The sequence below is a fragment of the Lytechinus variegatus genome, chromosome 8 (assembly GCF_018143015.1).
Source record: "Lytechinus variegatus isolate NC3 chromosome 8, Lvar_3.0, whole genome shotgun sequence".
NCBI lineage: Eukaryota > Metazoa > Echinodermata > Echinoidea > Temnopleuroida > Toxopneustidae > Lytechinus > Lytechinus variegatus.
The window spans coordinates 12,768,402-12,829,349 of record NC_054747.1 but is presented as its reverse complement, the minus strand read 5'-3'; the positions used below and the strand labels follow the sequence as shown (position 1 = coordinate 12,829,349).

At 38.1% G+C, this 60,948-nt stretch overlaps 2 protein-coding genes and 1 pseudogene across 2 annotated transcripts in view; 1 reads left to right on the top strand and 2 right to left on the bottom strand.

Moving 5' to 3' along the window:
• Positions 1–2,539: 2,539 nt before the first annotated feature.
• LOC121420664 lies at positions 2,540–19,561 on the bottom strand (annotated as a pseudogene).
• Positions 19,562–21,063: 1,502 nt separating this feature from the next.
• On the bottom strand, positions 21,064–24,084 carry LOC121419994 (E3 SUMO-protein ligase ZBED1-like). Its single transcript, XM_041614504.1, has one exon. It carries the CDS (start codon positions 24,057–24,059, stop codon positions 22,779–22,781), a length of 1,281 nt encoding a protein of 426 aa, XP_041470438.1. The 5' UTR covers positions 24,060–24,084; the 3' UTR covers positions 21,064–22,778.
• Positions 24,085–47,115: 23,031 nt separating this feature from the next.
• LOC121420663 (sodium-coupled monocarboxylate transporter 2-like) overlaps positions 47,116–60,948 on the top strand; it is a 28,013-nt gene continuing 14,180 nt past the window's right edge. The window contains exons 1-5 of the mRNA XM_041615326.1: positions 47,116–47,598; positions 54,477–54,542; positions 54,725–54,776; positions 59,135–59,202; positions 60,895–60,948. The exon at positions 60,895–60,948 is cut by the window's right edge and continues 104 nt beyond it. Of these exons, the coding sequence (XP_041471260.1) occupies positions 47,251–47,598; positions 54,477–54,542; positions 54,725–54,776; positions 59,135–59,202; positions 60,895–60,948 (588 nt within the window). The 5' untranslated portion in view covers positions 47,116–47,250. The remainder of the gene's footprint in view (positions 47,599–54,476; positions 54,543–54,724; positions 54,777–59,134; positions 59,203–60,894) is intronic.

Here is a 60,948-nt window from a genome sequence, read left to right as displayed (position 1 = left end):
GGTTCCTGCACCTGCCTTCACTGGTACAATTCTTGAGAACTAATCTTTTGCACACTTATATTCAAACATCATTCTCCAGGAATGTGATAGTTTTGTTTTTCTTCCTCAAACAGTCTTCTTGCCCTCTTTCATGCTAGACACAGATTTTCATATTTGCCCCGATAAGAAATCTCTTTGATGATTATCATCACTCAGTTGCCAGTATTCCTTAACAGAGCTGCCAAGTAGTACGATTTTTCCGTATTTCATACGGAAATCAATTTAAAATACGGCAGTACGCTTTTTCATGATAAAATACGGGAAAAAACAAATTAGAGAAGAAAAGGTATTCCGTGTGTTGCTGCCCTCTACGTTCAATGAGTTATGCTTTCATCAAGGCTTTCCGATTAGAATTTTCGATATCCTGGCGAATCAATGCGGATGACAAGTTCCGAGCGCACGCATGTAGCGGCTCAAATCGCGATATTTTGCGACTGGTAAATACGTCTGTAAGGATGATGACGTCATCCAAGATGGCAACTTACGTTGACCGACGGAAGGATCGAAGATGACGATGTTTCGATCATAATTTGAAACGAATTAGCCGTAACTGCGGTCTAAGGTACGATATTTCTGAATTTCATACATTTTTCCGTAAATATGGATGCAATTTCTTTTTCATAATTTGATATTTTATGATTTTATGTGCAAAAAACGATCGAAAAAAAACAGGTTTCCGTCGAATGTTAGATCTAACGTTACTGCTAATACGTTGTCTGTACGTACGGGCCTCCAAATTCTTCAGTCTATGTATGGGTGAGTCAGCCAACGCAGTTCAGCGGAACAACTAAAATCTAGACTGAAGCTTTCGGTCTCATGTGCGACGGTGTGGGGCGCAAAATAATGTAAGAAGTGATCGAACTTTGCCATTATGCATGCATATTTATCTCATGGTAAAAATACGGATTTTTTGGTCAAAATACTGATTTTGGGGGATAAGAATACTGAAAATGCAAAATACAACTTGGCAGCTCTGCCTTAAGTAGAGTCATTCTTTCCTCAGAATTCTTCAGAGCCTACATGTATCAGTAGGGGAGTTGAGAAGTTTTGAAAAACGTGAAAATAAGCACGCACGTGCTTATATGCACGTTTTCTTTCCTGCCAGTCCTTCCAAAAACGTTATTATAAGCACGTTTGGGCCAGTTTTTAGGCTTTAGCAGCCAGGCTTTTCGAAAGCCAAAAATTTGATTGACACCATCAGAAGGAGCAGGAAAAATTACATCGTATACCACTTTATAAAAAAAATTCACCGTCTAATTTTCCTACAACAGCTGATTGAAGCAACTACAACGATCGATTCCAAATTTTACCGTCGCTACGTCACTTGTCCCTTGGGCTTCCAGCAAACGTTCTTATATGCAGGTTTCCACATCCAGGGAAGTTCTGCCTCGAGTGTCTGATTTGTTTTATTAGGATAAGGTTAGAGAGGGTGTCTATAAAATTCCCAAAGGAGACTTGCGCTTGCTCTTGGCATGCCCCTAAATCAATATGTCACTTGAATATTTTCTACTTTTGGTTTGGTCGAGGTGGCATGTGTGGAAATAAAATGTTCATTATTCTGTTTAGTATGTCTAGGCTGTTCGGCATAATGTTTTTTTTGTGTGTGTGGGATCTTAAAGTTCTTTCACCTTTCACTGTTTTATGAGAAAATCTCTATTCAGATTGTTTAAATTTTGTTCTAAGAAAATTATCAGACTGTTTAAAATTATACATTCTGTAGAATTTATTTGCATGTATTTGATGTGAACAATATTATGTATACAGTTGTTTTCTTATCCTTAATTGTTGAATTTCGTATACTGTGGATAATATACATGTATGCTTGAAAGCAATGTCAAAATGTATATTTTCTTTATCTCCTATTAAAGGTAAAAAGCATATATACATTTGTATACATATATATATATATACATGCCTATGAATCTAAGTCTGTCACTGTCACACTGTTTTGGACTCCTTGCCTTGCTAGACACAGATTTTCATATTTGCCCCGATAAGAAATCTCTTTGATGATTATTATCACTCAGTTGCCAGTATTCCTTACGTAGAGTCAATCTTTCCTCAGAATTCTTCGGAGCTGATGAATCTAACTCTGTCACTGTCACAGTGTTTTGGACTCCTTGCCTTGCTAGACACAGATTTTCATATTTGCCCCGATAAGAAATCTCTTTGATGATTGTAATCACTCAGTTGCCAGTATTCCTTATGTAGAGTCATTCTTTCCTCAGAATTCTTCAGAGCCTATGAATCTAAATCTGTCACTGTCACAGTGTTATGGACTCCTTGCTGTCCTGCCCTCTCTATTTGTGTCAATTCTTATTGTCCAGAAATATGAATATTTTCCACTTGTTTAAATACTACAGGTACTATACCTGTTTGTGTTCTTTGCAAGATACAGTGGCGGACCGTGACCCTGAGGAGACAAAGCATTGGGGGGGGGCACGGCATTGTTCACAAACAATGCAGTGCCCCCCCAATGCTTTGTCTCCTCCGGGTCACGGTCCACTACTGGCAAGATATGTCAATGTCTGTTTTTAATGAAATAACCTCAACCCATAGATAAACATATGCAATCGTGGGGACGCACGCATCTCTTGCGGGTGCACGTTATGGCAAGCTATCTATGTCTACCTTGTATTTCTGTAGTTCACCACATATTTTTCTGTTTAAAATGAAATGCACTCTTCTTGGCCATTCCATACTTTTATACCGTGGTGTGGGTAGTAAGTAGAGTCTGATGTACCTTTAAAGGTTGATGCCATGGCATTCAGAGTAGAGTAGAACTTCTTGTGACCATATCCAAGGCCATTTAGTCCCTGTTCGGTCTGGTTTGGTAGGGAACGTAAAGCTTCTATTGCATGATGTGAAGAGGTCAATGATCTAATTCATTTGTTTTCTTCTGATTGACATTCTTTTTTATATAAAGTCATGAAAAGCAACCATTGTACAAACATTAAAGAATATGAATTTAGACATTATTCAACTCATTTTATTCACATCTACAGTGTTTAAACCACACCAAAAATATTTGACAGATCAATTTTGATGAATCCACGCGAATCACATGATACAACATATAAGAATGATTTACAGTTGAGCTCAAAAGTTATTTAACCCCACCACAAAATGCTCTCCTTCATGCTGAGCGTTGAATGTAGATGATAACACTACAATGTTCGGCCAGCTCCGGGAACACAACCCCCTGGACATTTTTCACGATAAATCTGTAACATAAGGATCTTCTACTGGTATCCTTATCCATTTAGTCTCTGTCGAGTCTGGTTTTGTCACTGTGTTGCGAGTATCGAGTAGAGTCTGATGTATGGTTGATGCTTTTGTTTTCAATGTAGAATAGAACTTCTTGTGACCATATCCAAGGCCATTTAGTCCCTGTTCAGTCTGGTTTGGTAGGGAACATAAACCTTCTACTTCGTGATGTGAAGAGGTCGATGATTCAATTCATTTGTTTTCTTCTGATTGACATTCTTTTTTATATAAAGTCATGAAAAGCAACCATTCTACAAACATTAAAGAATATGAATTTAGACATTATTCAACTCATTTTATTCACATCTACAGTGTTTAAAACCATACCAAAAATATTTGACAGATCAATTTTGATGAATCCACGCGAATCACATGATACAACATATAAGAATGATTTACAGTTGAGCTAAAAAGGTAGTGAAACCCACCACAAGATGCTCTCCTTCATGCTGAGTGTTGAATGTAGATGATAACACTACAATGTTCGGCCAGCTCCGGGAACACAACCCCCTGGACATTTTTCACGATAAATCTGTAACATAAGGATCTTCTACTGGTATCCTTATCCATTTAGTCTCTGTTCGGTCTGGTTTGGTAGGGAACGTAAAGCTTCTTCTTCGTGATGTGAAGAGGTCGATGATTCAATTCATTTGTTTTCTTCTGATTGACATTCTTTTTTATATAAAGTCATGAAAAGCAACCATTGTACAAACATTAAAGAATATGAATTTAGACATTATTCAACTCATTTTATTCACATCTACAGTGTTTAAAACCATACCAAAAATATTTGACAGATCAATGTTGATGAATCCATGCGAATCACATGATACAACATAAAAGAATGATTCACAGTTGAGCTCAAAAGTTATTTAACCCCACCACAAAATGCTCTCCTTCATGCTGAGTGTTGAAAGTAGACAACAACAACAATGTTCGGCAATCTCAGTGTAAACAAACCCCCTCAGCGTTTTTCACGATAAATCTGTAACATAAGGATCTTCTACTGGTATCCTTATCCATTTAGTCTCTGTCGAGACTGGTTTTCTCACTGTGTTGCAAGTATCGAGTAGAGTCTGATGTATGGTTGATGCTTTTGTTTTCAATGTAGAGTAGAACTTCTTGTGACCATTTCCAAGGCCATTTAGTCTCTGTTCATTCTGGTTTGGTAGGGAATATAAACCTTCTATTTCGTGATGTGAAGAGGTCGATGATTCAATTCATTTGTTTTCTTCTGATTGACATTCTTTTTTATATAAAGTCATGAAAAGCAACCATTGTACAAACATTAAAGAATATGAATTTACACATTATTCACATCTACAGTGTTTAAAACCATACCAAAAATATTTGACAGATCAATTTTGATGAATCCACGCGAATCACATGATACAACATATAAGAATGATTTACAGTTGAGCTCAAAAGTTATTGAACCCCACCACAAAATGCTCTCCTTCATGCTGAGTGTTGAAAGTAGACAACAACAACAACAATGTTCGGCAATCTCAGTGTAAACAAACCCCCTCAGCATTTTTTATGATAAATCTGTAACATAAGGATCTTCTACTGGTATCCTTATCCATTTAGTCTCTGTCGAGTCTGGTTTTGTCACTGTGTTGCAAGTATCGAGTAGAGTCTGATGTATGGTTGATGCTTTTGTTTTCAATGTAGAATAGAACTTCTTGTGACCATTTCCAAGGCCATTTAGTCTCTGTTCGGTCTGGTTTGGTAGGGAACGTAAAGCTTCTTCTTCGTGATGTGAAGAGGTCGATGATTCAATTCATTTGTTTTCTTCTGATTGACATTCTTTTTTATATAAAGTCATGAAAAGCAACCATTGTACAAACATTAAAGAATATGAATTTACACATTATTCAACTCATTTTATTCACATCTACAGTGTTTAAACCATACCAAAAATATTTGACAGATCAATGTTGATGAATCCATGCGAATCACATGATACAACATATAAGAATGATTCACAGTTGAGCTCAAAAGTTATTTAACCCCACCACAAAATGCTCTCCTTCATGCTGAGTGTTGAAAGTAGACAACAACAACAATGTTCGGCAATCTCAGTGTAAACAAACCCCCTCAGCGTTTTTCACGATAAATCTGTAACATAAGGATCTTCTACTGGTATCCTTATCCATTTAGTCTCTGTCAAACATTTTTTTTTCTCACTGTGTTGCGAGTATCGAGTAGAGTCTGATGTTTGGTTGATGCTTTTGTTTTCAATGTAGAATAGAACTTCTTGTGACCATTTCCAAGGCCATTTAGTCTCTGTTCGGTCTGGTTTGGTAGGGAAAGTAAAGCTTCTTTTACATGATGTGAAGAGGTCGATGATTCAATTCATTTGTTTTCTTCTGATTGACATTCCTTTTTATATAAAGTCATGAAAAGCAACCATTGTACAAACATTAAACAATATGAATTTAGACATTATTCAACTCATTTTATTCACATCTACAGTGTTTAAAACCATACCAAAAATATTTGACAGATCAATTTTGATGAATCCACGCGAATCACATGATACAACATATAAGAATGATTTACAGTTGAGCTAAAAAGGTAGTGAAACCCACCACAAGATGCTCTCCTTCATGCTGAGTGTTGAAAGTAGACAACAACAACAATGTTTGGCAATCTCAGTGTAAACAAACCCCCTCAGCATTTTTTATGATAAATCTGTAACATAAGGATCTTCTACTGGTATCCTTATCCATTTAGTCTCTGTCGAGTCTGGTTTTGTCACTGTGTTGCGAGTATCGAGTAGAGTCCGATGTATGGTTGATGCTTTTGTTTTCAATGTAGAATAGAACTTCTTGTGACCATTTCCAAGGCCATTTAGTCTCTGTTCAGTCTGGTTTGGTAGAGAACATAAAGCTTCTATTACATGATGTGAAGAGGTCGATGATTCAATTCATTTGTTTTCTTCTGATTGACATTCTTTTTTATATAAAGTCATGAAAAGCAACCATTGTACAAACATTAAAGAATATGAATTTAGACATTATTCAACTCATTTTATTCACATCTACAGTGTTTAAAACCATACCAAAAATATTTGACAGATCAATTTTGATGAATCCACGCGAATCACATGATACAACATATAAGAATGATTTACAGTTGAGCTAAAAAGGTAGTGAAACCCACTACAATGTTCGGCCAGCTCCGGGAACACAACCCCCTGGACATTTTTCACGATAAATCTGTAACATAAGGATCTTCTACTGGTATCCTTATCCATTTAGTCTCTGTCGAGTCTGGTTTTGTCACTGTGTTGCAAGTATCGAGTAGAGTCTGATGTATGGTTGATGCTTTTGTTTTCAATGTAGAATAGAACTTCTTGTGACCATATCCAAGGCCATTTAGTCTCTGTTCAGTCTGGTTTGGTAGGGAACGTAAAGCTTCTTCTTCGTGATGTGAAGAGGTCGATGATTCAATTCATTTGTTTTCTTCTGATTGACATTCCTTTTTATATAAAGTCATGAAAAGCAACCATTGTACAAACATTAAAGAATATGAATTTACACATGTATGTATGATGTATGGTTGATGCTTTTGTTTTCAATGTAGAATAGAACTTCTTGTGACCATTTCCAAGGCCATTTAGTCTCTGTTCGGTCTGGTTTGGTAGGGAACGTAAAGCTTCTTCTTCGTGATGTGAAGAGGTCGATGATTCAATTCATTTGTTTTCTTCTGATTGACATTCCTTTTTATATAAAGTCATGAAAAGCAACCATTGTACAAACATTAAACAATATGAATTTACACATGTATGTATGATGTATGGTTGATGCTTTTGTTTTCAATGTAGAATAGAACTTCTTGTGACCATTTCCAAGGCCATTTAGTCTCTGTTCGGTCTGGTTTGGTAGGGAACGTAAAGCTTCTTCTTCGTGATGTGAAGAGGTCAATGATTCAATTCATTTGTTTTCTTCTGATTGACATTCTTTTTTATATAAAGTCATGAAAAGCAACCATTCTACAAACATTAAAGAATATGAATTTACACATTATTCAACTCATTTTATTCACATCTACAGTGTTTAAACCATACCAAAAATATTTGACAGATCAATGTTGATGAATCCATGCGAATCACATGATACAACATTATAAGAATGATTCACAGTTGAGCTCAAAAGTTATTTAACCCCACCACAAAAATCTCTCCTTCATGCTGAGTGTTGAAAGTAGACAACAACTACAATGTTCGGCAATCTCAGTGTAAACAAACCCCCTCAGCGTTTTTCACGATAAATCTGTAACAAAAGGATCTTCTACTGGTATCCTTATCCATTTAGTCTCTGTCGAGTTTGGTTTTGTCACTGTGTTGCGAGTATCGAGTAGAGTCTGATGTATGGTTGATGCTTTTGTTTTCAATGTAGAATAGAACTTCTTGTGACCATTTCCAAGGCCATTTAGTCCCTGTTCGGTCTGGTTTGGTAGGGAACGTAAAGCTTCTTCTTCGTGATGTGAAGAGGTCGATGATTCAATTCATTTGTTTTCTTCTGATTGACATTCTTTTTTATATAAAGTCATGAAAAGCAACCATTCTACAAACATTAAACAATATGAATTTAGACATTATTCAACTCATTTTATTCACATCTACAGTGTTTAAAACCATACCAAAAATATTTGACAGATCAATTTTGATGAATCCACGCGAATCACATGATACAACATATAAGAATGATTTACAGTTGAGCTAAAAAGGTAGTGAAACCCACCACAAGATGCTCTCCTTCATGCTGAGTGTTGAATGTAGATGATAACACTACAATGTTCGGCCAGCTCCGGGAACACAACCCCCTGGACATTTTTCATGATAAATCTGTAACATAAGGATCTTCTACTGGTATCCTTATCCATTTAGTCTCTGTCAATTCTGTTTTTTCTCACTGTGTTGCGAGTATCGAGTAGAGTCCGATGTATGGTTGATGCTTTTGTTTTCAATGTAGAATAGAACTTCTTGTGACCATTTCCAAGGCCATTTAGTCCCTGTTCAGTCTGGTTTGGTAGGGAACGTAAAGCTTCTATTTCGTGATGTGAAGAGGTCGATGATTCAATTCATTTGTTTTCTTCTGATTGACATTCTTTTTTATATAAACTCATGAAAAGCAACCATTGCACAAACATTAAAGAATATGAATTTACACATTATTCAACTCATTTTATTCACATCTACAGTGTTTAAAACCATACCAAAAATATTTGACAGATCAATTTTGATGAATCCACGCAAATCACATGATACAACATATAAGAATGATTTACAGTTGAGCTAAAAAGGTAGTGAAACCCACCACAAGATGCTCTCCTTCATGCTGAGTGTTGAAAGTAGACAACAACTACAATGTTCGGCAATCTCAGTGTAAACAAACCCCCTCAGCATTTTTTACGATAAATCTGTAACATAAGGATCTTCTACTGGTATCCTTATCCATTTAGTCTCTGTCGAGTCTGGTTTTGTCACTGTGTTGCAAGTATCGAGTAGAGTCTGATGTATGGTTGATGCTTTTGTTTTCAATGTAGAATAGAACTTCTTGTGACCATTTCCAAGGCCATTTAGTCCCTGTTCAGTCTGGTTTGGTAGGGAACGTAAAGCTTCTACTTCGTGATGTGAAGAGGTCGATGATTCAATTCATTTGTTTTCTTCTGATTGACATTCCTTTTTATATAAAGTCATGAAAAGCAACCATTGTACAAACATTAAACAATATGAATTTACACATGTATGTATGATGTATGGTTGATGCTTTTGTTTTCAATGTAGAATAGAACTTCTTGTGACCATTTCCAAGGCCATTTAGTCTCTGTTCAGTCTGGTTTGGTAGGGAACGTAAAGCTTCTTCTTCGTGATGTGAAGAGGTCGATGATTCAATTCATTTGTTTTCTTCTGATTGACATTCTTTTTTATATAAAGTCATGAAAAGCAACCATTCTACAAACATTAAAGAATATGAATTTAGACATTATTCAACTCATTTTATTCACATCTACAGTGTTTAAAACCATACCAAAAATATTTGACAGATCAATTTTGATGAATCCATGCGAATCACATGATACAACATATAAGAATGATTTACAGTTGAGCTAAAAAGGTAATGAAACCCACTACAATGTTCGGCCAGCTCCGGGAACACAACCCCCTGGACATTTTTCACGATAAATCTGTAACATAAGGATCTTCTACTGGTATCCTTATCCATTTAGTCTCTGTCGAGTCTGGTTTTGTCACTGTGTTGCAAGTATCGAGTAGAGTCCGATGTATGGTTGATGCTTTTGTTTTCAATGTAGAATAGAACTTCTTGTGACCATTTCCAAGGCCATTTAGTCTCTGTTCAGTCTGGTTTGGTAGGGAACGTAAAGCTTCTTCTTCGTGATGTGAAGAGGTCAATGATTCAATTCATTTGTTTTCTTCTGATTGACATTCTTTTTTATATAAAGTCATGAAAAGCAACCATTGTACAAACATTAAAGAATATGAATTTACACATTATTCAACTCATTTTATTCACATCTACAGTGTTTAAACCACACCAAAAATATTTGACAGATCAATTTTGATGAATCCATGCGAATCACATGATACAACATATAAGAATGATTTACAGTTGAGCTCAAAAGTTATTTAACCCCACCACAAAATGCTCTCCTTCATGCTGAGCGTTGAATGTAGACAATAACACCACAATGTTCGGCCAACTCCGGGAACACAACCCCCTGGACATTTTTCACGATAAATCTGTAACATAAGGATCTTCTACTGGTATCCTTATCCATTTAGTCTCTGTCGAGTCTGGTTTTGTCACTGTGTTGCGAGTATCGAGTAGAGTCTGATGTATGGTTGATGCTTTTGTTTTCAATGTAGAATAGAACTTCTTGTGACCATATCCAAGGCCATTTAGTCCCTGTTCGGTCTGGTTTGGTAGGGAACGTAAAGCTTCTTCTTCGTGATGTGAAGAGGTCGATGATTCAATTCATTTGTTTTCTTCTGATTGACATTCCTTTTTATATAAAGTCATGAAAAGCAACCATTGTACAAACATTAAAGAATATGAATTTACACATGTATGTATGATGTATGGTTGATGCTTTTGTTTTCAATGTAGAATAGAACTTCTTGTGACCATTTCCAAGGCCATTTAGTCCCTGTTCAGTCTGGTTTGGTAGGGAACGTAAAGCTTCTTCTTCGTGATGTGAAGAGGTCAATGATTCAATTCATTTGTTTTCTTCTGATTGACATTCTTTTTTATATAAAGTCATGAAAAGCAACCATTCTACAAACATTAAACAATATGAATTTAGACATTATTCAACTCATTTTATTCACATCTACAGTGTTTAAACCACACCAAAAATATTTGACAGATCAATTTTGATGAGTCCATGCGAATCACATGATACAACATATAAGAATGATTTACAGTTGAGCTCAAAAGTTATTGAACCCCACCACAAAATGCTCTCCTTCATGCTGAGTGTTGAATGTAGATGATAACACTACAATGTTCGGCCAGCTCCGGGAACACAACCCCCTCAGCATTTTTCACGATAAATCTGTAACATAAGGATCTTCTACTGGTATCCTTATCCATTTAGTCTCTGTCGAGTCTGGTTTTGTCACTGTGTTGCGAGTATCGAGTAGAGTCTGATGTATGGTTGATGCTTTTGTTTTCAATGTAGAATAGAACTTCTTGTGACCATTTCCAAGGCCATTTAGTCTCTGTTCGGTCTGGTTTGGTAGGGAACGTAAAGCTTCTTCTTCGTGATGTGAAGAGGTCAATGATTCAATTCATTTGTTTTCTTCTGATTGACATTCTTTTTATATAAAGTCATGAAAAGCAACCATTGTACAAACATTAAACAATATGAATTTACACATGTATGTATGATGTATGGTTGATGCTTTTGTTTTCAATGTAGAATAGAACTTCTTGTGACCATTTCCAAGGCCATTTAGTCTCTGTTCGGTCTGGTTTGGTAGGGAACGTAAAGCTTCTTCTTCGTGATGTGAAGAGGTCGATGATTCAATTCATTTGTTTTCTTCTGATTGACATTCCTTTTTATATAAAGTCATGAAAAGCAACCATTGTACAAACATTAAACAATATGAATTTACACATGTATGTATGATGTATGGTTGATGCTTTTGTTTTCAATGTAGAATAGAACTTCTTGTGACCATTTCCAAGGCCATTTAGTCTCTGTTCAGTCTGGTTTGGTAGGGAATGTAAAGCTTCTATTACATGATGTGAAGAGGTCAATGATCTAATTCATTTGTTTTCTTCTGATTGACATTCTTTTTTATATAAAGTCATGAAAAGCAACCATTGTACAAACATTAAACAATATGAATTTACACATTATTCAACTCATTTTATTCACATCTACAGTGTTTAAAACCATACCAAAAATATTTGACAGATCAATTTTGATGAATCCACGCGAATCACATGATACAACATATAAGAATGATTTACAGTTGAGCTAAAAAGGTAATGAAACCCACTACAATGTTCGGCCAGCTCCGGGAACACAACCCCCTGGACATTTTTCACGATAAATCTGTAACATAAGGATCTTCTACTGGTATCCTTATCCATTTAGTCTCTGTCGAGTCTGGTTTTCTCACTGTGTTGCGAGTATCGAGTAGAGTCTGATGTATGGTTGATGCTTTTGTTTTCAATGTAGAGTAGAACTTCTTGTGACCATATCCAAGGCCATTTAGTCTCTGTTCGGTCTGGTTTGGTAGGGAACGTAAAGCTTCTTCTTCGTGATGTGAAGAGGTCGATGATTCAATTCATTTGTTTTCTTCTGATTGACATTCTTTTTATATAAAGTCATGAAAAGCAACCATTGTACAAACATTAAACAATATGAATTTACACATGTATGTATGATGTATGGTTGATGCTTTTGTTTTCAATGTAGAATAGAACTTCTTGTGACCATTTCCAAGGCCATTTAGTCTCTGTTCGGTCTGGTTTGGTAGGGAACGTAAAGCTTCTTCTTCGTGATGTGAAGAGGTCGATGATTCAATTCATTTGTTTTCTTCTGATTGACATTCTTTTTTATATAAAGTCATGAAAAGCAACCATTCTACAAACATTAAAGAATATGAATTTAGACATTATTCAACTCATTTTATTCACATCTACAGTGTTTAAAACCATACCAAAAATATTTGACAGATCAATTTTGATGAATCCACGCGAATCACATGATACAACATGTAAGAATGATTTACAGTTGAGCTAAAAAGGTAGTGAAACCCACCACAAGATGCTCTCCTTCATGCTGAGTGTTGAATGTAGATGATAACACTACAATGTTCGGCCAGCTCCGGGAACACAACCCCCTGGACATTTTTCATGATAAATCTGTAACATAAGGATCTTCTACTGGTATCCTTATCCATTTAGTCTCTGTCGAGTCTGGTTTGGTAGGGAACGTAAAGCTTCTATTACATGATGTGAAGAGGTCGATGATTCAATTCATTTGTTTTCTTCTGATTGACATTCTTTTTATATAAAGTCATGAAAAGCAACCATTGTACAAACATTAAACAATATGAATTTACACATGTATGTATGATGTATGGTTGATGCTTTTGTTTTCAATGTAGAATAGAACTTCTTGTGACCATTTCCAAGGCCATTTAGTCTCTGTTCGGTCTGGTTTGGTAGGGAACGTAAAGCTTCTTCTTCGTGATGTGAAGAGGTCAATGATTCAATTCATTTGTTTTCTTCTGATTGACATTCTTTTTATATAAAGTCATGAAAAGCAACCATTGTACAAACATTAAACAATATGAATTTACACATGTATGTATGATGTATGGTTGATGCTTTTGTTTTCAATGTAGAATAGAACTTCTTGTGACCATTTCCAAGGCCATTTAGTCTCTGTTCGGTCTGGTTTGGTAGGGAACGTAAAGCTTCTTCTTCGTGATGTGAAGAGGTCAATGATTCAATTCATTTGTTTTCTTCTGATTGACATTCTTTTTATATAAAGTCATGAAAAGCAACCATTGTACAAACATTAAACAATATGAATTTACACATGTATGTATGATGTATGGTTGATGCTTTTGTTTTCAATGTAGAATAGAACTTCTTGTGACCATTTCCAAGGCCATTTAGTCTCTGTTCGGTCTGGTTTGGTAGGGAACGTAAAGCTTCTTCTTCGTGATGTGAAGAGGTCGATGATTCAATTCATTTGTTTTCTTCTGATTGACATTCCTTTTTATATAAAGTCATGAAAAGCAACCATTGTACAAACATTAAACAATATGAATTTACACATGTATGTATGATGTATGGTTGATGCTTTTGTTTTCAATGTAGAATAGAACTTCTTGTGACCATTTCCAAGGCCATTTAGTCTCTGTTCAGTCTGGTTTGGTAGAGAACATAAAGCTTCTATTACATGATGTGAAGAGGTCGATGATTCAATTCATTTGTTTTCTTCTGATTGACATTCTTTTTTATATAAAGTCATGAAAAGCAACCATTGTACAAACATTAAAGAATATGAATTTAGACATTATTCAACTCATTTTATTCACATCTACAGTGTTTAAAACCATACCAAAAATATTTGACAGATCAATGTTGATGAATCCATGCGAATCACATGATACAACATATAAGAATGATTCACAGTTGAGCTCAAAAGTTATTTAACCCCACCACAAAATGCTCTCCTTCATGCTGAGTGTTGAAAGTAGACAACAACAACAATGTTCGGCAATCTCAGTGTAAACAAACCCCCTCAGCATTTTTTATGATAAATCTGTAACATAAGGATCTTCTACTGGTATCCTTATCCATTTAGTCTCTGTCGAGTCTGGTTTTGTCACTGTGTTGCAAGTATCGAGTAGAGTCTGATGTATGGTTGATGCTTTTGTTTTCAATGTAGAATAGAACTTCTTGTGACCATTTCCAAGGCCATTTAGTCTCTGTTCAGTCTGGTTTGGTAGGGAACGTAAAGCTTCTTCTTCGTGATGTGAAGAGGTCGATGATTCAATTCATTTGTTTTCTTCTGATTGACATTCTTTTTTATATAAAGTCATGAAAAGCAACCATTGTACAAACATTAAAGAATATGAATTTAGACATTATTCAACTCATTTTATTCACATCTACAGTGTTTAAACCATACCAAAAATATTTGACAGATCAATGTTGATGAATCCATGCGAATCACATGATACAACATATAAGAATGATTTACAGTTGAGCTCAAAACTTATTGAACCCCACCACAAAATGCTCTCCTTCATGCTGAGTGTTGAATGTAGACAACAACACTACAATGTTCGGTAATCCCAGTGTAAACAAACCCCCCTCGGCTTTTTCCACGATAAATTTTCATGACTTTTTTCCTTTAACTGTCACTCAACTTTTAAGACCAAATTTGCGGCGGGGTGGTACGTGGTCCAAAGTGAATGCCAGACCCAAATTTGTTCAAAAATTTGATTTGATTTGAAATCCAATACAAATTCTGAATGCAGCCAAATTTTATAAATACTTCATCAAGCAAAAACTAAAAAAAAGAAATGGCCTCCATAGGCATACCTCACTTTCGGAGGAGCCCATATTAAAGCAAATAGGGAAGGAACAGCACCTTCTTTGAGCATTTTCCTTGGTTTCGTTTTCATCAGCCGTGCACGAATGTCCTCCATGAAGTCGCTTGCCGTGAAGTGATCACTACAGATCACATTATTTCTGTCATACTGGCATGAATTTCTCCACACGAATGGCAGCTAACCATTTTTGCACAATTCTGCATAGCTGTTTGGATCGGGTGAAACCTTTTTTCAGGACATTTTCTGCTATGATTGGAACACCAGAAAGCTTGGCACAACACTATTTTACGTAGAGAACTGACAGCACGGGCAATCGAGTTGTCCACAAATACATCACAAGCGAGCTTGAGAAAGAAATATGGCATGCGATCTCTCCATGGGAGGAGTCACCGCAGTGGTTGCAGCTGTGAAGTACTGACAGCTTTTTCCTTTGTTGCACCAGCTAGCATTAAGTGCAAAACATAAGCCGAGCCGTGGCCCGTGCCTGTTATACGTTAGCGGATTGGCCAGACCCCCGGATTTGGCTGGAGTTCCTCTTCCCTCGAAATGAGAGTTGTCGCTGCCGACCTCCGCGGGGAAAGCCCTGCTAGCATAGGGCCTCCCCCGTATGCTCGAAAGGGCTGCACCATTGCTACTAGCAACCACAATTCTGTATCCACGACTACCCACGATAATTCCGGCTGAGTCGTGTGTGGCGTAGCCGAAACTGAGCATCATAGTCGCGCCAGTAAAAGTTGGAGGCTGCTGCCGTCCTTACCACACTCGTATAGCTCCCGACGTCTTTCGTTGTGACGCTCTGCATATATCGAAAGATAAATGAGCATCGTGCTTGTCCATTGTTGATAAAGCGGATGGCTATCGGCCGAAGATGGGGGCGCAGTTGAAATTCCCTGCTATCCTGATCTAATGTGAGGGTCATATCGTTACATGTAGGGGATCCCGCTTTTAGCAGATGCCCCAGCTCTATGAACCCTTTCCAGATACTTACCTGCATAGCTAAAGTAAAAAGCAGACGCCTTCTCTGTCCTTTCGTTGACGATCCTGAAGCGATGTTCTTTTCTGCCCTGACGGAGGCGTCCTGACTTCGGCGGTTGACTGTTTTTACTCTGCGACTGCCACGTCCCCTCCCCTGTCCTGGAGACCGCTGTTTAGACTTTTTGCTTTCGGCATGGTAACCAGTAACTCAAAGATGGATAACCGATGGATTAAGATTCAATCCGAAATATACATAGATTATCAATATGAAGGAGCAAGTTTCAACCAATGAATTCTTTACACAAAAATATTTTTGAAGAGAAAAAACTGTTTTAACAGACAAACTCCAACGAAGACAACTGTTTTCTTGAACAGATTAAAACTCCAACGAAGACAAAAATTTCTTAAACAACTATTAACTCCAATGAAGACCATGGAAAGAATATGGCTTAGAATATTTTACCTCCTTTATCAAGTTCAGTAAAACTTATTAATAACCATCTCACAGAAAATTTAGTATATACAGGAAACAATCTGGAAACATGTCTAATCTATCGGTGATGATACTAGTGGCAAACAAGCAGTCTGTACTAAAGTTTGAATACACGATATACTTCAAGCATTCAGGAAATAACAATATTTTCTCAAATTGTAATTAACGGTATTTAAAAAATGTTTTCTTGCACCAAAGTTTGCTCTATCACTCATTTCATAACCATTAATAAACAGAATATACGATGTACTTCAAGCGTTCAGGAAATGAGCAATATTTTCTCAAATTGTAATTACCGGTATTGAAAAAAGATTTCTTGCGTCAAAGTTTGCTCTATCACCCATTTCATAACCAGGTGTATCATAAAGCTGTTTGTAAGTTGCGATTGACTTTACAAACGACTTGTTATCTTTTTATATTAGGTGCTGAATCAATATCAGTTTTATGAAACACCTTCCTACGTATTGCTTTCATTTCATCCATTATTATTTGCAAGAAATATTGAATGCTTTCTGGTTCGTTCCTAATGACTTTGATAGAAAAGGGCTTATTTAAATTGTGATAGCTCACAGTTGGCGCATCTTCCTTAGAAGGCTTTACTCCAAGCCTGATCGTTGGAACCGCCTAGTCTTTGAGCTTGCACCTGACTTTCATTCCAAATGACGAATATAAACCAGCCTCCTCAAATTTTCTTTGGAAAAGTGGTCGCTGTAGATGGTGCTCCAGTTACTAGGGCCATGCCAGTCTGCCCGTGTGAGTTTTACTTTTGAAATCTACAATTTTCGTAGATTCCCATCCTTTTGAAAACGATGTAAGCTCACGTCATCCTTGGGGGTGTTGCTGCAACCAGCAACTATACACAGATACTGCATTATTATTATTTTGGATTCCAAATCAATTGTAAAAGAGTCAAGCGCACGAGAGAACTTCTTTCTTTTTCAAGTCTCCTCTTTGGGAGATTTTCAAAATAAATACAAATATCATAGTAACATACAAAATCAATACAAAATACTAAAATAAAATGACCTTACCTTGTCTCCGCCTTGAATTATCTAAACTAAATCTCTGTGTATCCCTATGTAAGAAAATAAATAAATACATAAATATACATAACTATTTATATAACTATATTAAAGACATAACATATATACATAACTATTTATATATAACTATTTTATAGACATAACATATATGCATAACTATTTTACACAATACAGGATGCATACAAGATTATTTGATAAGTGAACGGTATAGCAAATTATAGGCATCCATTATTTCATTTTAAAAAATTCAATCATTTATCATAAATCATTTATCACAAAAACTAGAATGGCAGGCGGAGACAGGTGCCAGGGAGTAGCATTGCCTGTTTATTTAAGGCAATACAACTCTCTGGCATTAATCGTCGTCTCCTCGAGTACTTGGCCGAGGGAAACCCCTCAGATAGACGCCACCACTTGCTCGACATCGCCTACAAATGATTCGGTTTGTCAACCCTGGCGAGGGCGGACGGGCAAGTAGGGGGCTTCTGTCTCGAGGAGGAGACGGTTTTGTGGGATGGAGTGAATGCCAAGCTTCTTTAGACTGGAGCCCGCTCCACAGTAGTAAGACGCGTTGCCCGTTATCCCAAAGTACGCATGCGCAAACGTCGACGTCCACTCATCGACGATGTCCGGCGAACCCATGAAACAGTGTAGATGGATTCTTTGGGTGGCCAAGCATCGTCGACGGATGGCGTCGCATGCTATCTTGTGAATTGAGCGCGGGATTGGCTCATTTGCCGCTCGAAGAGCTGCTCCTGTGCCCCAAACTCGGAGTCGTCAGTACTCCAATCAAGGCCAACCTCCGAAATGCCCCTGACTTGCGGGTCAGCCAGAGCCAATCGCAAAGCCTCATAATGGTAGCATGACAGGCCAAAGGCCTGTTTTGGGTGAATCCCCACCGCCACTGCGTAGCCCTTAGGAAGCTCCCTGAATACCCTGTCGAAGCCGGGGGTGGAATATCTCACTGGGTCGCAAAAATTCCATACTCCCCCGACCACCTCGACCGTGTGACAGGGCTCTCCCTGCAGTTGCGTTTTTGGGGTTATTCCCCGCCCTCTCCCAGTGGAGGGACACTCCACAGGATGGGATGGTCTAAGCCAAGTGGGCATCTGCCCACGGCCACGATCAACTGTAAGGCCTCCACTGGTCGAGGGTCCAACATCTGTTTCTGGAAGCGGCCCTTGTGCGAGTTTTTTTGCCTGTTTGGCGCGCTTCCCGCGTTCTTTCTGCGTTTATTTAGTTTATAGTTTTTTGGGGCGCGCTCGGCCTCGGAGAGCTTCCTCTTCTGAGTATCTGCTCCTGGCAATGCGAGGGGCAGATACTCGGAAAGTGTCCCCGAAGCCTGCGGCGTCATTTGCAATCTTGGCGGGTCGGCCTCAGAGGCAGGCTCACCGAGGGCCTCCTGTGGAGCCAATCCGGCTTTTTCTTCTACATTAATTTCTGTTGGTTCGGCTTCAGAGGGGGCCCTTACTTAGTTAGCCAACCTCTGAGGCCGAACCAACTTCAACCTCTATATCGTCCTTCACTCCCGGCGGCAGTTAGGCTTCCCTGTCCATTGTATAATATTCTCTGTATGGGAAGAGGAGAATAATTCACATATGGGGGGGGGGAAGAGGAGAGGAAAAAACAAGATTATTAGATCATTTATCGCAATGTGCGATACATAATAATTGGTTCATTATTTAGAAGTATTCTAGCACCCACTACGTACTACAGGGGGGGGGGGGGCAGAACCACTTTTGGTTTCTCCATTCCTTCCGTTTCTGTGATACCCACGCATATTCCATGGTACCATTCATTGCATTTATCACAACATATCATCAGAGAGCCGTCATCAGGCTTCCGGCAAAAACAATAAAGTTTACCTTTGCCAGGAGTCTCAACAATTGCCTTACATTGATCCGTACACTTATTCAGGCGGTCATGGTTGTAGGTGGCTATTGTTCTCCTGAAGGCCACTCTGTACAGATATGGCGATCTCTTCTCCACGATGATCGCCGGACCTTTCCAAGGAGGGTTCAACTGATGTGATTTCCCTTTGGCACAGGCCGTGTCTCTAATGTACACATGATCATTTACTTTGAATTCCTTCGTATGTTGTTTGATATCGTAGTCTCGTTTCATCTTCCGTTGAGCGGATTTTATTGCAGCCCTAGCTGAAATGTGAGCATTACGCATCGCACAAGTCGGCCACATATTCCTCCTTGTTAGGGGGTAAATCCAGTTGTACGATTTACGGAGGAGCGAATAGCACCTGCGATCTGCTGGAGATGCCGATCCAGTCTCTTTGAGCATTGCACTGCATCCATCAAGGTCCTATTTGCTCTCTCCACTTGAGAATTTTCTTGGGGGCGGAAAGCAGTTGTTTTTGACTTGTGGATATCAAGGACATGACACATGTCCTTGAAAATTGTACTCTCAAAATTTCTGCCCTGTCCCGTGAAGATTTGAAATGGATACCCAAATCGGCAGAAAAAACTGTTCACAGCGGCGTGAGCAGTCATTTCTGCTGTTTGAGAGGGCAGGGGTACGCATTCCACCCACTTGGTAAATAGGTCTACCATAACCAGGATGTGCTCATTACCGTGTGCTGTCTTTGGTAACGACCCATAAAATCGAGATGGACACGTTCCATGGGGGCGCTCGCATGAAAACTCTTCATGGGATGCCTCCCAGGACGGGTTGCTTTCTTGTTTTGGTTACAGGTGGCACATCTGGCGATGTAGATGCGAATATATTCCGACATGCCGTACCAATAGTATTTGGACTTTAACTTAGCGCGAGTAGTCCTGGCACGAGTAGTGATTTTACTACTCGAGGCGAGTAAAAAAAAATACTCGAGTTTTCTCGAGTACTCGAGTAGTAATTTGACCTTAAAATATTGCCATCTACGATCATTAATTACGGCCAAATTGTAATTCGGACGAAGGCAAAATGTGCAAGAGTTTTGAGTGACAACGTCCATCACGGAACGCAACAGGTGGGACCATACGATTACGAAGCCTGGGTCTATCACACAGTAACTTTTCACGTCTCAAAAGCCGATATTACCTAGATTATTCATACAATGCTCGTATATCTGTCTTAAGTAGTTATTTTGAAGCGGAAAATTGGTCTTTATTTTCTGGTAATAATACCGTCTTCGAAGTTCGAACCAAGGTCGTAAATTTGTTTGGTATTCCATAGCCGCCGACGAACAGAACACAATCTCACTCACATACTCGTCGTTGACAATGATACAGCCTTTTATCAAGACGTGCGGCAGCGCATGCATGATAGCTTGGTACTTCAATGCATTACTATTTTTGGTAGCGTGATCGCGATAAGACTTGAGAAAAGGCCATACTCGTGTCAATGCACATTGTCTCATTTCTCTCCCATAAAACTCCTTCCAGCGCAGCTTAATGAGCTTATGTAACTGGGGTGCCCGGTGCGTAATAAATCTTGCTCAGTGAATTGGGAATTTAGTGAAGTAGTTCGTGAAATGAAAATGCCATGCTACATCTACATGTATATTCTTACTCCCGCGCTCACTCTCAGTCTCTCACCTGTCACTCAGTGATATCTTTGCCGATTTCCAAATTTATTTGTATCTTTTATCACTTGTCTTTAGGCCAGGAGGGGGGTCTAAAATCTAATGAGAATTTGAGGGCTCCGTTGATGTCTAGATAACGGACAAAACATTGTCATCTTGTAAGTTTTCAGTCATAACTTCCGAAGTTTATTTTGCGAACATTTTTTTTTTAAACTCTAAAAACAAAACAAAACTCTGAATAGCCACTTACCGGTAGTTACAGGCTATAACTAGGAAAGGAAAAAAACAACAACGGCAAAATAGTAATCACAAAGTTGAATCTAATCTACTAATAAGTAATAACGCTTAATTTAGAGAGTTAAAGACCGTTAAGACATGAAGTATTGTAAAAATGAGGAAATGATAAATAATTCAAGAGCTTTAAGATGTACAAATGGGCCTTAGCAAAATACGCGAAAATTAACTCTATATTATTTTTCATCTCTGTAAGTCTCCTGTTTATATGTTTCAAAGTTGTAACGGTTAGTTTGGGACGTTGGTCTTTGCCATTTGGAATACAAGACACACATAAAAAACAACAACCGTAATCACAAAGTTGAATCTAATCTACTAATAACGGCTAATTTAGAATGTTAAATACAGTAAGACATGAAGTATTGATACATGAAATGTTGAATAATGCAAGAACTTCAAGATGTACCAAGAAGCCTAATTAAAAATATGCAAAAATTAACTTCATTATTTTCCATCTCTCGAAGTCTCATATTTTATCAGTTTTAAAGTTGTCATGGTACTTAGTTTGGGACGTCGGCCTTTGCCATTTCCAAGAATCCTACAATTACGAACTTACTATTACTTGCGGAGGCGTGCTTTTGCGTCGCCGTTTCGTTTCATTTTACTTTCCTGTTTCCTCTCAAAGCATGTCCGTCATTTCCTGATTGTACAGGGCTTTTCAGTTTTCAGTGAAACAATGTACAATTAAATTCATCACTCATCAGAGAGGCATTCTTTTTTACTTTATCGCTGACAACATTAAAATATATCAATATTAACATGTTGTATGGGTTAAATAAAATGTGCCGAACTGCCGATGCAGTTCTAAACTTCCAATCGTACATGTATTTATGTATAAGAAAGAATCATTAATATCACGATCCTCCTTTGATTATCGTATTCGATATTATTTTTTTTCTTCTATATTATTGCTTATGGGACATAACTGCCTATTCGTTTCCAAGACAGCAATATAAACTGGAAAGATCATTGAAAATGAAATTGCCAAATTGATTTATTAATGATGTCTTATCTTATGCACATAATCTCTTGTCTCGCCATACGAAAGAAAGGAAGAAACTGTTTAGATCACCACTTTCACCAGATTTTGACCATTAATATAGATAGGCACCTGACGTGCTCTTTTAAGAATACTTATAAGTTATTACTTGCAATTAGTAGGTTAACGATCTTCCCGAAATAAAATTAGATCAGACTAAAATTCTAAAAAAAAAAAAAAAAGTATAAGAAGGCAAAGCCTAGAGACTAAGCCTGCGTACCTTGTGAAACGTAGAATGTTGTCATTTCACAGTTCACAATAATGGGCCTTTTATAAGCTTTAACCGCCGTAACATAGCAAACCTAATGTTATTCTTGCATTGCAGGCTGAAAGAAAACTGTACGGCAACAAATAAACGTGATAAATAATTAAATACCGGGTTATGTAACGCATGTAACTGTACAATCCAACTGCATGATGAGAAACTCACTTAAATACTTTAAGAGTCTTTTGTTTTGGCACTGTCATTCAGTTCACGCTAGATTGTCATGGAGAAAAGTTAGGTACCTCACATTTTGTGGAAGAAGACATGCTCGCTTGGCAGTTACTATATTCCCTGCTGTGCTGAACAGGCGTTCGGCAGGTACGCTTGTTGCCGGAATAGCTATGTACTTGCGTGCCAACTTAGCTAGGAAGGGAAATCTTTGCTCATTAAGCATCCACCATGACACTACATTTGTTTCTAAGGACTTCGACGGCTCCAACAGATAACGAGACATCTCATCTCTTATCTCGTTTTCTCGAGGTTGCAAGGCATCATCTTGTTGAGGCTGGGGTTGCGTGTATATACCTTCGAATAGGCTCCTCGCTCGCGCTTTCTTTTCCGGTTGTACTTCTACTGGATCTGCGGGGGGTGCGTTGTCTCGATCGCCGTCAACGTCGAGAGACATCAGCTGATCTTTTAATTTCTGATGAAGCTGCTGTCGCTTTGCATCGTTGTAGAAGGGCATCGCCTTGAATCTGGGGTCCAAGAGCGTGCACATGTCGAGGGTATCCATGGTGTATCGCCGCTCGAAGCAATCATTTAGCTTTTTTCTCATGGCTTCTTTGGTAGCAAGAAGCTCTCGTGTGTCATCTGCCTTGTTGTCGAGAATCGTCTCCAGTTTGACGATGCAGGGCAGTACTCCAGTGCTTGTGGCGTAAGTGGCACCACTGAAGAATTCAGTCATATCCTTGACTGGTTCCAACAGTTCCACAAGCTGCTCAATAGTACGAAACTCGTCCACTGTCGGCATAAGTTCCTGTTTCTTTAGCTCTAGGAGCATAGCACAGATGGCTTGCTGCTGTTCCAAGATTCTTGTCAGCATGTCGTGTGTGCTGTTCCAACGAGTTTTCACATCCTGAACGAGTTTGTGATTCGGCAAGTCCAACTGTTGCTGTTTTTCAGTCAAGAGATACTTTGCCTTAGAGCTTTTGTTCACGAATTCTACAATCTTGGCGCACCTAGCGATGGTGTTGTGAACCTGACGGCAGTCAAGCCCTGCCCTCACCATCAGGTTAAGCGTGTGGCCAAAGCAAGGAATGTGACTCCAGTCGAGTTCCCTGACTGCCTTTAACATATTTGCTGCACTATCGGTAACAATAGCAGCAAGGCGTTCAGGGGTGATCCTCCACTCAGCCATCACATCTTGGAGGGCGGTCATGATGCTGTCGGAGTCGTGGGGAGGGGGACATTCTATGTTCTCAAGGGTAAACGTTTTCAGCTCCCATTTAGTCGTGATCCCATGAAATGTCACCCCCAAGTACTGACTCATGTTCCTGGCAGTCCACAGGTCTGCTGTGAGAGCCGTGATAGAACTGGCAATCGTCGATTACTGGGGCGACCACATTAGCCCTGAGATCCTCGTACATCTGTGGAATTATTGTGGTACGCAGGCGCTCCCTAGATGGCAGAGTGAAGCGTGGATCGAACTTATGGATCATTTTCGTGAAACCTTTTCCCTCGACAGTATAGATTGGTTTCATGTCTTTTGCGATATGGTAGGCCACTGCGTTCGTTAACTCTTTTGCCCTTGCACTTGATGCTGGATAGTTTTTGACCTTCGTGAATAAGCTCTGTGAGAAAAAACAAAGAAACATAAACAACTGTCAAAATCATGAATTACAGAAACTTTATATCAATAATTATTGTAAAGTGTAAACAACGTAAAAAGGCCCGTCTGTTAAACACAGGGGCGTAGATAGCGGGGGGGGGGGATGTTTTTGAAGTGGACATATACGTGTGTGATTGATTACTATCGATGGGGATCACACCCTCCCCCCCCTCCCCTGATATGTGGACGTGTCTACTACAATGGCTAAACGACTAGTCTAATTTGATTTCAGAATCCTTATTTCAGCAATATTTTCCTTGGGAATTTGGGATAATTTTAAAAATTATAGAAACGAATGGTCACCGATATGAACGATGGGGACACTTCTACGATGAAAGTGATCATATCTGATCAGTAGACCCTTAGTGACTTCTGTTATATCTCATAAATTGAGGGCAAGGGCAATTTTATAGTAGTGCCTTCAACGCATAAAATACATAATGATTTAAAAAAAAAAATGTGGCATCCATTATACAACAGTACATGATTATACCGAATACACATTATGATAATAATATGATAATAATGATTATAAAATGAAACTTACGTCAATGGTGCTCTGAGATGAACACGCAATTTCCTGATCGGTTTTCTGGCGTTTTCCTTGGTGTTGCACTCGCGGTTCGTCATCGACGGCGATGTCATCACTTCTCTGTTTCCGTTCAAGCTCCCTAAACTCTCGTGGGTGCTTGGCTAGCACGTGGTTTCTGAGACTGGTAGTATTTTTACTGTACTTCAAGATGCTTCCACATTTAACACACACTACCTTACTGGTATCAGGTTCTGGCGCTCCGCCATCCTTATTTTCCTTGGGCTGAAAGCCGAAAAATTGCCAAATATCACTTTTGGCGTCCTTTTTAGGGATCAATCCCTTTTCCTTCACAAGTTGGTCCGACATCGTTCAACTCCAAATGACTTGTGAAAACACACTGCTTGGGAGTCATTTATGCTTCTTCAAAATACTTTCTTTATCGGTAGTGGTTTGACGAGCCTGGATTTGAACCATGACTTTATCTAGCCCAAATAATACTCCCATTGATTAACCATCATTATCTTTCTGCCTTGTCACGATTAACATAAACAACGAACTTTTTTCCTCTACCTTCTTATCTCTCTTCCCCTTCGCCCGTCTCTCTCTTTCTCACACTCTCTCCATTATCCACCCTCTCCCCCCCTCTCTCTCTCTATGTTTCTATAGCTCTCGCTTCATCTCTGTCCCAGAAAAGTCAAACTCATCAAAAATGGTTTCAAAGCAGTGAGAAAGAATTGCTCTACCATACCATGTCAGTGATGTCACATTTACTCATATTCAAGCTCTCTAATTTTTATGACAATAAACTAGTAAAAAAACCTAAAAATTGTTGCGTTTTTATTGACTCAGTCGGTATGAGAAATAAATAACCGCTTTGACTAATGAACTGAACTCATGCATGAAACACGAAAGTGCAAAACTGAGATAAATCAAATTTTAAGAACACGATAAGACTAGATGAAAGGGTCCCTCAGCTGGGTACAACTATTTATCTAGCCATATGTTTCACTATAGTTTATAATTGTATTATGATAAAGGAAAGGCATTTTTGACTAGATGTACTAAAAAGAAATAATAAAAAAATATTAGTTGCACCCAGCCGACCCATGATTTTAACTAACTGGTTTTAAGAGCGTATGTATTGAATTTTAATTATATTCCTACTACTACAAGACGATAAAATCGTTTACTTTATTCATGAAACAGCGAGCAGTAAGAACTAAGAATAGAATTTAGGCTGTATATCATCTTCAAGTTCGCACTATGAGAGAATTCAAATTCAATTACTTCAAATACATTTTAAAAGCGCGCTCTAGTCTCTACTTAATGAGCTCCCTTCAGACGATTGGCAGCTGCGCAAGCGCAGTAAGGGGACTTTGATTTGAGCGCAGACTAGGCTTCCCGTCGATATGAACGACTGCAAAAACAATTTGTGGCTTATTTTGTTCATGGACGAGCTACGCGACGGGCGAACCGAAAAATAGGAGTGTAAGTTGCGATTTTGAATCTACTAATCTTACCCCCGAAAATGATTTCAACAAACGGATAAAAATAAAATACACGCATGGCTAGCTAGTAATGCGCCGCACTCGTAAGTCGCAACTGTGGAGTACTGGAGTTATGAAACAAATTAACAATGCAATTAAAGTATATTCTCGGTCAATATCATTCTGAACTTCACGAACGTACGAAGCACTGCGAACACAGCGGAGTGAGCGGACTACGCAAGCCACTCCGCTACTGGCATAAGCGCTAGCGCCTAGGTTTCCCCGGTCACATGAATTTTGAACTTGTGCCGCGCAAGCAGGACTTGTGCGCTCTGACTTCAATTCCGCCGTTAAAACATCGTGAATAAACTGTTCCACGTGAAAAAATTAAGAATTCTGTGTAAAATTATGAACAGCAAAATTCACAATTCAACACGAGTGGTCGAGTAGAGTCTTCTACTCGGAAGAGAGCGAGTAATCCAGCGAGTGAACGAGTGGAAAAACAGTACTCGTACATCACGCGAGTACTCGAAAAATAAAAATTCCCTACTCGTGACGCGAGTAGTAAGGCAACACTCGAGTCTACTCGAGTAGTCGAATACTCGTGCCAGGCTTAGCGAGTACGTTTGACCCCAGCATGCCCTACTAAAGGAGGATCATGATTTAGCCGGATGATGTCATGCCTCAGTGATCCCAGAACCACCACAACATCACCTACATCCTTCTTCATCCAGACAACTCCTTCCTTGAGGTAAAAGAGTTCTCTGTTCGTCCACAAAAACTTTCCCTCTGGCGGGAGGAGAAACAGAGTCCCTTCATCCAGTTCTTTTTTGTCTGTTAACCACTCACGGAGGAGCTCGAGGACTTGGTCTTTTTTTGTTCCTTCTTGACTAAGTTGTCTGAAGGCAGTTCCTCTGCCCCCTCAGCTGGGTCAACTGAAATACTTCGGATCTCAAATGAGTTGGCTGTGTTAAACGATATTTCCATGTGTGTTACAGGGAAAGAATCTTCACCCGCCACTCTTGAGACCCGTTGGCTTTTGCTTAATGGCACGACATCGTCTACGCAGTCGACGAAGTGTGCCCATTCTTTGTGTCTTTTGGTACAATATGAACACCCGCCACACTGCAAATCCTGTAGTCGCACACCCAGCTCAAACCCTTCGCACATTGGCTCCGTATCCCGAATGCGCGAAAGGGAATCAGCATTACAGTGGCGTTTACCGGGCCGGTGTTCCACTTGCATATTATACTGTCCTAACTCTTCAAGCCAACGAGACAGCCGTCCTGTCGGCGTTTTGAAGTTGAGCAGCCATGTTAGACTACCATGATCCGTTCTGACAGTAAATGGCCTCCCTAAAAGGTAATGCCTATACTGTCTGCAGAATAACACTAGCGCTAGGAGCTCGCGGCGAGTGACGCAGTAATTCCTTTGTTGAGGAGAAAGTGACAAACTACCATAGGCTATAACCTTCTCCTCACCATTCTGAACTTGTAATAACTCTGCCCCAATCGCTGTGCTAGAAGCATCCGTATCTAGGATGAACGGATCATATGCATTTGGAAGTGTGAGCACAGGGGCCGAGGTCAAGAGAGCCTTGATTTATTCAAATGCCTCCTGGTGGGCCTCTGTCCAGCAAAAAGCATTTCTACCTGTGAGCTCATATAATGGCCCAGCCACCCGTGCATAATCTTTCATGAACACTCTGTGGTAATTGGCCAAACCCAAGAATTGTTCTACCTCCCTCGTGGAAGTAGGAGTCGGCCAGTTCGCTACCCTTTGAATGTTTTCTTCTGGTAGATGCAAGCCTGTAGCATCCACTTCTCTACCCAAGAACTCCACCCTTTCTTGGAACAGGGCACACTTTTTGGGCTTCAGTTTAAGCTTGTAGTCCTTGAAACGTCCCAGGACTGCCCCTAAATTCTTGATATGGTCTGGGAATGATTTACCTAAAACCAGAACATCATCCAAGAATGCAAGAGCCACGTCCCATGTGAGACCTCTCAGGACTAAGTTCATCACACGTTGGAAGGTGGCCGGTGCATTGCACAGGCCAAATCCCATGCGGACGAACTCATACAGCCCATGTTTTGTAACGAAGGCTGTTTTGTCCCTATCTGATTCAGTTACCTTGATTTGCCAATAGGCTGCGTTGGCATCAAGTTTGGAATACCACTTGTTGCCTGGTAAAGTATCAAGGCACTCTTCTATGCATGGTAGTGGGTAGACGTCCTTTTTGGTGACATTATTTAGCTTGCGGTAATCAATGCACCATCGGACTCCTCCATCCTTTTTCCTCACTAACACAGGCGGCGATGCCCATTCAGACATAGACGGCTGGATAACTCCAGCGGCCAGCATCTTGTCGAGATGTGCCTGCTCCTCCTGAATGAAGTTGAGGGGGGTCCGCCTCGTCTTTTGTTTTATGGGCCTTGCATCGCCAGTGTCTATGCTATGAGTTACCTCATCGAAACCACCGAGGTCAAACTCGTCTTTTGCAAAAACTGATTGATATTTGAGTAGAAGCCTTCTCAACTCCTCCTTTTCCTCTGGAGCCAGCCCCTTAATAGAGCGGCCCCAGAGATCCAGGAGGTGTGGAGGTAGGTCCGTTTCAGGAGTATCCGCAGTGCCAACGCTCCTCACTGGGATGCCTCCCGAAGGTTCCGTTTCTGGTTCTACTACCAAGACTTCATAAACATTCCCAATCATAACTTGTAGTTTATATCAGAGGGATTTATCAGGAAGACCTCTGTCTCTTTCTCATTTTCATGAAGGCTACGGGGAATAAGTACAGGTGCGGGCAGGAGAGGCAACGGTTCCACCAAGAAGGGGCCAGAATTAAGTGCAACAGAGCACTTTACCCTCCGCACCGAACATGGAGGAACAGAGACGCCCTTACTTATGCACACCCTTGCCATGTTCCCCGAACCGTCATGTTGTATGATTTGTAGGTCTTCACCATTCAAGGTTAAAATAGCATTTGGAATGCTAATATTGGCATTGTGTTTCCTTAGTAACGCCAAATAGCATCTCATCTGCTATCGGAGCTACGTGAATTTCCTCGATTTTGTGGATGGAGCTAATGCCAAGCTTCTTTAGACTGGCGCCCGCTCGACTGTTTCCTTGTTTTAGAGACTCGCAATCCACCCGTGATCCTGCTGACTACGCCAAATGTAGTCCCTGTGGCAAGCAATGTAGGGGTTGGGTACCAATATACACAAAGGCTTGAGATGAGTCTCGAACAGGAGGCAAGTAGAAGTCAAAGCTTTTGAAATGGAATCCGAAGAGTAGAGTGTTTTACACAAGTCCTTTGTATTTTGTGAAAGGGGAGGATTTGTTTTGATAATGTGTAGGGTTATCATAAATATGTTGTGGGGTCACATGTCATGGGTAATTTGCATAAAAAGTATCAAGTGGAATTTAGCATTTCACAAAGCAAATAGGATGGGTATATGAGTAGTCAATAAACTGGTCACCTAGTTGTAAACACAAATTTAGTGATGCATTATCAGAAATATCAGAAAGCAATGTACAGACGATGATAATATCCTTGAGTTGAAATTTTCAACTGTATAGGAAAAGTCTATTAATTAGGAGTAATCACTAGGGTACCTATTGGGGGGGGGCAGGGGGCCGTAAGCCCCTGCCCCCCCCCCCTGATGAGTCACAACCCATGCAACCATATAAGGATGTATCCCTGCTTGAAGCCTTTTTTTTTTTTGCTTGTCAATTTTTTTTCTGGTACGATATCCTATATTTGTAATTTTTTTTCTTGTCAAATTTTGGGGTGGACGAATTTGCCCCCCCCCCCTGTGAAAACTCCTAGGTACGCCACTGGTTGTAATATTAGTAACATTCCAGATGTTCCATAAAATTGTTCATAAAGCCTGGCGTACACTAAATGATTTGTTGCAATCCGACTTTCAAAAAAATTGTAATATTATTTGATATGAACATTCCAATTAATGAAATCTCAGCAATATGAGTTTAGATTTAATAGTGGATTACTGAAATAAAAACTCAGTCTAGTTCGAGCCTCCCTGCAGGGCTTGCCGCAAAGCAAGAAATGTATTATTCCACATCATGCCGAACTTCAAATAAAAATTTTTACTTCGTGGAACTTTCGTGTTTACCTTATTGCAAAATTATGATTTATTTCTTAAATAGATTGTATCAGATCGTATAGTGTGCGCTGAGCTTAAGTTAAGCATAGATTGTATTTGTCAAATTAAGATTTTTCTAAAAAATCTAATCAAATACTGAGAAATAATAATCTTTGGTTTTAAGAATCTCAATCGTCAAAGATCAGGGTCCCGTCTGACAAAGAGTTGTGATTGATTTGATCAACCACAACTATGGATGGCCAGCAACGTCAACCTCTAAAAGGCAAATCTGTTCAAAATATTTTCTAGATATGATGTATATTCATACAGACATCATTCTCTTGAAGAGTCAGTGTCATTCTCTATGTTATTAACTATTAAAGGAGATGGTGCTAATTTCCTGTAGAAAATGATGTGGTATGAATGGATTTCTATACAGTTGAGATTGATTGGATATATCAAGACTGTTTGTCATAAGGCCCTGATCTCAACTCTAGAAGCGGACAAATCAGAATGATCAAGAATTTGATTTAGCACCGAAGAACAGGGTAGTACAGAGCTGCCAAGTAGTACGGATTTTCAGTATTTAGTAAGTAAGTACTGAAAAATAAGAAGAATACTGATGGTTTCATGCAAAATACTGAAGTCCAAAGTTTCAGTTTTATGTGTTGTCCTATGATATTTCTTTCAAAATACTGATTTTCAGCTTTAGAAATACTGAAATGTTCTTGTTCAGGTTGGCAGCTCTGGTAGTATATCATGAAACGGCTCATCAGAGATTTTTCACGGACAACTGATTGACTCAAAACAGATTAGTCAGTGAAAATAATTAGCTCTTTGCTTCATGAAATGCTCCCGAGATCACTAGTCTCGCAACAGCTTTATGCAACATCGGACTGCTGATGTGTATATCTATTAATATGATAGTGCCACTTTTTGTCTGACAGACAATTATTTATACCTATTTCACCTTTTACTCTGCTTCGAATATTTGAGCTTTTTATTTTGACATCTCTCGTTTTCATAGGAAATTCCAATATGTGTCAAGAAGGTAATGACTAGTAGCATGTATTATTTCAATTACGGTTTTTACTTGTAATGTTCATGTTATACAAATAATACAAATCATCAAGAAGTAAGAATTACCAGGTTTCCAGGGCCCTGTCTTACAAAGAGTTGCGATTGATGCGATCAATCACAACTATCGACGGCCAGCAACGTCAACATCTGTTATGCATGTTTGTTCAAAAAAAATTCTAGATATAAATGTATATCCACAAATTCATGGATTTCTTGACAATTTTGTGTGTTCTCCTTTGTTTACATAGGACATTTTGCAAATTTCCTGCAGAAAAAATTATGACACTGATGGATTTCCATAGTTACGATTGATTAGATCAATCGTAACTCTTTGTAAGACGGGGCCCTGGTGTCCAGGCCTACCTTTGGAACAGGGGCCCATTCCATAAAGGATTACAACTGTTGTAACTTTGTGATCATGGCAACTACCATGGTAACAAGGCTCAGCAGCCAATCAAAATCAAGGTTGCCATGGAAGTTACAATAATGACAAAGTTACCATAGTTTTTAACTCTACAGTGTATATGAAAACGGGCCCCAGGTCTACTGTTTGAAAGTGTGTGCGATTACAATGCCCATGCAAAATGATGTGGATTATATGTTGATAAGAGAGTGATGTAGATGCTTGTTATTTGGTCAACTATTTTCATGTGGGGCGCCGTGGTCTAGTGGTTATGGCCCTCGACTTCCAATCAGAGGGACGTGGGTTCGAATCCCAGATATGGCTTCAGCAAGAAATTTACCCATATTGTGCTGCACTCAACCCAGGTGAGGTGAATGGGTACCCTGCAGGATTGATTCCTTGAATGCACTGAGCGCTGAAAGGCAGCTCGAGCAATTAAGGCCTGGGTTATAATTAGAGGTGGGCTATAGAGGGTCAATTTTAGGTCACATTTTCAGAACATGCTCATCACACCCTAGTTTGATGACTTTGTGCCTACTGACACCACCTTTGAAAAAAAAAATGAAAAAAATGCGTTATCCGGGGTGCCCTGACCGAAAACGTAAAAAATCCAAAATGGCCGCCGTTTTGGCTAAAAAAAGACATTTTTGGCTGTAACTCGGTCATTTTTTTGTCTATTGTAATAGTTTTGGTGTCTAACCCCATGTTTTAGGGGTCAAAGAAATTGAATAAAATGATATTTTTGGTGTAAAACCTAACCTTCTACATTAAATTCACATTTTCCCCATATTTAATATTAAATTTTCCCTCTCCTTCACCCCTACCCCAACCGCAATTTTTTTACTTTATTTTCTGTATTTTCTTTAAGTCATGCTAGCTATGATACTACTAATAATAAATTCTAGCTACTAAAAGTTTTTTTTTATTTAAACAATACATCGAGAAATATACCAAAAACCTACATACATTGTCGTGCAGACACCTGTATGTGGCTAGTGAATTCGGAGTCAGCATACATGCCTGGCATGCATGGTAACTGGAGCCAGTACTACATGTAATACTGTATCTGCATTAAAGTACCAATTATTTGGTCATCAGACCTCTAGTCAGAGAGAACTATACAGTTCCAGTTTGGGTATACATATTTAATTGTAGAATGATATGCTAATTGTCAAGCACAAATGCAATGTTTCTGCTGGAAGATGTATCCCATGAGCCAAATACATTACCGGTACATTGCCAGAAGAATCTGCATCGGCAGTACTGTCTGTACATCAGCTTGCTTTGGCCATTTCTAGTGCTAATGCTGATCTGCCCCTTTTAATCTTTGAAGTACCGGTATCTTTCCATGTGCTCAATTTCATATCCCTCATGATATTAGGTATACCAGTTTCGTTCATCGTCGTAATCCCATATCACACTCACACTGCAGAACTCATTGATGCCCACTTCTTAGTCCGTTAGTATTTTCTTCAAGGTTTGAATGGGCAGTTGACTTTGTGATCCCATTGGATCCCATTGGGCAGGGAGATTATCAGTCTCTCCTCCAGTCAATAGAAGCATCAAGTTCACCTTCATTTCTGTTTCACATACGGTAGTTGGTTGACCTTATACAAGTGTTGGCGCACCAAGTAATCTAGATGATGGGATGTGTGTCTGTGATATGACAGCTCTGCACGTAACATAGTTTTAAGCTTGGTTGAATCCTGGTTATCCTGGCATTCCTGAAGCTCATCAACGTTTGTTAATGGACCTCCCCATTTTTTTCTGTAACAGCCTATGCACATACATGTACCTGGTACTCTACTGCTTGTTGTGCTTGGGCCACATTCTGCTGAAGATTTTCCTGCGAGAGGATGTTTTGCTCTTCCACCCATTTCTGCTCACTCTTACCCAACATTTTTGCAATGTTATATGGGTCGCTTTTTCCAGTTTACTACACCAGACTTGTTCAAGGTCATATAATCTCAAATACCCTTGGCAGTGAAGTTTCTATTAGAAGCAGCAGCAGAAAGCTTTGCTTAGCTTTGCTTGTTTGTCAAACTTTGACAGATTCCGCTCACACTGCAAATTGTTTGAAGGTACACGTAGATCGGTGAGATCTTCTGGTGTGAGTTTCTAGAGTTAAGTTGCTCTAGATTCTGCAAAACCTGTTTCTGCCGTTTGCTTAAATCATGCATACTCACCTCCTCTCCGAATAGTCAAATCTTTGGCAGCTTGCTGACAGATTTGCTGCAAATAATTGCCTACAAGGTCTCAGGATTTTCCACTTGAAAAGAGTATGGTACCTTGTATAAAGACAGGTGTCTGTCTTGTTATTCAGCAGATCATCATTAAGATGTGGGAGGATGGTCACTAGATCATTCTGTGAGCTGACTTCCACTATGTTAAGGATTGCAGGGTTATGCAGGCCAATATCTTCAATGCTATCATGACTAAGTCACACTCAAGGTACAGATGGCAGGCTTGAACAAGTAGGTTGTTGGATTTAATGTTCTGCGATGTCGCCTCATACTCAGGGATGTGATATAGAATGACTGCAGCAGTGTATCCCATCTGAGCAAATTGGTGTTCATTGAAGAGGCTGTGCTTCTTTGTTTTCCCTGCAGATGCAACCTCACTCTCGAAGGTCTCCCACATGGATGACTTGTGTCCGTCCTAACTATACTTGTTTTGTCAGTGCCTGTAATGCTGCTACATGTACAACCGACCACACTCTTCTTGAGGAAGGATTTCAGGGTCGGCATGTATGGCATAGTATGCAATTAAATTTTCACAAAGCCATAACTTGACTTCATGCTGAACAAGGGTAGAGATAATATTGCCTGCATCAAATATTTCACATGTGTGACTCACATACAACACATGTGTAGAGGGATGTGCTGACTGTTAAGAGATGCTCCTATTTGATGTTTGTAGTAATGAGGAGATCAAGTGGTAATAGTGATACATTACATGCGGTGAAAAAGGGAGCTGTGCTGGAACTATTGTGCATACATGTAGGCCTACTTTAATACAAAGTGGATAACATTTGGGATAATGGGCATGGGACAAGAAAAAAAGGGAAAGCTTAAACTGTTGATTGTGATGCACACGTCATCTGTAAGAATTAATATTGTAAGAATTCGCATTTTAGAGAAAATAAGCAGAAATTTGAAAAAATACTGATATAACATGAAATTTAACACTAATGTATTAAAATGAATACCATAAATGAGTTCAGTGACCCCAAAACATAGGTTTAGACACCAAAACTAGGCTAAAAGATGAAAAAATGACCAAGTTATGGCCAAAAACATGTTTTTTAGGCAATCCGGCGGCCATCTTGGATTTTCGGGTTTTTCGGCCGGGGCACCCTGGATTTCGCAATTTTTTTCTTTTTTTTTCTGATTATGGTGTCAGTGTGCACTAATTCATCAAACTAAGGTGTGATGAGCATGATCTGAAAATGTCACCCTCTATAGCCCACCTCTACTATAATAACAACAATGCGCCTCGGAATAGATTATTTCTAGATAGATGGCGCTATATAAATGCGTATTGTTATTATTTTTATTCATCTCAGAACCATGACCTGTCAATAGCAAATTTGCCTGTTACTGATCATGTGATAGATTTCAGCCAATCATTGATCAGTTACCAAATCAACATTTTATGAATATTTATGATGATATTCTTAATTATGGATCTTATCCAGCTCATGTGACTACATTGCCACTGTTTGCCAAGCTTAGCTAGATGTTTATTTGTCATGAAAATTATATGAATGTTATTATGTTAATAGAATCGCCATTTACATTTACTGACAAAACCTGTTTGAAATGATGTATGATATTCTTTTCTAGTAACTTAATATATGTATGAATATTGTAAGGTTTACATGTTTCTGAAATAGCTACTATAATACAGATATATTGTGTGTACTGTATATATCCTTTGGACTTATTGGCCCGAATTCACAAAGGTGGTTTTGAAAACCCACGGTTGAGTCCATGGTTTATGCAGATTTCCTGTATAAATTACGCTTAATTGCTGATGCGCGCATTTGTCACAGTGCGCCAAATTGACGCCTGTTACCATGGTTAGATACACTATTTTGTTCATGAGTCCACTGTTTTTTTTATTCATGAGTCCACTCTTCATGAATAAAATATGGTACATTAACAGCCGTCAATTCGGCGTACTGTGACAAATGCGCGCATCAGCATTGGACATGTTTTATGCACGCGCCCGATACGCACTCAGTTAAGCGTAATTTATACAGGAAATCTGCATAATCCATGGACTCAACCGTGGGTTTTCAAAACCACCTTTGTGAATTCGGGCCATCGATATCTATTTAGGGTTGTCATTTTATTTCAGTACAGTACTTAGTCATGATATAATATGATTCATTAAATGCATTAAATCCACTCTACGAAGTGCTCAGGGGGCATTGCTCGGGGGCATGTGAGAAGGAAGAATATAAAAAGAAGGCAATGTAGCAAATTGTAAAGACATTTACATTTGCTACCTGTAATTCCGAGTCAGTAATACAAAAATGAATTGAAAGTAAGAATAAAATAAAATGGAAGTGTTTAATTGAAAGTTCAACAAAGAACAGACAAGGAATATTCAAAACCAAATCATGGATTTTAAAAATCTCAAATAACAGTACATAAAGATAAGAACATTATTAATATCATGCATTTATTTGGTAATAAGATGCTATGAGGTACATTGTCTCTATTTTCAGGTCCACTTTACCTTTTTTACACAGGATTTTCTTAGCCCCGGACTATCCTTAACCCCGTACTATCCTTAACCCCGTACTATTTTTTTTCCTTTTCACACATGCCAAATTGTTATTGCTAACCCCGGATAAGGAATGCTTGCTTTTCACACACGAAACTCGCTAACCCCGGACTAGTGGTTTTTGTCGATCATTCGTAGTACAAGTACTTCACTCGTACTTGCCATTTAGCCCCACCTATAGTACGGGGTTAAGCTTAGCCCACTTTCGGTTTACACTAGCGATCTTAACCCCGTACTATCGCTCTTAGCACTGCTGAGATAACCCTAATCCCGTACTAAAGGTGGGGTTAGCCCACTTTGCAAAATGCTGTGTAAAAAGAAAGTGGGCTAAGCTTAACCCGTACTATAGGTGGGGCTAAATGGCAATTTAGCCCCACCTATAGTGGGTTAAGGACATTTTAGCGTGTGTAAAAAAGGTATTTGAAAACTTTACTTCTGATATGGCCATGGCTTAGGTTCTCATCAATGTATATGTCACAAACCAAATCGATTAAAGCAAAACCCCTGCTTTGATAATATTAAGAATACTTTGCTTAATATGTATACCTCTAATAGCAGTTGATTATTTCAAAATTCATAATTTATTTCTTGTCTGTTGTAGCAAATTCAAATGTCTATTCCCAATCTCGCAAGTCTGAACTGTAGAAAGTTTTTTATATCAATAACCCACAACTCAAAAAATTCCTGAAGCCCAAATTTCCAACAGTAGCCTAAACAATTGTTTGCCAAACAAGAATATTAAAACAGTATGATATACATGTATATTTTAATATTTCATTGCATTTTTTAGACTGGTAATGGTATATATATGTAAAGTTGGTTGTAGCTATTACAACCCTAGTCTAGTTCTAGACTGTTAACCGAATTCCTTATTCGCCAATCGTGACGGGTGACCTCGAAAACCTGGGGCCACTTCATAAAGCTGTTCGTTAATAAAGATTGACTTTAAGAACGACTGGTGATTCTTTCTTATGCGCTAAACCATCGCCAATATGTATACCATTTACAACAAGACGGACACCAGTCGTTCTTAAAGTCGCCTTAACTTACAAACAGCTTTATGAAACACCCACCTGTACCCGGAGATCCTGGTGGGTGTTTCATAAAGCTGTTCGTAAGTTAAGAACGACTTTAAGAACGACTGGTGATCCTTCTTGTGGTGAATGGTATATACACCAAAATGTTCATTGGCGATGGTTTAGGCGCGTAAGAAAGGTTCACCAGTCGTTCTTAAAGTCGCTCTTAACTTACGAACAGCTTTATGAAACGGCCCCCAGGGAGGTCTGGGCACCAGTGGGTCGGGGTCATTCACTCGGCTTGAGGTATATTCAGCCATTAAAGAATTCAGTAAAATCGGGTCTAGAACTAGAATACTCCATCCCCGTGTATCGCCATCTTGTCAAAAAGTGGCATGAAATTGAACGGATGAGATGATATTCATGTTTAATTTAATAAATCTGCAATATTTTACCCCCAAAGAAAGCATTTTTGTCTCAGATATTTGCTTTGGGATATGGAGGTATTCGTGATGACTGGCATTATAGATGGGGCTTTGCCTCAACCTCCCCCCCCCCCCCCCCCCACACACAAGAAAAATTAGGAAAACTAAAGAAGAGGAAGAGAGATAGTATTATTCAATTACAAGCGCTGCTGCTGGGGATCGAACCCTGGGCTTTCCACGCATAGCCAGGCACCTTAGACCACTCGGCCACGGCATGTTCACAGATTGAAAATGAAGAGATAACAGAGAGAGAAGAAAGAAATAGTTCCTAAAAGGCAAGGGAGAGGGAGACATGGAATGGGGAGAAAGGGGGGGAAGGGAGAAGGGGACGAGAGAAAGAGGGGAAAGACAGTGAATGGTGAAAAGAGAGAAAGTAGGCAAGCTGAGGGGGGATCCAGAGAAGAGAAATTTAGAGGGTACAAGGGAAGGAAAAGAGAGGAGGGGAAAGGGGAAGAAAGAAAGAAAAAAAAGAATGAAAGAAAAAAAGGAAGAGGGGGGGGGGGGAGAGATAGAAAGATGGGGGGAGAAAGAAAGGAAAGCAAAAGATGTGATATTGATCCCCCATCCCCCCCCAAAAAAAAAGGAAGAAAGATAAACGAAAGCAAACGAAGACAAGGGAGAGAGGAAGCTATCAGTAAGGGAAGAAGGCAAACGAGCGGGAACGAAATTGAATGAAAGAAAAGAAATAGAGAAAGCAAAGAAGCGAAGTGAGAAGAAAGAAAGGGAAAGGAGTAAAAAGAGAGAAAGGAAAGTGAGATCTGACTCCCCCCCAAAAAAATAAATAATAATAATAAATACTTTGGGCTTGCTCTGTTATCAATTAAAAAATGCGGGTGGGGGCTTGCAGAACTATTTGAAATCAATTGTTCACATATTTTTCCAGTGTGTGTCCGGATGCAAGAGCGGCCTCAATACCTCCTGTGAGTCGCCCCTATCCATCCAAAAAAAGAAGATAAAATGCAAATGAGAGGAAAAGAAAAGGGCAGTGCAGAAACAAACGGCTCAAATCCCCTCCCCCATAAAAATATCGAAGGGGATTTTTTTTTGTTTAAAGGAAGGAATGAAGGATTCCTTGCTTAACCTAAAAACCACGCGGATGGCAGTTGTGACCATAAAACCTCCGGGCTGAAGAGATTTATATTTGAATAAATATAGTGAAATTCACAGAGCAAAATGCTGAAAATTTCATCAAAATCGGAAAACAAAGAATGAAGTTATTGAATTTTAAAGATTTGCATTATTTTGGTGAAAAAGTTCTAAGTATGCATTTATGAATATTCACTAGGTGGGCTGATGATGTCACATCGCCACTTTTTTTCTCATGTTATTACATGAAACCATAACTGTTTTATATTGCAAGGAGCTCCTTGATATGTGTCTCTATTATGCTGAAATAAGCTGCAGCATTAAATAACTAATGCACTTAATCAGTTGTCAATCCAATTGTTTTAGTTCTTGCCGTTTGAAAAAATTAGAATTGACCTAATTTCATGAAATAAAGTACAAAAGAACAAGTCAATGGGGGGTGTGACATCATCAGACAACCTAATGAATACAGAACTGTTTCACCGGTATAATGCAAATCTTTAAAATTCATTAACTCCGTTATTTGTTATCCAAGTTTGATGAAATTTTTTAGCATTTTGCCTTGTGAATTCTACTCTACTCATTTTTTCAGCCCGGAGTACGCCGTTAAAAGATAGATAGATAGATAGATATAAGCGGATCCAGATAGCGAGGCGACATTAGTTTAAGAGAAAGTTACAGAGATGGATTTTTTAAAGAAAAAAAAGTAGAAATGTGAGGAAAATATACGAATAAAAGAAGAAAATAATTAACAGGTACGTAGAGAAAAGTGGAGAAAATGAGTGGATAGGGGGTCGCTAAATATAAAACCTGTCACCAGAGCCTATAAAATAAAAACAATCCCGCTCGCGCTTCACATTAAAATTGTTCAGTGGATTTGGATGAGAGTGTTCATGCCTGATAATTATGTCGTTTTCAAGTCAATATAGAAGGAAATACTTAAGTTTTCAGAGCTGAACCAAGATTTAGTTCACGCGTTGCGCTCACATATTTTTACTGAGAAGCGTAACTTCTTCATATTTTTTTACAAATAATGTAATACTTACAAATACTTTCTACATATATTCTACTCTTTTTGACGAGTTTATCACACTCTTTTATTCACGAGTCTACTCTTCAAAACAATAGACACATTTAAAGGTCAAGTCCACCTCAGAAAAATGTTGAATTGAATCAATAGAGAAATATCAGACAAACACAATGCTGAAGATTTCATCAAAATCGGATGTAAAATAAGAAAGTTATGACATTTCAAAGTTTCGCTTATTTTCAACAAAATAGTTATACGAACGAGCCAGTTACATCCAAATGAGAGAGTCGATGATGTCACTCACTCACTATTTCTTTTGTTTTTTATTGTTTGAATTATACAATATTTCAATTTTTACGAATTTGACGACTAGGACCTCCTTGCCTGAAGCACAAAATGTTAAAATAATGGAATTCCACGTGTTCAGGGAGGAATGAAACTTCATTTCACATGACAATGGCGAGAAAATAAAAATATTTCATATTTCATATAATAAAATACAAAAGAAATAGTGAGTGAGTGATGTCATCAACTCTCTCATTTGGATGTAACTGGCTCGTTCATATAACTGTTTTGCTGAAAATAAGCGAAACTTTAAAATGCTATAACTTTCTTATTTTACATCCGATTTTGATGAAATTTTCAGTGTTATGCTTGTTGAATTTTTCTCTTTTTATTCAAATCAAGTTTTTGTTGGGGTGGACTTGTCCTTTAAAGTACAAACATGATGTGCTTCATTTAAAAAGTATCATACTGCAGGTCAAAGTCAATATGTGTTAGATGGAAATATCTGCCACACGGTCCTTGGATAGGCACGTCTGCTTATATTGGGGAATAACCATAGTGCCGGTGTCATTTAACTCTTTACACGCGAACATTCTCCAAATTATTTTACATAAAAAAAAATAATCAAGATTATCTTCTTTCCGCTCCATTATTGAACGAGAAAAAAAACATTATGAGTAAAATCAATTTCATCCCATTACTTGGGCCTATCCAAGGGCATGCCCCCCCCCCGATGTAACCGTCCGGGGGGGGGGTCAAATGTATTGCTGTACACAGTCATGCTTCCTACGATATCACTATTTCTTTAATTGTCACATTATGAAATTATACTATGTCATTGTTTTTCTATGTCATCTATTCATCATATCAAATTTTAGTTATTTTGAATTATTATACCATTATGCGTCAACCAGTATTGAATACGATTTAAAGCTTGTGTATAGTTTTGGTAAATCCACCAAAATGCACCTATCACTATTCCAATTCATTGCTAGCTAATATGAATGGATATGCCCTATAACAGTTATGATGTGGAGGATATGAAATGAAAATGTGTTTAACATGATAAATTTTGCGATTTTACATGGAAATTTAACTTGATCGGGTCACCCGATCAAATTAAAATATCTGTGTGTTTTTGTCTTTCAATTAAATCCTATTCCAAATCATGGAATGGGCTGAAACTTTCAAGATATGTTCTTTGTCTGTAACTTTTGGATATCTAATTACTAAATTTATAAGATAAGTGCTTGAATGCTCATTTTTTAATTTAAAACAAGCATCGCCGAGAGAGGGCGCTATATATCCAAAATTTGAATAATTGAAATTTTCTCAGAGAAGTGCAGTTGGAAAAATATCTAACGGTCTCTACGCTTCAGTAAGACTGTCATATTAGATGATATTCGATTATCAATCACATTATTGACCCTTTACCAAAGCTATACACAGGCTTTAAGTACGATATTTCTGTTTATTTCCGAATCTAAAATTGAAATATATTTTTCCTTTGCAACCTTTATTTTATTTAGGGATGGGTGGGGGTCCTGGGGGGCGTTTCATCAATATTTTCATCTGACAAGTTGTCAGATCTGACATCTTTCCATGATTTTGATTGGCTGAGAGGCACTGTTCCTATGGTAACTGTCGGATAAAATGGGACTTGTCGGATAAAACGTCCGACAAGTCCTTTCATGAAACGCTCCCCTGCACTGCAGACTCTCACTCCTCCCACTATTTTGATAGGCTGTTTTATTTGATTATAATTAATTTTATTTGAGCCTAGAACAATATACATATTTAAAAATCGGGCAAAGAAACTTTCGAATTCATATTTTGAATATGTATTGTTATTTTGATTATATTTTGAAAATTTTGTGGAACGGAAATAAATAAATCTAATCTAAATAAATCTAAAAAGAAAAAAAAGAAAAACATAATTTTACCCATGCTAAAGGGGTCAATTATTGATTTGAATATGTATCGAATATGTTCAAGGGCTAAACATGAAAATTGTTAACAATAATTCTTCTGTTTTTCGTATTTATTTATATTTTTACATGTTATTTGTAACTTTGTGTCTCACTGTAATTGTCCATAGTGTTTGGGGTTTTTTTAAATTGAGAATGATCCAATAGGTGTGAATTTGTATCAATAAATTTTGAAACTTGCGTGATTTCCAAACACCCCCCAAACGAGTTTTTCTCTGTGTACAAAATAACCACCTCAGTAAACAAATTTTTCGCGGGCTGGATCATTTACAAATTTTGGCCCCGGGAAAAAGCTCGCGGAAAATAACATACCCTGAACACATTTGGCTAGTTTAAAAAAAAAATCATGGAAAAAATACCTTAAAATACGTTTGACCCCTCGCGATTGACCATTGACTCGTCTTTCAAAACCACTTTTTTTATCGGTGTTTTTGATACCCTTAACGAGTGCGCGCGTATGACAAGCCGTTTTAACATTTATTCACATTTTCTGATATCAAGAATTATTTAGATTTCTTGATATCCAGAATTCATTTCTTGATATCAAGAATTCATTTCTTGATATCAAGAATTCATTTCTTGATATCAAGAATTCATTTCTTGATATCCAGAATTAATTTCTTGATATCATGAATTCATTTCTTGATATCAAGAAATCTAAATAATTCTTGAAATCAGAAAATGTGAATAAATGTTAAAACGGCTTGCCATACGCGCGCACTCGTTATATCTTGATATATCAAGAATAAAATTCTTGACATCAAGAATAGGATTTCTTGATATAAAAAATGAATTCTTGATATCAAGAAAGCCTATTCTTGATGTCAGAAAATGTGAATAAATGTTAAATCGGCTTGCCATACGAGCGTCAATGTACTTTGTATTGCAAGAATTAATTCTTAATATGTTGCCAATTTTTAACCACTCGAGCACTTTTATTTTTTTTCACAAAACTTAATGTCATAACACCCATCATTTCTAGCAATAAATCCATTTTAACTAAGCACGATCATCAAAGAATCGTATAACATCCGGGGGGGGGGGGGGTAATTCCCGGTCAATCCTTGCAACTTATATGTAGCGAAAATATGCATCATATCATGAATGAATTCTTGCGATACATTGACCATGTTGACGCTGGGTACCAGAGAGGTAAATTGTGCAATACATTTGCGTTCGAAGTCACAATGAATTCATGCAATACATGAACGCTCGGTGTCAGAGAATATTCGTGCATTACATTTGCGTTAAAAATCAGAATGATTTCTTGCAATACATAAACGCTCGAAATCAGAAATGAATTTTTGATATCAAGAATTGAATTCTTGATATCAATAATTGAATTCTTGATATCAGGAAATGAATTCTTGATATCAAGAAATCTAATTCTTGATGTCAGGAAATGTGAATAAATGTTTAAACGGCTTGCCAAGGGCGCGCGGCCCGTGTCCAAAACTGAAAAAACCCCCCCCCCCCTTTAATTTGACTGGGATAACAAAATATGACCAATAAGGGGATGCCAAGTCCTTTATTTACTCCCTAACATGCTATGGTTGATTTGAAAGGTGTATTCTTATTTGGTCCTGCCCAATTCCAACAGGTCTACTCGTCTAATATCCGCATGGTCTAATTGCCATTTGCCCACTCACCATTTCGTCTAATACCCATTTGGTCTAATTAGTATTGATGAAATGAAAAGGGATATTAGACCAACTGGTTATTAGACGAACTGGTGATTAGACGAAATAATTGTTGGACCAAATGGTTGTTTGATTTGATAGAATGCTGATGGACGGAATGGCATTAGACTTAATGAAGGTAGACCACGAATCGTGATGAGTGGACGAGTTGCATGGCATCAGATGAATTGGCAGTATATACCATTTGAACAAGGTTCCGTTATACACTGTAAAAACTGTGGTGTTAAAACTGACACCAATTGGTGTTAATAGAGGACCACATCCTGAGGTGTTAAAATTACACCCTAGAGATTAAACATAATTACACCAAAGAGTGTAAATGTAACAACAAAAGGTGTAGTAATAACACATATAGGTGTAAAACTAACACCACCAATTTAACACCGGTGTAAAATAACTGGTGTGGTCCTCTATGTACACCGGTTAACACCACAGTTTTTGCTGTGTATAAACACTTGCTATAATGAGAATTGCACAATTTCCATACCAGCCAATCCGATTGAAGTATTGAAGTACTTTTAAACTCTTATTGCAAATTTGTTATGCAACAAGGCCTCAAGAGTTGGTCAAAATGTCCACCAAAAATATAACATTGGTCATATATAATGCCCAATCTTTTTTATGTGCAATGAAATCCCATCGTTAATCATGTCAATGAAAAAATACGTGTTTCGGGCCCGGGGGCACTTACATTGACGAGTGGATACCATGCGCGACCAAAAAAACACGTAAAAAGGATGTCCTTTTCACGATAGGGCACGTTACGTACGTAACGTGATAAGGGTGTCAAAAACACAAAAATAATGAAAAAAGGGTATCTAATTCGCTAGGAAGATTACGTGTTTAGGGTCGAATTGGCGGGAATGATCAAACAAAATTAAAATGTTTTATAAAGGATGTCCTTTTTGCCCCAACACTTCGTGTTTAGAGTCCGATTTGCGCGAGGTTGGGTCGTACTAAACCGAATAAGGTAAAGCCGACGACCGAAGGACCCGTAACAATAAAACATTCCTGTACTTGTTTAGGGGTTCATTTCAGGGAATATTTGCCAAGAGTATCGTTTTGTTTCCAATACTTGTTAAGGGTAGGGTTTCACGGCACGCCAATACTTGTTAAGGGGTGCATTTTCAGATTATGGAAATTGCGTGTTTAGGGTGCTTTTCGAGACCCCATGGTCGCGCATGGTATCCACTCGTGAATGGAAGTGCCCCCCGGGGGGGGGGGTTGGTATATGCTCAAAATTAAAAAAAATGTAGAGCTTTGACCTAAACCGGCTCTTTAGAAATCGTTCCCAAGCCAGTGACATAATATTGAAACACGGAAGGGATTATCATGAAACATCTATCAGGGGCTTCACTAAATCTAAGTTCAGATATACAGTGCGTATCAAAAAAGTTTACACTTAGAAAAAATCCTGTAAAATTATATATTTGTAATATCCTGATGATTTTTCCACATTTTAGCATTGGTATACAGATCCATTTAAGCAAATGACGATATAACTGTCGAAAAATATTTCCGCTTGAGTGAGCACCACGTACTTTTGAAAAGTTGGTGAAAAATGATTTGCGCAGAACTTTGAAATAGTTATGCGAATAAAAGTAAACCTTAATCATGAAGAACACGTGGAATTTAGCTATCAAAATTGATTTGAAGATATCTTTAACCTTTTTAAACTTGTTTCCTTGCCCAAAACACTTCGAAGAGGGCATTGCGCCCCACCCCACTTCCCCACACACCGAGTCTATCGTGACGATATTTGCTTTACACTGAGCTGTGATTTACATGAAATGGCTTAGGCTTGATTTTCATATTGTTAATCATTGCCAAGCTTGGGAAAAGTGTGCAGAAACAAGTATTAAATGAAAAATGAAATGTAAAGCCACTTTAAATGATAAAAACTTAGTGAAAAGTGCTGGAGATGGCTGATATAAACTTTTGTTCACATTCAGTTATGTCCTCAGATCCAGCTGGCACAAAAAGGGTAAAGATTGTGCTCACTAAGGGTTAAAATTTGGGCGGCAAAATTCTTACAAAATGCTTGAATGTATCTGTTTCATTTCAATTGGCTAAAAGTGCAAGGGAAATTTATGAGAAATGCTTCGCAGGGTAATATAAGTTTGATTTCGCCCTTTCCCCTTGACACAGCGTGGAAACAAGCATTTCTGCGCAAACAGATTTCTGCGAGCTTTACAAAAATGGACAGTGCTCACTCAAGTGTAACATTCTGTCAAAACTTTTACTTTCATTTGATAGATGAGACCCAAACCCATAATTATATGTGAAAAAATTACCCACATGTTGCATATTTTTGAATTCCCAGGGCTTTTTCAAAGTTTAAACTTTCTTTTGATACGCACTGTATAGGCCTATATCGCCTCAAACAAAATCGGGAAAAAGGGTGGTGACATCAACCTAACCAAAAATGAAACATGTATTTTGGTACATTGATAACTTTGCAACAGATTCCTTTCGTAAACAAGACTAGTAATTAATGTTGATCACTTTCAAAACAAGTTCAGGGTCGAGCTCTGTGCTTTTGACAAGAATTTTGGCTGTATGGATAGAGAGGAAATGGCGATATCTATAGAGAGCAGTTTTTGTAATTTGAACAAGAAAGTGCAATCAACCTGTCGGGGTAATTTTTTAAATGTCGTAAAACCAAGCAAACGTTGATGAGGTTGGGATTCATGGTTAGTTCAGAGCGCGCGGATGCCGGGAAGGATATGCATATGGCACAAACCTTGACTTTGGCCGAACCTCGGTTAAAATTGAGCTATATATAACGCTTCGGATTCTGCAATTAATTAGCTTGATAAAACAGTTTGGAAGATATCTAAACCAGAAGGAATCTCTCAATATCATGTCAGAGCCGGATATTAAGACGTTTTCTGGGGCGGATTACGGAGTCCTGAGCGCCATGCTCGCCTTATCTCTGGGCATAGGTTTCTACCAGGCCTGCGCTGGTGGGAAGCAGAAGACGGCTGAGGAATTCTTGATGGCCAATCGTAACATGCACCCGATTCCTGTGGCCCTCTCCTTGGTGGCTAGTTTCATCTCAGCGATCACCTTCCTCGGAACACCAGCCGAAAACTATGTTCATGGTATCATGCATAGTTGGTTCTGGCTGGCCAGTGTCTTTGCATCCATCATCACGATGCTTCTATTCATGCCGACGTTCTATCGGTTAGGTATAACGAGTTCTAATGAGGTTCGTACTTCTTTATCTTTTAAATGTTTTTAATCACATTATACCTTACTTTTAATATATCTAAAAAGAGTGATATTATTAACAAATATTCATGTTATCAAAAGACACAAACGTTAATGGTAGAGATGGTGATAGCAGCAACAGTACATAAAACAACTGTTGAATTTGCACCTATAATGCAGTTAATTTTTAAGAGTTTTTAATGCACCCATATGCAGTCATATTGACAGTTAAGCGCCTTCCCGGGGCCCGTAACACAAAACTTAGCAATGATCATAGAACATTTTTCTACGATTGATTCCATTGACTACAATGTACAATTAATCGTGAAAATCAAGCGTACGATCAATCGCTAACTTTTGTGCGACGGGACCCGGAAAACAAAAATGAAAGTAAAGATTGTCGACGTCTATTTCACTCTATTTCATCATGATTTAATCATAACTATTATTGATGAACGACATATCATGCATTTATATGATGCAGTCTGTACAGCACATAATATCCACCCATGATCGAGCAAACAACAATTGACATTGTACCAAAAAAAGACAGTGTACCGCAAATTTATTTGACCTATGATGTCTTCTTTGCAAAAGAAAAAGTTACATGACAACAACAGTCTCCTCTGCACCTGATAATAGTTGACGCGTGCACCAGTGAGAAAAAAAAAGGAAGACGGAATTCGTGTTCGTTTAAACCCACATTTTGCACTTCCATGATTTCATCGTGTGTGTATTTGAGTTTTGTCAGACGTGTATCAATCAGATATGATTATTTACGTCTGGGACCGACCTTTAGCGTCACCATCCGAAAGACGTGAGGTCTCGAACCTCTGCATCAATTTGTAACTTCCCCACATAGTGATTTATAGGCGCATGTCACAACGCTCTGTTGTGTTTTCACCGTTTGCCTATATTGTAGAAATATCAATTAGTCATAACAAAATACTTTTCTCAATTGAATGTTGATCATTTGAAAAAAACCTTCATCACCATTGTATGTATGAACCATGTCAAAATACTTGTTATACATTATAAGACTTGAATAATATTCATACTTTGAAAGAAAATGAGAGAGAAAGAGAGAGAGAATTAAGAAGACAAAGAAACTAAAACATAGGTGGGCTGATGATGTCACATCCCCACTTTCCTTTTTCTTAAGTTATTACATGAAATCTTTAATGTTTAATTTTTTTCATACATTTGTAAATGATGTGTCTCCATTATGATGAAATAAGTTGCGGCAATAAAAAAACTAATGCACTTAATCAGTTGCCAATCCATTATTTTTTCAGTTCTTGGTAGAAAGTTTTTGAATGAACCTAATTTCATAAAATACAAAAGAACATGTGGGGATATGACATCATCAGCCCATCTAATGAACATTCATTAAGACATGTCTAGAACTGTTTCACCGGAATAATGCAAATCTTTAAAATTCAATAACTTTGTTATTTGTGATCCGATTTTGATCAAGTTTTCAGCATTTTGCTCTGTGAGTTTTACTCTATTTATTAAGATATAAATATGTCCAGCATAATTATGCTCCATTGACAAAAACATGCAGCCTTTGTCGAAAATCGGTGAATCATGTAACAAATGTCTTCTAGGAGTCTCAGGACACAAACCACACATTTGCAATTTTTCGTCCGTTGCAAACCTTCGGACTATATCTGCTGTCCCATTCCACCAGCTTTCGACAAAAAACCTCATCGTTATTTTACTTGCATTTTCAAATGGATTAGTTGCATAGCGTATTAAGTGTGAAAATACCCTATTAAGAGAAGATACATCAACAAACACCTCCCAATGATCCTATTCTTTTATCATGAAGGCAGAGCACCTGAATATATATGTGAGCCATCCTGGGAAAATGGGTATTATAGGTGAAATTTTGGATTTCGGTGTTTTTATGTTTTCTGGTACCTGGACACATGTACAATGTGTATACAAAATATTAGAGTCTAATTCATGTTTAAATTAGAGATATGGCCAATTGAATCAGGGGTACCCCCCCCTGCCTGGCTGTAAGGGTAGTCATGGTAGTCTGGCATATTATTCATCTTTTCATGATAGGGAAATGTTGGTTCTCTTGTAACGCCCAACATACCTGGCCTAGGCGAGGTGATCTTTGTAGTGCAGACATAATTTCATACATACACACCGAGGCGAATACAATAAAACAAATTATTATGCATATTCAACCACACCCACACTAGAACCCACACACTCACATTATATGCAAAAAACCCTTATGGAGACCATTTGTCATACTACATTCGTCATAGCGCGTAGTTTTAACATGGGAGGAGATCACCAGATCCAATGACCAGGGGCAGATGGGGTTGGATTATTTATCTGAATTCTTTTTTTTTGGGGGGGACAGCTTATCATTATTTTTTTTGGGGGGTGCCCACCCCCACATACGCCGCAGAATATTTTCGAAAATGGGAGGGGGCTGTCCATGCAAACGAATTTGGTATTTTTTTACATGTTTATACATGCGTTCTAGGTAAAAATAAGTGGGGCCAAAGCCCCAGCCCACCTCTACCCTACTAGATTCGTCCCTGCCCATAAGCCCCCTCCCCCCCCCAAAAAAAAGAGACACTACCTTGCTGTTTGTCCATACTTTACTTTCTCGCAAAGTAAAATCTAAAAAAAAAATCATGCTTAAGCTTTGGAAAATAAACACAAACAAAATTCAATTTTGCAAAACCAAGTTCTTTTATGTGGCAATAAAGCTGATGCGAGGTACATTTCATAAAAGGTTTAATATGACAGCAACTCTTGACGAAATATCAACTTTCATTGAACGAGCGAATCAGGAAGCAGAAGTTTCACTGTTTTCATGGTAGTTTTCATTCGAGCAAGGGATCATAATTACCAACATTTCTTGAAATGGGCCACAGTTGGTTTCTTTTTAGGGATGGGGCAGTCATGGAAATATATTTCACAAATTAGTGCCAAATTATATGGATCACTGAAGGATTATGATTTTTTGGCACTTCGTTTAAAAAGAAAAAAAAATTGCATAAAAACTTGTCTCCACATATTAAAACGACAGGTATTATAACTAACAAATAATCACAAATACATAATCTTCTTTTCTATGCTACACTCTGTACACGTGTGAATGAAATGCGTTGTAAACATCTAATGCTTGAATAAAAATATAATTTCAGAGGTTAATTCTTGATATGGAAGAGACTACATACATTTACTCTTTTCTATGCAGCAGTATTAGGAAAACTCAGGGATGTGCATCGCTCTCCACTGTCCAAATTTGCACTAAAAAGGATATTAAACACGACAATCTCTCCTTAGTGTGTGCCTTTAGTATTATTACACACTCCTTAATACAGTAGCAAACTTACCACATTTCAATTTTTTACAATGACATCCTTCTAATGGGTCAGCAAACGTTATAAATTAAGTTTAATGTTTTTTAATCGAAAAATTTCATAGAGTTTGTTTGGGACAAAGATAAAACATGTATTTATTTTTCCATTTCCTCCCCAACCGAGGAGGCCGAGGTGCCTTGTCATCATCTAAGATCTTTCCATATATCCTATTCCTTCTATTTGGAAAATCCAGTTCATATATATGGGAGTATCTGAGAGAGTATGTCAGCAGGGTCACCAAAAGGGATAATTTTCGTCCTCTGCATTGTTTGCTTTCTTCATGTCCCGGTCTTAAAAATGCCACGTTCCGATGACTCGAATCTGCATGTTTGATGAATGCAATTGAAAAGTTCACCGATATTAATGTGTTATAAAGACAGTCACATTACACTCTTATTTCTTCATGATTCATGGACATTTATCAACAACATGATATTTAACATTTCACTCTTTGACTGTGTGTAAATGTTATTTGTATTTCTAATAATGGTGGAAGTACTCGCTGATGTCATATTTTTCTACCAAAAATAATAAGATTAAACTATTGTTGGGTAAAAGAAAAATTGAATGGCGGATGTCAGCTGCATTGTGGTTCTGAGATGCCTTGTCCTCACTGCACTAATACAGTTGCTCTGTAGATCCATGATGTGCCTTTAACATGCTTCACATAACGAAATAAAGGCCAATTAGTTAACAAATTTTCAGAGTTGAAGTTTATTTTTAAAAAAGACTTTAAAAAATATATATTTCTTTTATTTTCAAAAATATTTCTTTTTTAAACATTGAATGATTTTGTGTAGAAAGTTGGCGAACCTCATGTAATGTAGCTCGACTAGATGGTAGAAAAAATAAGAAATAACCCCCCCCCAAAAAAAAAATAGATATATATATTGTTATTTTTGAATAAATTTCTTATAAATTGTGACAATCTGTTTTCTAGTTATAATTTCGATATCATTTGCACAGTTTTGGTAAACCTCATACAAATGAACCCCACCCCCTCTGAAAAAAAATTAAAATCAGAAGTCCGACAAATAAGAATTTGTTTTGGAAGGGGATTTGAAAATATCCATAATTAAAAAGGATACTTCGATCTTAAAATGATCTCATCAAACGTACTAAGATACAACAAGCAAATGCTGCAAATTTCATCAAAATCTGATAACTAGATCTAAAAGGGTTTTTCATGCAATATAAGCACGTCTTAATAAATATTCGCTAGATGGGCTGATGATGTCACATCCCTACTTTATTTTTTCTTATGTCAAAACATAAAATCATACTTATTTATTTTGTCATACGTGTGTGAATGATAAATCACCCTTTTTGCATTCATTAATATCTAGTCTTGGAGGCGGAAAATAGAACAAACATAATTTCATGTAATGATATACAAAATAACATTCAAGTTGGAACATCTTTGCATAAGTTTGTCAAGTAAATTCATAAAAAATCATGCATAGAACTGTTTCACCGAAATAATCCATATCTTTAAATTATCATGGCTTTTTTACTCCTTGTCCAATTTTGATTTTTTTTAATATATATTTTTACAAACTTATTGCATGTGATAGATTTAACTTAAATGGCTATGTTACATACAAATGTGTAACATAGCCCGTCCGCACCTACTTAGATAGTCCGTCGCTACATACAAGTATGAAACGACGGACTATCTAAGTTGGTGCAGATCTAGTTGATAGCCTAGGCAGACATAAGTTAGATCTTAATAAGGCCGTCAAAGGCCCGGACAAATACTGTGAATCGCTTCAGCAGTCGCATGTAATTTGAAGTTCCTAAAAAGCTCTCTCTCGATCGATCCACATAAGTACGCAACACAAAATTCACATTCAAGTGTTAAGTTGCCATATTCCTCGCATCACAATTATCAATGAATCTAACAAAACAACTCAATCTGCAACATAATTCAACTTACCTTCATGAGTTTGAGCCAGGGGAATTACATCCAATCAACATATATCCCAACCCGCCACCAAATTTATCGAGCAAATATCCACTGTTCTGAAAAATAAAAATGCGCCTGACATTTTTTTTTATTTCCCGCGGGTTGTTTGTTTTGTTTTTCCTCGCGACGCGCGCCAGACAAAAGTTTGATGACACGCGTATTTAAATGACGTCCTAGCGCATTTATTGTCTCTCACCAATAGTCTGGTTATCGCGCGACGCCACACATATATATAGGTGTGTGTGTGTGTGTGAAGCTATACATGTACAACAGCTTTGGCAACTCTTTTGTTTTAAGTATTGTGTAAAGAACTGGATGAAGAACAATGAGGCTGAGGCATGGCGGCTTGTCATTGTTCTAAACCCACCTTCACCCGACAAAGGAAATTATAATTGGTATATAGTGTCGAAAATCTGTCTATCTGACGGTCAATCGGATCGGGCTCGCCCTAACCACTAACCCGTCTCTGTCGTCTAGTGGTTAAGGCACCGGCGTTCAAAGCTGGGGGCCGGGTTCGATTCCCGGCAGAGACATTTTTTTCGGCATCACCAATTTTTCCAAAGGGTAGATAGCTCTGGGGAACCTTGATTTAAGCTACGCCTACCATTGTTCTCTTCATCCATTTCTTTACAATATTTAAATAAAAAAGAGTTGCCAAAGCTGTTGTACATGTATTATAATTTTACACACATGTATATATATATATATATATATATATATTCACTCGTTGTTATTTCTGTCTACCAAGTTTAACTTCAATAATGATGAGTACATGCACTACTCGTTTTGCTGATTGCCCCCTTACATTATTATATATATTTATATATATATATAAAATTTAAAGAGAGAGTTGTGACTATATGTGTGAAGTGTAGAGTAGAATCAAGGATGAAGCAAAGTATACACTATAATCTTGTCAAGATTTCGGCCCTGGCCTAGCTTCTTCAGCTTTTATTTGTAAATAACAACCCCTGTTAGATAACACAACCCTATAATTCAGAATAATTTGCTATGACCCATGTCAGGTACTATTTCACTTTACTTTTTATATATTTCTGTTAAATATGATCTTTGGTTATTCCGTGTAATTACACAGAAAAAACTGTGGTGTTAACCGGTGTACATAGAGGACCACACCAGTTGTTTTACTCCGGTGTTAAATTGGTGGTGTTAGTTTTAAACCCATAGGTGTTATTACAACACCTTTAGTTGTTACTCTCTAGGGTATAATTTTAACACCTCAGGGTATGGTATACTATTAACACCAATTGGTGTCAGTTTTAACACCCGACAGTTTTTACAGTTTACCATAAGATTTCTCATATTTGTTTTGGTTTTGCTGTTCAATTCATTTTGCTATTATTATTTTCGTTCTGTTGCTTATTCTATGATTTGCTTTATTTGTTTTGTTTAGCAAATAAAACATATATATATATCAATAATATCGATTCTTTACAGCCATTATTATCCGATATAATCCCAATAATCTTGCATCATATTTTCTTTCAGTACTTAGAGTTACGGTTCAATCGCTTCGCTCGATATCTTGGGATGGGAATATTCTTTCTCTACATGGTGAGTAGAATATTAATCGAATTCTAAGATGATGAAGATTCAGGATTTTAATTGGGGCACTGGCATTTTTTCGATTAATGACAATAATAATGATGATAAAATTGATAGCAATAATAATAATCATAATAATAATAACAATAATGATAATAACAATTATCCCATCTTACCTTTTATATATATAGATTTTTTACCTTGGTATTGTTCTATACGCACCCTCCTTGGCTCTTAATGCTGGTAAGTTATATTACGAAAAATTATCATTTCATTAGATGCTTTTGATTTTTTTTTGAAGATGATCCTTCAATGTCAGGATTCTATATCAATAAACTTTTGAATTTGAATTGAATTTAGAAGATTATATTTATATGTGTACATGCAATCTATTCAACAAAAATCATTATCCATGTCCAATACCGCATACATTCGTAATTCCAAAGCTTCGTTATTCCGAAGGTTCGGATATTCCGAAGGTTCGTATTTCCGAAGGTTCGCTAGTCCGTAAACGAAATGAGGTTCGTAATTTTGAAGGTTCTTTAGTCCGAAAACTAAATGATTAACGAACCTTATTTCGTTTTTGGACTTACGAACCTTCGGAACATCGAACCTTATTCCGTTTTCGGATTATCGAACCTTCGGAACAACGAACCTTATTTCGTTTTCGGATTAACGAACCTTCGGAACATCGGACCTTATTCCGTTTTCGGATTATCGAACCTTTGGAATAACGCCACAAACGTTCGGATTAACGAACCCTTTTACGTTTTCGGATTAACGAACATCGAGGTATAGGCAATTTACGTGTTTCGGAATTACGAAGTGTAACCGTCCAATACTGATCAGTGACACAAAACAGATTCTGGTGACAGGTCGACATGGCGGTGTGCATCTTCACGGTGACGTGACATTTGCCCGGGGGGGAGGGGGGGGGGAGGGAGCAGTCAAATGTATTAATATACACATGCGTGACCAAATTATTTCCAAACACCTCGGCTCGATCCTAAACGAGTTGTTTCTCTGTGTGCAAAATACCCCCCTAAACAAGTTCTTCACGGGCTTAATATATTTACACATTTTGGCCCCTAAACAAGTTGTCGCCAGAACATGACCCTGGGGGGAATACTTGGGGGTAAAACATACCCTAAACACGTTCGGCTAGTCATTATAAAAAGGATTTGGAAAAAAACATTACCGTAAATACGTTTGAGCCCGCATTGACCAGTCTTTCGGAACCACCCTTTTTCTTGAAAATCGGTGTTTTTTATATCCTTAACGAGTGCACGCGCGTCCCGCGTCCACCACTTTAAACGTGTTTTTTTTTTATGGGGGGGGGGTCACGCATGTGTACAGCAATATATTTGACTGCCGCACCCCGGGGGATGGGGCTACTGCGACTATTGCTCCGGCCTTAAGACGAAGGGTCAGGGTTTGCAATAGGGTTTTATGTTAGGTTTAGGGAAGGGTATAGACCCAGGGTGGAAGCCATTCATTATTTTGATTACCACGAACAACGACAAATTATGAAGCCAATCATTCCATAGACATGATAGAGGTGTGGTTTAAAATTGTAGTCTAGACTAGGTCCCCGTTTTGCAAAGAGAACTGATTGCTCCAATCAATCGTAACTCTATGGAAATCCATTAGTGTCATAATTTCTTTCTGCCATCAAGAGTTCAATTAATTTATGGATTTATGGATATACATTCATATCTAGATTTTTGTTTAAAAACATGCATTTTATATGTTTACTTTGCTGGCTTTCCATAGTTGCGATTGATTGGATCAATCGAAACTCTTTGTAAGACAGGGCCTAGGTCTCAACATAGGTTTAATTGTCACAATACCGCCCCAGTTTAATTTCATCACCTTAGGTCGTGCCGGGAGGTCGTGGTCCTCTCCTCCACACCAAATGGTGTTAATTTCAACACCCGAGTTAAAACACTGACTGATTTACCAATAGGATGATAGGGGAGGTGCCGTGACCGAGTGGTCTAAGATGGCTGGCTATATATATGTATACATGGAAAGTCCGGGTTTCGATCCCCGGCCGCGGCACCTCAGTCCATGAGCAAGTCATTTAATCTAAAGTGCTCTTTTATCCTGCTTTCAAATATAATGGAAATGCTGTATGCATTATGCATTATTGGTAACTAGGTGTGCACTTGTAGGATAATCAAATATAATGGGAATGTTGATAGACTTGAACATTAAACGATTTTAAATTCTAGGCACTTCCACGGTTGGTTTCTCATAGTTGTGATTGATTGGACCAATCAGGCGCGGATCCAGAGGAGGGGGGTGGGCATAGAAGAGAGCACAAGGGGCATGTGCCCCCCCCCCCCCCATTTGAGAAGAAAAAGCCATTTGAAATTGATGACCTTTTTGAGGTTGTCAATTTTTTTCGGTACGAAATATCCTTAATTTGTGGCTGAAAACCTTTTTTGGGGAGGGGGGGGGGGGGGGGGCTTGTCAGAATTTTCCTCCCAAAAAATGCCCCCCTCCCTTTTGAAAATCCTGGATCCGCCCCTGGGATCAATCACAACATTTTCAAGAGATGATCACTTATGACCAAAATTAAAAATATCCTAACACTTTGATTAAAAATGTCCAAGACTAAATAATACAAATATAATTATGTTGAAAATGATTTGAACAATGAGATTCTAGATTGGATTTTCATAGTTTTGATTGATTAATTCTCCCTGTGTAACATGGGCCTTCAGAATGAGAAAGTTAAAAATACCCTGCTATTATTTTCATTCATTTTCAATTGGCCATTTTAGAAAGAGCATTATTCTGAACATCATGCCGTGTTTCATGTTGATGTAAAGTAATATTTTTTTTCTTTAATATGCCACCTGTTGCTCTATATGGATTCCCAGGATTGTATTTTCCTAACATTCCATCAAAATTCAATTCAGTCCATCTTTTTAAAGGAAAGTTTTATTAAGCTCCATGGGTTCTCGCCATATCATCTCTGGAGAAAAAAAATCCCGACAAAATAATATTTTCCGTAATGCATCAAAGTTATTGCTTATGACCTTTGGCTTTGGCAGTTCTTTTGATATAACAGAAAACATAATCGCACAAATATTTTTATTGACCTTGATGTCATTGTTTACGGCTCAACATTCAATATCGAAATGATTTTTTTCAAGCAGCTGTATTTATTCTATTATTGTCAGGTTCATGGTGATCATAGTGCTTGGAGACATTCTTTATGACAAGCGCTATATAAATGATGTTAATTATTATTATTAATAGTAGGATGTGAAAGTCATTGTAGCTTGTCCAGTATTGTGTGCGCCTCACAGGCGACTGACTGGAATACTCCCCAGGGAGTGGAGGATGTGCACACATTGTGTGCGGGAATGACTGATTGAATCCGATGACCGGGGTAATAATATATCTGTAAAGCGCTAAGAAACGTCGTTCCGATGGATTAAGCGCTATATAAAAGCGGATTATTATTATTATTAAAGTGTTTTCACAAGCCACATAATGCATAGTGACGCTCACTAGGCTAATGGGGCCTCGAAATTGGGAAAATGTTTTCATTGAATGTATTAAAATAATTAAAAAAATAAATAAAATCTATTTCAAGCATGCTTGGGGTGATGATATGACTAATTTTTTTACACCCTGACCTGGATCTTGTTGGAATGAGTCGGCATCGTTAGGGGTGGGAATAGGTTGGGGGCAGTGGCGGACAGTGACCCGGAGGAGACAAGGCATTGAGGGGCAGAGCATTGTTCACAAACAATACAGTGCCCCTCCAATGCTTTGTCTCCTCCGGGTCACAGTCCGCCACTGGGGAGGGGGTCCGGCCCTATCCCAATTTTTCAGTACACGTGTACAAAAACACGAAAATTGCCATTTTGGTATTTAGCACTTTGACCCCTTCAAAGCCATTCCGTGGCCCCTACTAAATCAGAACCGAGGAAGGACAATCGAATCATGAGGATCTGTAGTGGACGATTTAATGAAGAATATATGCGCATATTCCCATGATTTTATGTGCATTAAAGGTAGATTTGAATATAATTGAGAAAAATCAAAGAATCATGACGCTATAACAAACCCACCGAAATCGCATGTAAAATAAGAAAGTTTCGCTTATTTATTTAGTACAAAATAGTTATATTCACAAGTGGCATGCAAATGGGACAGTCGATGATGTTCTTCACTCACCATTTCTTTAGTGTTTTATTGTTTGAATGATACAATATTTCATTCTTTACAGAGTTGGCAATAAGGACCAACTTGACATATAGCATTACACGCTGCTAATCCACCTGTTCAAGGAGGAATAAAACATCGTTTCACATGGCAATGGTGAGAAAATATGGTATTTCGTTTAATAAAATACAAAGGAAATAGTGAGTGGATGACGTCATAAGTCGCCTCATTTTCTTACCGAACAGGATGTGAAATTGAGTGATATTTCAGTCTTATTTTACACCCGATTTTGACGAAATTTTCAGTGTCATGCCTGTTGGATTTTTTTTTTCGTTTCATTTAAATTACCTTTTTTGTTAACTTAACTTGTCCTTTAATAATGTGATTTTGTTCTTTATTGAAATACACACACACAGTGACAGGACTAAATCTATGGGGATCGGTTTTCGCTATCGGTATTGTCTGTACGCTTTATACCACAATAGTAAGTATGATATAAAAAAAATCAATTTCGCAAATTAAAATCATAGAAGTATATTGGTCTGCGGTTATTTGAATTGGCGTTTGTGTTTGTGTTGTTTTTTAATGTTTTGTTATTTATATTCCTTAAAATATCCATGCCACCCCCCCCCCCTCCTCTCTCTCTCAAAAAAGAAGGAAACAGATTGCAGTCGATATATCAAGAGTTTAGTTGCAAAAGGGGCTAGGTCCACTTTGGACCATTCCGAGAAAAAACATGATTTTTTATTCTGACTTATTGCAATATTCTTATGAGAAACTAAATTGTCGTTTTGTACTACCCTATCATTGGGTGTAAAAGAAATCTACCTGTCTTCATTTTTTCCATATGCTTAAACAAAATTATCATTGTGGAAACAAAAACTTTGAAAACGGGGCACAAGCTATTTTCGGAGGAAAGTTATGTACATTATACAGCTGCCCATGGGGGGGGGGGCAGTTTCGTGCTGATTTGTGGCATGAGGCGCGGAACGGTTTTGATAGGAGAGGAGGAGCTGGCCATGAAAATTCGCAATCGGGTTGTTTAATGTTTGCGCTTTTTAAACGTTTTTTTAGATGTAGAGGTGTTGTGGCTCAGTGGATAAGTCTTCGGACATTGAACCACAAGGTCCGGGGTTCAAATCCCACCGCAGCACTAACGTCCTTTGGCAAGGCGTTTATCTACATTTGCCACTCTTAACCCAGGTATAGTATATGGGTACCCGGTCGGAAGGAATTCCTTGAATGCTCGTTGCGCCCGATCGGGTAGCCGTGCTGAAGCCGGGGTAATAGAATGCAGCGCTTAGAAACATTTGTATTAAGCAATTATAAAATGTTGCATATTATTATTATTTCTAAGGAGACTAAAGCCCCCCCCCCCAGTTTCCGTAACCCTGTTGATATTTCGGAGGGGGTGGGGTGGGCAACTCCCAATATGATGCTGTATAAACATTTGAAATTCGAGTGAGCCACCCCACATCATCGAAATTGCATAATTATATTATTGCGATGGATCGTCTTACACGCAGACCACCTCACAAAAATGTAAATAATTCCACTGTTATGAAACAGTACATGCACTTGTTGATAATTATGTTGTATCTCCATGCGCATTTCAGTCTTTGCAACTGCGATGCATGATTTGATGAATACCATACAAATGAAATTGAGTAACCAAACGGGGGACGCGGAATGGGCGGGGGGGGGGGAACTTCTGCCTCCTACTTGTTTACACCCCTCCTCAGAATCACAGCCCATGGTAACTCTGCATGACAATCCATTTATTTATTTATCTATTTATTTTATTTATTATATTTATTTATTTGTCTACTTATATATTTATGAAAAGACATTCACTTATTATTTATTTATTCATTTATTTATTCCTTGAATGCTTGATACGCCCGATCAGGGTAGTCGTGCTAAAGCCGGGGTAATAGTATGCAGCGCTTAGAAACATTGGTATTAAGCGCTATATAAAAATTGCATATTATTATTATTTATTTATTTATTTATTTATTTATTTATCACTCACTCATTTATCATTTTAATCTTTAGTTTTATTTATTCAGGGTGGCGCCTCATCACTTACACAAACTGCTGTCCTTGAAGGCCTGATATAAAAATCAATATGAACAAAGCTGGTACAAATCCATTTTTTTTTAATTCACATCTTCAGGGAGGGATGAAAGCTGTTCTTTGGACTGACGTGTTTCAGATGACATTGATGGTA

What these genes read in the sequence shown, in the direction of transcription:
- LOC121419994 (XM_041614504.1), bottom strand. Translation starts at nt 24,059, where the DNA reads ATGAGTCAGTACTTGGGGGTGACATTTCATGGGATCACGACTAAATGG.